Source organism: Bufo gargarizans, chromosome 2 (genome assembly GCF_014858855.1).
Source record: "Bufo gargarizans isolate SCDJY-AF-19 chromosome 2, ASM1485885v1, whole genome shotgun sequence".
Classification (NCBI taxonomy): Eukaryota; Metazoa; Chordata; class Amphibia; order Anura; family Bufonidae; genus Bufo; species Bufo gargarizans.
Window position 1 is genome coordinate 679,756,178 of NC_058081.1, and position 72,089 is coordinate 679,828,266.

General features: G+C 45.8%; 1 protein-coding gene across 1 annotated transcript; it reads right to left on the reverse strand.

Moving 5' to 3' along the window:
* Nucleotides 1-16,364: 16,364 nt before the first annotated feature.
* PPP2R1B (protein phosphatase 2 scaffold subunit Abeta) lies at nucleotides 16,365-57,109 on the reverse strand. Its single transcript, XM_044282298.1, has 15 exons — nucleotides 56,950-57,109; nucleotides 51,560-51,650; nucleotides 40,103-40,203; nucleotides 30,002-30,234; nucleotides 29,114-29,261; nucleotides 28,516-28,671; nucleotides 27,850-27,964; nucleotides 26,819-26,889; nucleotides 24,657-24,791; nucleotides 24,365-24,538; nucleotides 23,921-23,981; nucleotides 20,936-21,090; nucleotides 20,701-20,843; nucleotides 18,777-18,868; nucleotides 16,365-17,995 (listed from the first exon to the last, which is right to left on the reverse strand). The coding sequence occupies exons 1-15, from the start codon at nucleotides 57,025-57,027 to the stop codon at nucleotides 17,979-17,981; spliced, it is 1,770 nt and encodes a 589-aa protein (XP_044138233.1). The 5' UTR covers nucleotides 57,028-57,109; the 3' UTR covers nucleotides 16,365-17,978.
* Nucleotides 57,110-72,089: the final 14,980 nt, after the last annotated feature.

Genomic DNA, 72,089 nt, shown 5'->3' on the forward strand with positions numbered 1-72,089 from the left:
CCAGAATGCTCCTTTCACTTCTATGGCAGTTGTTAGAACAGCCCAGCATGTTCGCATGTAGGTAGTTGTAGTTTCACAGCAGCTGGAGTGCCGAAGGTTCCCTGCTCTAGTAGCAGCCTCTGTATTTTCTCTACTTTCCGTCAGTTGGGGAGCAGACAGACTCCTTATCTCTCTGCTCTGTCATTATAAACACTTATTATAGCCCAGTTCTTATCTTACTGATAAGAATGTGGCTTAAATAAGGGTTTAGGGGGGCGTGGCCAACTGCCGTCATGGACGGTCGCATCTGAGAGCAGCTCCGTCTCCCACCAGCAATCCTGAGCCATCCTGCACATTCCGGCTGTTGATTTTACCTTCAGCAGGGACGTTTGAATTTGCTATCGAGACCGTTTGCGTGCCATGAGCCCCAGCAAAGCACAGATGGCGGCGGAGCGGCTTAAGGAGTTTGCCAGGCAGGACTCCCAACATGGCGCTGCGGCCTCCTCACCATCCCGCACAGCCAGCACGCGGAGTCAGTCCTCACAGCAGCTCCCGTCTGACACAGAGGCCGCACCAGAACTTACCCTGCAGACCTCTCACCAGCAATTGATGGCGGCTATTACAGGTTGCCAGGTCTCCCTGACAGGGAAGATAGAGGAGGTCAGGGTGGATTTGGGCCTACTACGGCATGACGTACAGCAGCTACGGGAGAGAGTTAAACTCACCGAAACCAGAGTGTCTGACCTGGAGGATATGACCACTCCCTTGCCGGCGAGGATAGCTGCCGTGGAGGCCTCTGTGGAGCTTTACCGCCAGAAATGCGATGACCTGGAGAATCGCGCGCGCCACAATAACGTGCGCATTATCGGCATGCCTGAACGGGCGGAAGGCACTGACCCAGCGACTTTCCTTGAGGGGTGGTTCAAGGAGATATTCCCGAACGCTGCCTTCTCCACTGCATACGCCGTTGAAAGGGCGCACCGTGTCCCGGCCAGGCCACTACCACCGGGTGCCCCGCCAAGGCCTTTACTTGCCCACATGTTAAATTGGCGTGACAGGGATCTTATCCTAGCGCAAGCCAGAGTCGCACAGGCCATTACGCTGGGCTCGGCGAACATATGTTTATACCCTGACTTTTCCGCTGACCTGCAGAAGAGGAGGGCCACCTTCGTCTCCATTAAAAGACGACTTCGCGAGATGAATCTTAAATATTCCATGGCATACCCTGCGCGTCTGAGGATCGTCGACGGCGAAAAATCCTTATTTTTCTCTACACCTGCCGAGGCGGAGGACTGGCTTTCCGGAAGACCTCGCCGTTCCCCTCCTAATTGATTTGGGAAAAGGATGCAGCTTTGCTACCATTAACGCTTTTGTGACGCTTTCTTGGCGCTTTTTGAAAGGCTGCAAAGCAGCCAATCAACAAGCGTCATACTACTTGCCCCAAGAGGCCGTCACAGCCATGCCTACTATTGGCATGGCTGTGATTGGCCAGAGCACCATGTGACCCAGCCTCTATTTAAGCTGGAGTCACATAGCGCCGCCCGTCACTCTGCTCTGATTAGCGTAGGGAGAGGTTGCGGCTGCGACAGTAGGGCGAGATTAGGCAGATTAACTCCTCCAAAGGACATGATTAATCGATCGATCTGCAGCTGTGCATCATTGAGCTGCTGATACTCAATTGCTCACTGTTTTTAGGCTGCCCAGACCGTTTGTCAGTTACTTTTTTCTGGGGTGATCGGCGGCCATTTTGTGTCTTGTGGTGCGCCAGCACAAGCTGCGACCAAGTGCATTTAACCCTCAATGGTGTGGTTGTTTTTTGGCTAAAGCCTACATCAGGGTGAAGCTGTCACACCAAGTGCATTTAACCAGCAATAGTCTGTTCATTTTTTGGCCATATACTACATCAGGGGCAAGCTGCGCCTGTCACCAAGTGCATTTAACCCTCAATGGTGTGGTTGTTTTTTGGCTAAAGCCTACATCAGGGTGAGGCTGTCACACCAAGTGCATTTAACCAGCAATAGTCTGTTTATTTTTTGGCCATATACTACATCAGGGGCAAGCTGCGCCCGACACCAAGTGCATTTAACCCTCAGTAGTGTGGTTGGTCAAGCTGTCACACCAAGTGCATTTAACCAGCAATAGTATGTTCATTTTTTGGCCATATACTACATCAGGGGCAAGCTGCGCCCGTCACCAAGTGCATTTAACCCTCAGTAGTGTGGTTGGTCAAGCTGTCACACCAAGTGCATTTAACCAGCAATAGTCTGTTCATTTTTTGGCCATATACTACATCAGGGGCAATCTGCGCCTGTCACAAGTGCATTTAACCCTCAGTAGTGTGGTTGGTCAAGCTGTCACACCAAGTGCATTTAACCAGCAATAGTGTGGTTATTTTTTGGCCATATCGCAGTCTAATTCTGTCACTAAATCCATACCGGTCACCCAGCGCCTAAATACTAGGCCTCAAATTTATATCCCGCTAAATCTGTCGTTACCGCTGTACTGTTCTGGCTGGGCAAGTTATTTAGTGTCCGTCAAAGCACATTTTTTGTTCTGGGTTGAAAAACAATTCTTAATTTAGCAATTTCCTAATTTAGTGGTTTCTGCTGTATCAGAGCTATTTGAAATCTATCCCTAAAAGGGTATATAATATTCAAGGTGCACATAGGGTCATTCAGAATAACTTCACACACACGCTACTGTGCATTTCCAAGTCTAATTCTGTCAGTAAATCCATACCGGTCACCCAGCGCCTAAATACTAGGCCTCAAATTTATATCCCGCTAAATCTGTCGTTACCGCTGTACTGTTCTGGCTGGGCAAGTTATTTAGTGTCCGTCTAAGCACATTTTTTGTTCTGGGTTGAAAAACAATTCTTAATTTAGCAATTTCCTAATTTAGTGGTTTCTGCTGTATCAGAGCTATTTGAAATCTATCCCTAAAAGGGTATATAATATTCAAGGTGCACATAGGGTCATTCAGAATAACTTCACACACACGCTACTGTGCATTTCCAAGTCTAATTCTGTCAGTAAATCCATACCGGTCACCCAGCGCCTAAATACTAGGCCTCAAATTTATATCCCGCTAAATCTGTCGTTACCGCTGTCCTGTTGTGGCTGGGCAAGTTATTTAGTGTCCGTCAAAGCACATTTTTTGTTCTGGGTTGAAATACAATTCCCAATTTAGCAATTTCATAATTTAGTGGTTTCTGCTATATCAGAGCTATTTGAAATCTATCCCTAAAAGGGTATATAATATTCAAGGTGCACATAAGGTCATTCAGAATAACTTCACACACACGCTACTGTGCATTTCCAAGTCTAATTCTGTCAGTAAATCCATACCGGTCACCCAGCACCTAAATACTAGGCCTCAAATTTATATCCCGCTAAATCTGTCATTACCGCTGTACTGTTCTAGCTGGGCAAGTTATTTAGTGTCCGTCAAAGCACATTTTTTGTTCTGGGTTGAAAAACAATTCTTAATTTAGCAATTTCCTAATTTAGTGGTTTCTGCTGTATCAGAGCTATTTGAAATCTATCCCTAAAAGGGTATATAATATTCAAGGTGCACATAAGGTCATTCAGAATAACTTCACACACACGCTACTGTGCATTTCCAAGTCTAATTCTGTCAGTAAATCCATACCGGTCACCCAGCGCCTAAATACTAGGCCTCAAATTTATATCCCGCTAAATCTGTCGTTACCGCTGTCCTGTTGTGGCTGGGCAAGTTATTTAGTGTCCGTCAAAGCACATTTTTTGTTCTGGGTTGAAAAACAATTCTTAATTTAGCAATTTCCTAATTTAGTGGTTTCTGCTGTATCAGAGCTATTTGAAATCTATCCCTAAAAGGGTATATAATATTCAAGGTGCACATAGGGTCATTCAGAATAACTTCACACACACGCTACTGTGCATTTCCAAGTCTAATTCTGTCAGTAAATCCATACCGGTCACCCAGCGCCTAAATACTAGGCCTCAAATTTATATCCCGCTAAATCTGTCGTTACCGCTGTACTGTTCTGGCTGGGCAAGTTATTTAGTGTCCGTCAAAGCACATTTTTTGTTCTGGGTTGAAAAACAATTCTTAATTTAGCAATTTCCTAATTTAGTGGTTTCTGCTGTATCAGAGCTATTTGAAATCTATCCCTAAAAGGGTATATAATATTCAAGGTGCACATAGGGTCATTCAGAATAACTTCACACACACGCTACTGTGCATTTCCAAGTCTAATTCTGTCAGTAAATCCATACCGGTCACCCAGCGCCTAAATACTAGGCCTCAAATTTATATCCCGCTAAATCTGTCGTTACCGCTGTACTGTTCTGGCTGGGCAAGTTATTTAGTGTCCGTCAAAGCACATTTTTTGTTCTGGGTTGAAATACAATTCCCAATTTAGCAATTTCATAATTTAGTGGTTTCTGCTATATCAGAGCTATTTGAAATCTATCCCTAAAAGGGTATATAACATTCAAGGTGCACATAAGGTCATTCAGAATAACTTCACACACACGCTACTGTGCATTTCCAAGTCTAATTCTGTCAGTAAATCCATACCGGTCACCCAGCGCCTAAATACTAGGCCTCAAATTTATATCCCGCTAAATCTGTCGTTACCGCTGTCCTGTTCTGGCTGGGCAAGTTATTTAGTGTCCGTCAAAGCACATTTTTTGTTCTGGGTTGAAAAACAATTCTTAATTTAGCAATTTCCTAATTTAGTGGTTTCTGCTGTATCAGAGCTATTTGAAATCTATCCCTAAAAGGGTATATAATATTCAAGGTGCACATAGGGTCATTCAGAATAACTTCACACACACGCTACTGTGCATTTCCAAGTCTAATTCTGTCAGTAAATCCATACCGGTCACCCAGCGCCTAAATACTAGGCCTCAAATTTATATCCCGCTAAATCTGTCGTTACCGCTGTCCTGTTGTGGCTGGGCAAGTTATTTAGTGTCCGTCAAAGCACATTTTTTGTTCTGGGTTGAAAAACAATTCTTAATTTAGCAATTTCCTAATTTAGTGGTTTCTGCTGTATCAGAGCTATTTGAAATCTATCCCTAAAAGGGTATATAATATTCAAAGTGCACATAAGGTCATTCAGAATAACTTCACACACACGCTACTGTGCATTTCCAAGTCTAATTCTGTCAGTAAATCCATACCGGTCACCCAGCGCCTAAATACTAGGCCTCAAATTTATATCCCGCTAAATCTGTCGTTACCGCTGTCCTGTTCTGGCTGGGCAAGTTATTTAGTGTCCGTCAAAGCACATTTTTTGTTCTGGGTTGAAAAACAATTCTTAATTTAGCAATTTCCTAATTTAGTGGTTTCTGCTGTATCAGAGCTATTTGAAATCTATCCCTAAAAGGGTATATAATATTCAAGGTGCACATAGGGTCATTCAGAATAACTTCACACACACGCTACTGTGCATTTCCAAGTCTAATTCTGTCAGTAAATCCATACCGGTCACCCAGCGCCTAAATACTAGGCCTCAAATTTATATTCAGCTGAATTTGAATACAATACATTGGGCCAAATAATATTTTTGTTGTTGTGGTGAACGATAACAATGAGGAAAACATCTAGTAAGGGACGCGGACGTGGACATGGTCGTGGTGGTGTTAGTGGACCCTCTGGTGCTGGGAGAGGACGTGGCCGTTCTGCCACATCCACACGTCCTAGTGTACCAACTACCTCAGGTCCCAGTAGCCGCCAGAATTTACAGCGATATATGGTGGGGCCCAATACCGTTCTAAGGATGGTAAGGCCTGAGCAGGTACAGGCATTAGTCAATTGGGTGGCCGACAGTGGATCCAGCACGTTCACATTATCTCCCACCCAGTCTTCTGCAGAAAGCGAACAGATGGCGCCTGAAAACCAACCCCATCAGTCTGTCACATCACCCCCATGCATACCAGGGAAACTGTCTCAGCCTCAAGTTATGCAGCAGTCTCTTATGCTGTTTGAAGACTCCGCTGGCAGGGTTTCCCAAGGGCACCCACCTAGCCCTTCCCCAGCGGTGAAAGACATAGAATGCACTGACGCACAACCACTTATGTTTCCTGATGATGAGGACATTCAGTCTGCAGTGTGCAGACTGAACAGGAGGTCATGGATCAAGACTGGGTGGAAGACGATGCAGGGGACGATGAGGTCCTAGACCCCTCATGGAATGAAGGTCGTGCCACTGACTTTCACAGTTCGGAGGAAGAGGCAGTGGTGAGACCGAGCCAACAGCGTAGCAAAAGAGGGAGCAGTGGGCAAAAGCAGAACACCCGCCGCCAAGAGACTCCGCCTGCTACTGACCGCCGCCATCTGGGACCGAGCACCCCAAAGGCAGCTTCAAGGAGTTCCCTGGCATGGCACTTCTTCAAACAATGTGCTGACGACAAGACCCGAGTGGTTTGCACGCTGTGCCATCAGAGCCTGAAGCGAGGCATTAACGTTCTGAACCTGAGCACAACCTGCATGACCAGGCACCTGCATGCAAAGCATGAACTGCAGTGGAGTAAACACCTTAAAACCAAGGAAGTCACTCAGGCTCCCCCTGCTACCTCTTCTGCTGCTGCCGCCTCGGCCTCTTCTGCTGCCGCCGTCTCGGCCTCTTCCTCCGCCTCTGGAGGAACGTTGGCACCTGCCGCCCAGCAAACAGGGGATGTACCACCAATACCACCACCACCTCCGTCACCAAGCATCTCAACCATGTCACACGGCAGCGTTCAGCTCTCCATCTCACAAACATTTGAGAGAAAGCGTAAATTCCCACCTAGCCATCCCTGGCCCTGAATGCCAGCATTTCTAAACTACTGGCCTATGAAATGCTGTCATTTAGGCTGGTGGACACAGACAGCTTCAAACAGCTCATGTCGCTTGCTGTCCCACAGTATGTTGTTCCCAGCCGGCACTACTTCTCCAAGAGAGCCGTGCCTTCCCTGCACAACCAAGTATCCGATAAAATCAAGTGTGCACTGCGCAACGCCATCTGTGGCAAGGTCCACCTAACCACAGGTACGTGGACCAGTAAGCACGGCCAGGGACGCTATATCTCCCTAACTGCACACTGGGTAAATGTAGTGGCAGCTGGGCCCCAGGCGGAGAGCTGTTTGGCGCACGTCCTTCCGCCGCCAAGGATCACAGGGCAACATTCTTTGCCTCCTGTTGCCACCTCCTCCTACTCGACTTCCTCCTCCTCTTCTTCCACCTGCTCATCTAGTCAGCCACACACCTTCACCACCAACTTCAGCACAGCCCGGGGTAAACGTCAGCAGGCCATTCTGAAACTCATATGTTTGGGGGACAGGCCCCACACCGCACAGGAGTTGTGGCAGGGTATAGAACAACAGACCGACGAGTGGTTGCTGCCGGTGAGCCTCAAGCCCGGCCTGGTGGTGTGTGATAATGGGCGAAATCTCGTTGCAGCTCTGGGACTAGCCAGTTTGACGCACATCCCTTGCTTGGCGCATGTGCTGAATTTGGTGGTGCAGAAGTTCATTCACAACTACCCCGACATGTCAGAGCTGCTGCATAAAGTGCGGGCCGTCTGTTCGCGCTTCCGGCGTTCACATCCTGCTGCTGCTCGCCTGTCTGCGCTACAGCGTAACTTCGGCCTTCCCGCTCACCGCCTCATATGCGACGTGCCCACCAGGTGGAACTCCACCTTGCACATGCTGGACAGACTGTGCGAGCAGCAGCAGGCCATAGTGGAGTTTCAGCTGCAGCACGCATGGGTCAGTCGCACTACAGAACAGCACCACTTCACCACCAATGACTGGGCCTCCATGCGAGACCTGTGTGCCCTGTTGCGCTGTTTCGAGTACTCCACCAACATGGCCAGTGGCGATGACGCCGTTATCAGCGTTACAATACCACTTCTATGTCTCCTTTAGAAAACACTTAGGGCGATGATGGAAGAGGAGGTGGCCCAGGAGGAGGAGGAGGAGGAGGAGGAGGAGGAGGAAGAGGGGTCATTTTTAGCACTTTCAGGCCAGTCTCTTCGAAGTGACTCAGAGGGAGGTTTACGGCAACAGCAGAGGCCAGGTACAAATGTGGCCAGCCAGGGCCCACTACTGGAGGACGAGGATGAGGAGGAGGTGGAGGAGGATGAGGATGAAGCATGGTCACAGCGGGGTGGCACCCAACGCAGCTCGGGTCCATCACTGGTGCGTGGCTGGGGGGAAAGGCAGGACGATGACGATACGCCTCCCACAGAGGACAGCTTGTCCTTACCCCTGGGCAGCCTGGCACACATGAGCGACTACATGCTGCAGTGCCTGCGCAACGACAGCAGAGTTGCCCACATTTTAACCTGTGCGGACTACTGGGTTGCCACCCTGCTGGATCCACGCTACAAAGACAATGTGCCCACCTTACTTCCTGCACTGAAGCGTGATAGGAAGATGCGCGAGTACAAGCGCACGTTGGTAGACGCGCTACTGAGAGAATTCCCAAATGTCACAGGGGAACAAGTGGAAGCCCAAGGCCAAGGCAGAGGAGGAGCAAGAGGTCGCCAAGGCAGCTGTGTCACGGCCAGCTCCTCTGAGGGCAGGGTTAGCATGGCAGAGATGTGGAAAAGTTTTGTCAACACGCCACAGCTAACTGCACCACCACCTGATACGCAACGTGTTAGCAGGAGGCAACATTTCACTAACATGGTGGAACAGTACGTGTGCACACCCCTCCACGTACTGACTGATGGTTCGGCCCCATTCAACTTCTGGGTCTCTAAATTGTCCACGTGGCCAGAGCTAGCCTTTTATGCCTTGGAGGTGCTGGCCTGCCCGGCGGCCAGCGTTTTGTCTGAACGTGTATTCAGCACGGCAGGGGGTGTCATTACAGACAAACGCAGCCGCCTGTCTACAGCCAATGTGGACAAGCTGACGTTCATAAAAATGAACCAGGCATGGATCCCACAGGACCTGTCCGTCCCTTGTCCAGATTAGACATTAACTACCTCCCCTTAACCATATATTATTGTACTCCAGGGCACTTCCTCATTCAATCCTATTTTTATTTTCATTTTACCATTACATTGCGAGGCTACCCAAATTTGAATGAACTTCTCCTCTGTCTGGGTGCCGGGGCCTAAATATATGCCAATGGACTGTTCCAATGTTGGGTGACGTGAAGCCTGATTCTCTGCTATGACATGCAGACTAATTCTCTGCTGACATGAAGCCAGATTCTCTGTTACGGGACCTCTCTCCTCTGCCTGGGTGCTGGGCCTAAATATATGCCAATGGACTGTTGCACTGGTGGCTGACGTGAAGCCTGATTGTCTGTTACGGGACCTCTCTCCTCTGCCTGGGTGCTGGGCCTAAATATCTGACAATGGACTGTTGCATTGGTGGCTGACGTGAAGCCTGATTCTCTGCTATGATATGAAGACTGATTCTCTGCTGACATGAAGCCAGATTGTCTGTTACGGGACCTCTCTCCTCTGCCTGGGTGCTTGGCCTAAATTTATGACAATGGACTGTTGCAGTGGTGGCTGACGTGAAGCCTGATTCTCTGCTATGACATGCAGACTGATTCTCTGCTGACATGAAGCCAGATTCTCTATTACGGGACCTCTCTCCTCTGCCTGGGTGCTGGGCCTAAATATATGCCAATGGACTGTTGCATTGGTGGCTGACGTGAAGCCTGATTCTCTGCTATGATATGAAGACTGATTCTCTGTTACGGGACCTCTCTCCTCTGCCTGGGTGCTGGGCCTAAATATATGCCAATGGACTGTTGCACTGGTGGCTGACGTGAAGCCTGATTGTCTGTTACGGGACCTCTCTCCTCTGCCTGGGTGCTGGGCCTAAATATCTGACAATGGACTGTTGCATTGGTGGCTGACGTGAAGCCTGATTCTCTGCTATGATATGAAGACTGATTCTCTGCTGACATGAAGCCAGATTGCCTGTTACGGGACCTCTCTCCTCTGCCTGGGTGCTGGGCCTAAATATCTGACAATGGACTGTTGCATTGGTGGCTGACGTGAAGCCTGATTCTCTGCTATGATATGAAGACTGATTCTCTGCTGACATGAAGCCAGATTGTCTGTTACGGGACCTCTCTCCTCTGCCTGGGTGCTGGGCCTAAATTTATGAAAATGGACTCTTACAGTGGTGGGTGACGTGAAGCCAGATTCTCTGCTATGGGACCTCTCTCCAATTGATTTTGGTTAATTTTTATTTATTTAATTTTAATTTTTATTCATTTCCCTATCCACATTTGTTTGCAGGGGATTTACCTACATGTTGCTGCCTTTTGCAGCCCTCTAGCCCTTTCCTGGGCTGTTTTACAGCCTTTTTAGTACCGAAAAGTTCGGGTCCCCATTGACTTCAATGGGGTTCGGGTTCGGGACGAAGTTCGGATCGGGTTCGGATCCCGAACTCGAACATTTCCGGGAAGTTCGGCCGAACTTCTCGAACCCGAACATCCAGGTGTTCGCTCAACTCTAATCGCGAACAAGGATGGAATAGTAGTGTCGGACCCGGGGGGTATCCTGGACCGTTTCAGGGAATTTTACCAGGACCTATACTGCTCCCATGCTGAGTACTCTCCTCAGGCATTAGAGACTTATCTGCAGGAAGTAAATCACCCACAGTTATCCGAGTCCAATAGGGAACTACTAGATGGTGAGATCACACTGGAAGAAGTGAGCGAGGCGATCGCAGGGTTAAATCTAGGAAAAGCCCCGGGACCGGACGGGATACCACTGGAGGTATACTCCAAATATGTGGAGATTTTGGCACCGCAGCTCCTGCGCATGTACAAGGCGTCTCTGAACCGTGGGGTCCTCCCGGAGACACTGTACGAGGCTTCCATTGTAGTCTTATTAAAACCTTTATCTGGCGACATTTATCTGGGGTAGGAATAGAAGAAAATTAGCCGTCAAGTCTCTACAGGGAAGTTGGGATCAGGGTGGAGCAGCTCTGCCGGACTTGCATTTATATTTTCTTGCTGGTCAGTTGAGGTATCTGGTGCCATGGGTGACCCGGGACGTGCTTTCTAGTTCTGAATACTATTTGCGGGAGTTTTGCAGCTCCCCACCCTGTGGCCTGTACTTGAGGGCCGATCTTCGGTGTCGGGCTCGCTCCTTCCGATTCATAAATTGGCGCATCAGGTATGGGGGGCTGCAAAGATGCAGCAATACAAGGATCTACCAGAAGATATACCATTGTGGAACAACCCGATGTTTCCGCATCTGATGCAGAGTGAATGGGAGGCGATTTGGAGAGGATATGGGGTGTGCTATTTGAGGGACCTATACGAAAAGGGTATACTGTTCTCCTTCTCCCAGCTGCAGTCCAAAGTGGGTGTTTTGAGATCACACTTTTTCAGGTATCTGCAACTGAGACATGCCCTCCAAGCCCAGTTAAAGGATCTGAATAGGCCGGTGTCAGTTTATCCTCTGATAGGGGTCTTCAGGACCCAAGGCCCGAAGGGATTGATATCCGCCATCTATACACACTTACTTGGTCTTAAGATTTCAGCTTCTCCATTGGGTGCGGAACGTAAATGGAGAGGGAATATACCTACTTTGACGAATGAGGAGTGGGGAGAAGCTCTGGAGGCTCCAGTGGCTGTATCTCCATCTCTCAATAACAGATTGAGGCTACTTTCACACTAGCGTTCGGCTGTCCGCTCGTGAGCTCCGTTTGAAGGGGCTCACGAGCGGACCCGAACGCTTCCGTCCAGCCCTGATGCAGTCTGAATGGATGCGGATCCGCTCAGACTGCATCAGTCTGGCAGCGTTCAGCCTCCGCTCAGCAGGCGGACACCTGAACGCTGCTTGCAGCGTTCGGGTGTCCGCCTGGCCGTGCGGATCCGTCCAGACTTACAATGTAAGTCAATGGGGACGGATCCGTTTGAAGATGCCACAATATGGCTCAATCTTCAAGCGGATCCGTCCCCCATTGACTTTCAATGTAAAAGTCTGGACGGATCCGTTCAGGCTAATTTCATACTTAGCTTTTTTTTTTTGCCAATTTAATGCAGACGGATCCGTTCTGAACGGAGCCTCCGTCTGCATTAATATGATCGGATCCGTTCAGAACGGATCCGATCGAACGCTAGTGTGAAAGTAGCCTTACACAGCTCTTCATTTTAAATAGATGTTATTTGACCCCAAACAGGCTTTTTAAAATGGGTAGGAGGCAGCACACGGAGTACCATAGGTGCTCACAGGCGAATGCGGATTTCTGGCATCTAATATGGGATTGCAGTCACATACAATAGTTTTGGAAAGGGGTGGTGGATGTAGTCTCGTCCCTGATCCCGGACTCACTGGTAGTTTGTCCTAAATCTTGCCTTCTGGGTATAGTGGAAGATGAGTCACGCTCACGTTACACTCTCACCCTCATTAGGGAAACCCTATTTATGGCCAGGAAAGCCATTGTAATTAGATGGATTGCGGACAGACCTCCTACGGTTGGACAATGGAAAACCATGGTCAATAACATTATTCCCTTCGAGAGGATTATTTATTCTCGTAGGGGTTGTCCTCAAAAATTCGAGAAAGTATGGGGACCATGGTGTGCTTCCCATCTGACTGCTACGACAGCCCATCTGCATTCGGTGGACTGAGGGGTGCACCCGTCCAACTGAGCGCTATCAGGTTCTATTGAAGCGATGTGCTTAAATGATGTAAATCACAGTATGTACTGTAATGCTTGGCCTAATGACGTCAGTCAAAATGATGTACTATGGATACTGGATGCTGTTTATTAATTTCTGTAATGTTGAGAACTGTATAATCTTGCAATATTCTCTTTGCAACACTGTACAACTGTTCAATGCAATAATCCTCGAATGTACTGTTACATAACTTACTTATCATTTTCCAATAAAGAGAGTTAAAAAATAAATAAGGGTTTAGTTTAGAGATAAGGTTTATTAGAAAACTGAAAGTACCAGTCACACAGCTAGAAAAACAGTTAACCTTTGTGACAGAACAGCTCAATATTTTTAATAAAGACCAATTGAAAGTGTTCAGCCAAAAATGAAAAAAATGCAAACAAAAATTGCATCCGAATGTGTACATAACCTTTAAGGCTACTTTCACACTAGCGTTCAGGGCTCCGCTTGTGAGTTCCGTTTGAAGGCTCTCACAAGCGGCCCCGAACGGATCCGTACAGCCCTAATGCATTCTGAGTGGATGCGGATCCGCTCAGAATGCATCAGTTTGGCACCGTTTGGCCTCCGCACAGCAGGCGGACACCCGAACACAGCTTGCAGCGTTTTCGTGTCCGCCTGGCAGTGCGGAGCCAAACGGATCCGTCCAGACTTACAATGCAAGTCAATGGGGACGGATCCGTTTGACGTTGACACAATATGGTGCAATTTCAAACGGATCCGTGCCCAATTGACTTTCAATGTAAAGTCAGGAGTCCCTATTAATATACCATCAGATCTGAGTTTTCTCCGATCCGATGGTATATTTTAACTTGAAGCGTCCCCATCACCATGCTGTGTACATGACTGCCCCCTGCTGCCTGGCAGATGCTGCCAGGCAGCAGACCCCCCCCTCCTCCTGTAATTAACTTATTGGTGGCCAGTGCGGCCCCCCCCCCTCCCTCCCCAGTATTAATTGTAGCCAGTGCGGCCCCCCTCCCTCTATATTCATTGGTGGCCGGCCAGTGCGGATTCCAAGTATTATGACCAGTGAGGCCTCCCCCCCCCCCCCCCCCTTTCCCATCATTGGTGGCAGCGGAGTCTATGGTGGCTATTGCAGTCTTGGCTGCCATGGTTACTTGGCAATAAATGCAAGCATTATACTTACCTGAAGAGCTGCGATGTCTGACCGGCCGGGCGCTCCTCCTACTGGTAAGTGACAGGTCTGTGCTATAGGCAATGCGCCGCACAGACCTTTCACTTACCAGTAGGAGGAGCTCCCGGCCGGACACAGACATCGCAGCTCTTCAGGTAAGTATAATGCTTGTATTTATTGCCAAGTAACCATGGCAGCCAAGACTGCAATAGCGTCTTGGTTGCCATGGTAACCGATCGGAGCCCCAGCGATTTAAACTGGGACTCCGATCGGTACTCTCCGCTGCCACCAATGATGGGGGAGGGGAGGCCTCACTGGTCATAATACTTGGAATCCGCACTGGCCGGCCACCAATGAATATAGAGGGAGGGGGGCCGCACTGGTTACAATTAATACTGGGGAGGGAGGGGGGGCCGCACTGGCCACCAATAAGTTAAATACAGGGGGGGGGGGGGGGGTCTGCCCCCTGCTGCCTGGCAGCATCTGCCAGGCAGCAGGGGGCAGTCATGTACACAGTTCTCAGTATATTCTAACTTGAAGCGTCCCCATCACCATGGGAACGCCTCTGTGTTTAGAATATACTGTCGGATCTGAGAGTTTTCCGAAGTGAAAAATCAGATCTGAAATAAACAGTTATGCAAACGGATCCGTTCTGAACGGATGCAAGCGTTTGCATTATAGGAGCGGATCCGTCTGTGCAGACACCAGACGGATCCGCTCCTAACGCAAGTGTGAAAGTAGCCTAAGTTATAATAAGGCATATTACAACGGCATTGCAACATACTGAAATCGGACAAAATTACCCCTCCAGAATCTTCTGTACAATAAAAGTCTACTGATGCCCTAAACTAAACCCTTATTTAAGCCCCATTAAAAGGGAATGCATTACCTATTTTGTTTAATCGGAAAATATGGTTTTCCATAATCAGTTTAATTTGCTTATTGCAGGATTTACTTTTCCTAGTCTCTGCACTATTATGGAGCCGATCATCTTGCTTGAACTGCTAACAGCATTCAGAAATAAGCTCCACAGCAGCCCCCTGGACATTAGTCTGGAGATGACTTATTGACTTCTATGGAGAGTGCTGTGGGCATGCTCTGCGACCTGTGCAGAGGTCACCATGCGGGCAGGGCTCCATAAAAACATTGCTGTGGTAAACCTCAGATCCTCTAGCAGGCTCGAGGCTACCATAAGGTAGCGAACAAACGAACAGCTCCCTGATCCTCTGCAACTTTAGCAACTATTCCCACTTTTCCTCCTCAGCTTCCAAGAGCCATAACTGACATTCCACCGATTGTAAATGTTCATTACACTGCATTGTGAAACTGGAAAAAAAAATAAAAATTACCTGTAGCAGGCAAATAAAATAAAAAAATTAAAAAAGAATAAAAAGCAATTCTGGCATTCTATTTGGGTTTAGCTTCTGTGGCATTCACTATGCAATGAAAATGACACGATGACCTCATTCTTTGGGTCAGTATAGTTATAGAGATACTAAACTTTTGTTTATTATATTTTACTACTTAAAAAAAAATAATGAAAACCTTAAAAAAAAAAAATCACTGGTTTTGACACCCATAACTTTTTCCAACAAAGGAGCTGTGTGAAGGCTAATTTCTTAGTGAGCGACACACTGCCCCAACTGTTGGTGTGATGATTTGGGGGGACACAGCTCAGCGATATGTGAAGGGCATCCTGCGACCACATGTGTTCCACTCATGGCAGGGCTTCCAAATTGCATTTTTCAGCAGGATAATGCTCGCCCACATACTCAGCAAGTGTTTTCCAGGAATGTCTCCTCCAGATTACAACACTCAAGGTTTATCTCCAGTACAGCATTTATGGGACCAGCTGTGACGCCAACTTCAGCAACCTACGAGTGTGCAGGATCTACATGCCAGGCTGTAACATCTGTGGGCGAATGTGCCGCAGGATACCATACATGTATGCCTCCATGACCAACCATATCCCATCTTGTGTTCAGGCTATAGTGCCCAACAGGGTCTTAAAGCCTCCGTTCAACTGTTCAGTGTTTCCCAATAAACTTCTCCTTTTGCTCAAATATTGTAATCACTTAATCATTACATTCACACATAGAAAGTTTCATTTGATTTCAACAAATCCTTCTTAGTGCATCATTTTATTTTTTTTATAAAGGAGTGTACTAGAGTTTTTTTTTTTTTTAGCCCCCTTAAGGGACCTGAACATGTACTTATGTACTGGAGTCTATGGTGGATTTTAACAACATCTTATTACACCCTGCCAGAAGTGGTGTCATTTGAATCCCAACATGTAAGGCCTGGGGGCCTTCACCAGGTTTTAAAGGGGTTGTCTCATTATAGACAATGAGAGCATATCGCTAGGGACCCGCACCTATATTGAGAACGGAGCACTGCACATGCGCAGCCGCCCTCCATAAATTTTCTATGGGGCCACAGCACATATAAGACAATGGGGGCATAACCTAGTGATACGTCCCCCATTGTCAATGAGACAGCCCCTTTAAGCTGAATACATACCTGGTGGACTCTTAGAAAGTAGTGAGAGCTGCATAAAAAGCTAAAACATGGAAAAAGTAAGTACAGCCATAAACAGACACGAGATTGCACATGCTAGGAAACATTATGTGAGTTAAGTTTATTTCCTTTATCAAGCACATGACAATTTCTACAGTCAATATTGAGTTAACCTTCAAGGAATGTCCCGAAGCGACAGGGGACTTCAGTTAATTTTTGCATTTAATTAAAAGGCTGTGGCTGAATCGGATGGACTGCCTGCACAAATGGAGGTGGTTATTTTAAAATTTAGAGCACCTTTTCTCCAGGCATTAGGCTGCAAAGCCAGCTAGTTACTTTAAAAAAAAAATTACATTAAAATTCAACACACAGATGGAAAGCTATGTCTCCCACCAAGAACACTGCCAAAAACAGTCCAGAAAAATGTCAGTAGATAAGCACTGCCCCTAATAATGCCCGACATGCAAAAAAATTCACCACCACATAGTTGCCATTTCATTCCAGTGCCAGAAGCAATGGATAAAATGTTAAAGCAAAATAAAGTGAAAGAGCGAGACTTCTTATGGTCTTCATTCAGACGTCAAGCTCAAACTTCAGAGGAGGAAGCATGCAATACAAGATAAGTACAGTAAGAATACAATGCAAAATCAGGGATCACATCTGTAACAGCTAAAGGGGTTGTTCCATCTCAGACATTGATGGCATATCCTAGCGATGTCAGAAAGGAGAAGGTGCCAGGGGTGGGACCTGCACCTCTATTTAGAACGGCCCCCCCTAAGTTAAGGAGAGCACACCACGCAAGCTCGGCCACCCTCTATTTACCTCTATCGAAGTTCCGAAAATAGCCAAGTGGTGGCTTAGCTATTTCTGGCAGTCCCATAGCTGAGAACAAAGTTGGCTGCGCTCTCCATTTATCTTATGGACTTCCAAAATTAGCCAAGTGTGCTTGCTTGGCCATATTTGGAACTCCCATACCAGTGAATGGAGAGCAGGCTGCACATGCATTGTGAAGACAGGAGTCTGGGATGGGCCAACCCCCTTTAAGTTTCAGGATCTCCTTCACCCCTTCTAGAAAATTCCTCACCAGTGAATCTGCAAGGGCTTTAGACCAGAAATCTGTCTTCCCTAGGCATAGAGCAAACAGACCTACCCACAATGCATAAAAATGGTACAGAATGGTTCAAGCCTATGACACAAGGGGCCAGCAAAAGGATTTTTTGTTGGCACCTGATTTTCAGAGACCTTTTGACCATGGTTACTTTGCCAATGGCCATTTTCTACTTCCTCTGGCACTGAGGGAAGATGCCAGACTGGTCAGGTTCACATGAATTTTAATGTCCATCAATGGCAGGTGTTCTTTCCACATCTAGGGCAGAGAACTAGTCTGACGACAATTTCATCAGCTCCCCAACTTCAGACATAACCAAAAACACCGATACCGAATAATACACTGACCACCAGTAACAAGTAAGACTCCATTGTACTGCAAATAAAAATAATGACCAGAAATTCATAAATAACATAGTAAAAAAAAAAAAAAAAAAGGAAAGGAAAAGTCTTTTAGAAGAGGCACATATGCAGGGAATGTGGTCTTCCAACAGTAGTTGCCATTTGTTCCTGTGAGGTCTTGAAAGGTTGTTCCGCAGAGGTTCAAAACATCATTCTACTACATACTGAACATACAATAGGGGGTCGTGTCGTCTGCAACTTCTTATGCCAAGGAAAGGACTGCAGAGAGAAGAATTAGAATAATGGGTGGTTAAATAATAATAATAATAATAATAATAATCTGAGGGTTATGCACAAGCAACCAGACGCATCTTGGCACAACCAGAAGATCAGCACCTCAGTCTGAAAACTAAGTTTTAGGGGACGGGGAAGACACTTGCTAAAACAAAGGAATAGTAAAGCACTTGCCCATAGCAACCAGAGGGACCCTTTAACAGTATTTTCTTATATTTTCCTGTACAGGTTCAGTCAAGTAAATGTGGTGGGGTCCAGTGTCCTGCACCACCAGGTGGCTCATATTAGGGGTACACATAGAAAAGCAGCAAAGGGCCTCAATGCAGAGTAGACGAACGCAGTTTTGTGACTGATTTCACAGCAGGTTTTTAAGCCAAATCCAGAAGTGGATTTAAAAAGGAATCAGAAAAATAAAAGGAAGACTTCTTTTTCTCCCTCCTGCTGAAAAACAGGAAGGGTAATCTGCCTCAAAACCTTCTTGAAAAAAACTTGAGTGAATCTATCCTCAGAGTGCTGCCAGGATTGGTGCGGTCACAGAGGATGGACCCCGACTGACCATAAACTGACACGGCACCTATAATAATCAAAAGTGCACTTGATACACAAGTTTATCGTGCCCCAGATGTGACTACTGACTGCTAGATTAGCCTACCACAGGCGACAATATGCAAGTCCATGTAACCAGTCAGGTACTTTCCTCAAAAGATTAATTAATAAAAAAATAATCTGTTCAGTACGTATACTACCAATTTATACAGAAACATACCAGTCATGGCTTCCTGGGCAAAATATTTCACATCCATATCTTCATCCTGGCCCAGCTTCTGGAGTACAGGCTTGACATCAGATTGTACTGTGCTGCAAGAAAACATTAGACCATTGTTTGCGTCAATAAATCTATTGAGGTACAGACTATATCAAGTTTCGATTTAAAGGGGTTTTCCAGGAGTTAAACATTGACAGCCTATCTTCTGGACGTCATCAATATCAGATCTGTGGAGTCAGACACCTCTGCCAATCAGCTTTTGGAAAAGGACAGCGCTTGGGCAAGCACTGCGGCCTCTTCTCTGGCTCGTCACGTTGCATGGCCTTTATGTATCTCAGTTCCATAAAATGACTGGGAAGTAATACCAAGAAGAGCGGCTAAACAGGTTACGGTGCTGTGCTCGATTTAGTATGAAGAGGCCTCGGCGATCAGAGCACCACGACCTCTTCAAAAATCTGACTGGTGGAATTGCTGGGAGTCGCCCATTGCTATGATATTGATGACCTTTCCCAAGGATTTTTACCTCCTCTAATATTGCCTTTAATAATAAAAAATAAAATAAAAAATCAGTCAGCATACATTTTTATTAGATGCACAGCCATAAAAAGTGTATTAATCAGCAAATACTCACAGCAAGCTAAAACGTCAGCAGCAGTCAGAGATCTACATAAAGGGGACAAAAGGCAGTGTAATCTGCAGGCAGCAAGTTATAGAGCAGGAGGAGCTGAGCAGATTGGTACATCATAAAACGTGTAATTTATACATTTAAATCTTTGCTTTTTAGGCCTTCTGTTGTACATGGGGGAGGGGCGACTAGGGATGGATAGCATTTTCTGTGTAGCTGCAGATAGTTGTCAGTCACTGTACACAGGGGTGGTCTTAAAGGGGTATTTCAGTTGGTTGAAGCTATCCCTTATCCACTGTGGATAAGTATTAGATCGGTGGCTGTCCTACCACTGGACCTCCTGCCTGCAAATCCCCCCCACAACCACGCTGTATCGAACGGAGCGGCCAGTCAGACATGCACTCGTCCACTCCAATTATCTCTAAGGGAATTCCGGAGATAGGCGAGCACGGTACTCTACTCTCCGGAACTCCCATAGAAATGAATGAAGCTGCCATGTACATGTGCGCCCGGCTGCTCCCTTCATTTCAAAGAGGCTGGAGGGGGTACGGGGCCCCCTATTCTTGTGAATGGTGGGTGCCCCAATTTAATAAAATAGTTATCCCCTATACTGTGGATAGGGGATAACTTCAACCAACCAGAATACCACTTTAAGTTAAGAAAAAGCAGATATAAAATGCATAAAAGATAAGTTTCACTGACTCTTTTTCCACAAAACTATAGATCAATCTGCTCAGCTCCTCCTGCTCTATATCCTGCTGCCTGAAAATTGCACTGGATTTTTTGGCGATCGGTCCTCTTTAAGGGCTCATGCATACAAATGTATGCCAGCTGGGCCCGTGTTGCAGCCCGCAAATAGAGAGAGTCCGCAATATATACGGGCACCAGCCGTGTGCGCACCGTATAATGGATGTGGGTCCGTTCACAATATGGTGCTGAACAGAAGCACAGATCAGCATTTGCATTACTGCACCCGTGCCCTTAATTCGATGGAACCACCCTTAGAACCCCACTAATTACCCACGTTTAGTTTTGTGTTCAGAACACAGATGATAAAAGGCGCTGTGTGAAAAGAGCCCAACTCTGAAAATCAGACGTGGAGCCGGTCTGAACAACTTTTTGCTGGAGAGCCACTTGCAGCAACAAAGTACGTGACTCTCATACAAGCAACGAGGTAGATTTTCCTCAGATTACAGAAAATCTGAAAAGTCCAAAGGGATTTTGGATAACACGGGACCAATGCGAATAAAGATGAAGCTGGAAGGAGGATATTTGCAGGACTTAAGCAGAAACACATACTTGCTATCCAGGACTGGTCCTATCCTTTGTAATGATTTGGCTACGTTGAAACGAACGTTAGCCACTTGGTCGGCGGCCATCTTTAATACAATAGGAAGCATCAGTTTAGTGGTGATTTCCTTTCCACATGCTTCAGACAGAGCCTGTAGAGAAAAATAATTAAATGAAGTCAGTGTTGCCCACCTACACCTAGTGTACATTCATGAAGCATTAATCCAGTAACAAGATCACGTACATTAACACAGAACAGAGTCGTCATTCGATGCAGGTAGTTGGGATCATTTGCCATGGCCAGGACCTTCGGGACAATGGTGTTCTGAGCCCATTCTGCACCAAACTTTTCCACAAGCTTCATTAAATTGTTGGTGGCTGCTTCTCGGATTGCATAAACTGAAAAACCAAAAAAGAAAACCTGAATTTACTGTAGTTATTAAATATGTAGATGGCTCTGCAGTATAAATACATCAATAATTACAGACCCGGCCGTATCTTTACTGTTGTGGGTATTGCCTCTCTAGGTCTTTTGCATATGCAAGTATACTGGAAAATACTAATAAATGACGACATACAATCCAAATCAAGTATAAAAAAAATAATAATATCTGGAACCTCTTCATTTAACCAATACTGTTTTCTGATATTTTTGATTAAAGGAGTCTGTCAGCAGTTTTGAACCTTCAAAACTGCTGATAGGCAAAGCTGTTAGAAGGGAACCTGCCACCAGCGATCTCCCGATCAAACTGTTTGCATAAACACAGCTGTGGTTCACCTGAATAAAATGCAGTTTTTCTTTTGTTGATCCGAGGCATGATACATTTTCATAAAGGAGTTATTCCAGCCTAAATCAGATTTCCAGACATGGCTGAACTGCAGTGGTGATGATACTGATCCCCGCCGATGTCTTTGTGGCAACTTCGGCACTTCGGGCCCTCTTCTGCGCCGATATCAACATCCGTCGACGGACACATATAACCACTACAGCCAATCATAGGCTGCAGCGGTGACCTGCTTCCCTTGTATCACACAGAATAAGTCCAGAAGCGAGAACCAGGTGAGTATCACCACTGTGGGTCAGTCCTGTCTGGAGGTCTGATTTGATCTCAGATAATTAGCCCTTTGGTGAGATGAGGGCATCGCCATTGCTCTTGCTTTGCTATTGTATTCCCCTGTCAATCAAAGCAGCCAGGGAAGGGCTGGCCCCAATAAAGCCTCATGCAGACGTCCATGGAACACTGGTCCGTGAGATACCGAACTGGCATTGCAGGAGCGCACAGCGTCATAGCAACCATAGATACCGGATTGGTATTGCAGGAGTGCATGGCGTCATAGCAACCATAGATACCGGACTGGCATTGCAGGAGCGCACAGCGTCATAGCAACCATAGATACCGGACTGGCATTGCAGGAGCGCACGGCGTCACAGCAACCAGTACGGTATCTCACGGACCGTGTTCCACGGATGTCTGTATGAGGCTTGAGAGGTAGAGCTTGGGTGCAACAAGGGCAATGGTGATGCTCTTATTGCAGCAAACACCCAATTTGCATATTAATAAAAAGTACAACTCTGGAGCAGAGTCTCCGATCAACAAAAGGAGAGAACAACTTTTGTTTTTTAGGTAAACCAGAGCTGTCTATGCGAACAGTTGACAGATTCCCTCAAACATATTTTTGGTAATGGTTGTGCTAATTTAGTGACCAAGGAAAATAAATCATCATGATGCGACTCCAAGTGTCCCCAGGGTGGTCCCACCAATGTAATGTTCTGGGGCTCTATGCAGTGAACGCCCCAAATTCTCTCCCCTTCCCCCGATTGCTCCAGTGGCCTCCTGGATGGACACTAAAGCGGTCATTCAAGAGCGGAGGCCTTCCATATGCAGCGACTGCGGAGGGAACACTTGTGATCATGATGTTTGCCATGGCTATGCTTTAACTGCTCCCTAGACACAGCCTTTAAAGGGACACTGACAGGCAAATTCAGCATATTTAGTTATATATCTGATATTACAGGTCTTATACAGTCTATTAAAAGCATCTAAGTATCCCCCCTGTCCACCTTTTAAATACCGAAAAATAAAGTTTTATAACCTGCCTGTCTCCTCACCAATCTGCCCAAGGGGCGGCGTTTCATCTCAAAATGCGCCCAGCCAGCCGCTCCCAACTGCCGTTCTGAAGCCCCGCCCAGCTCATCAATATTCACTTCGCTGGGCGGTAGCTACAACTCTCCCCAGTCACGATCCTGCGCATGGGCAATAGAATCCTTCTGGCATTGTATCATCATCATCGCATGCGCATGAGGCAGAGGCTGCAGCGGCCTCGGGGACGCAGGCAGGGTGCGTACGCAGGCGCGATCTAACCACGGCGGGGCGCAGAAGATTAGACATGAACGATGCCAGGAGGATTCTATTGCCCATGCGCAGGATCGTGACTGGGGAGAGTTGTAGCTGCCGCCCAGCGAAGTGAATATTGATGAGCTGGGCGGGGCTTCAGAACGGCAGTTGGGAGCGGCTGGCTGGGCGCATTTTGAGATGAAACTCCGCCCCTTGGGCAGATTGGTGATCGGACAAGCAGGTTATAAACTATTTTTCGGTATTTAAAAGGTGGACAGGGGGGCTACTTAGATGCTTTTAATAGACTGTATAAGACCTGTAATGTCAGATATATAACTAAATATGCTGAATTTGCCTGTCAGTGTCCCTTTAAGTTTTAAAGTTATCCCCAAACCAAAGGCCAAGGTTCTTTTTCTTTCGTCCTAAGCATTCATTCTCTGTGGGAAGGACAGGGCGCATGCTCAATTATTATACTTGGCACCAGTATAGCCAAGACGTTACACACTATATAATCCCCTACACCAAGTCCCTTAGACTGACACCCTGTCATTTTCAGGCAACACCTGTAAACATTGAATAGATATACCGGCATTGAATGTGCTAGACAGACAGCTTTATGGGCCCTGGTTTATTTATAAAGTTTAATAATTCAGCAAGACATTAGAGAAGTTGAGGTCTCCAGTCATTAGAAGCAGATCTCAATGAGACATACAGCGCTATCACACAAAACTGCCAAAAATCAATGGGCTTTGTGAAATCTAAACTAACACAGTGATGTCAATTGCAGTCCCTGCTAAGCCCAATTATGATAAGAGAACTGCCGACTGACTAAACCAGCCACAGGAACCTAGACTGAGACGTAATTAATAACATGGGGCGTTTGAAGCACTTACCATGGTCAACCAGCCAAGCCATGCACAGTGAATTCAGCTTTTCATCAAAAAACTCTACACCCTATGAAGAAAAGAGCACAACACCCTTAAGCACAATTAGGTACATGAATGAGGACCTTCACAACAAAACGTGATTTTTCTGTAGCAAAATCCACGATATACTTGTTGCAGAACCCATGGCAAAAATCTGAAATGGACCTTTTGATTTTTGCCACGGACTCCCAATTTTCTATTCTGTAGATCCATTCAATGGGGTCGATCCACATGTGGTTACACGTCACAATTTCCGCCTCGGTAAGTAAAGTGAATAAAAATAAAACCACCACAAGACTGACTCCCACTGAAATGAATAAAGCACGGATCTCAACATGGAATATAGGCCGAAATCGGCTATCAAATCCTGCAGAGTGAACATTCTCCGATTATAAGGCTCTACAGACTTACAAGCTGACCAGCGAGCAGGGGCATATATTCAATGATGGCCAGCCTCACTCTCCACTTGGTATCTTCAGCCAGCTCCACAATGGCTGGTAGCAGGGACTGAGAAAGCTGGCGAATGCCAATCACCTCATTCACACAGTCCAGATTAGAGATAATATTCAGACGCACTTCAGGGCACTGGATTTAGGAAGGAGTGGGGAAAAAAAAGAATTTTTAGGAGGTGCAAAAAACCAACTCATCACATAAATTATAACTATATCATTATCGCACAAAAGCAGCAAAATTGAGATATTACCTCATCCTTCAGCTGCGCAAGGAAGAGAGGTAGAAGGTGCTCAATAGTATTTTCCTTGCCTAAAATAGTGGATAATCCCATGATTACAGAGGCCAGAGCGGATTTCACGTGTTGATTGGAGTCTGTTACCAGTTCCTAAAGAAAAAAAGGAGAAATAAGGCTTGTGTCGTCAACTTTCATATTTAAACTAACCCGTTTAGGGCTTGGATGTTATTTCACATTACTAGTTTTTCATCTGGTTAACCAAAGCCCATTTTACAAAGCTGCTGAGCGGACTTGATTTATGTCTTTATACAAACTAACATCTGCCCCATAAATCTACTTCTATATTACTGCAGGGAGGTGTAATCAATCCTAATGTTAGGCCTCGTTCACATCTCTTTCAAGCACATCTGACATTGCCGGCTTCTCTAGTTCACCGCCAGATCTCCATTGACTTAAAGTCAGCCCAGCGTTGATTCAGCAGCTTTCCAGCATAAATGCCAGGTCTCAGCCGGGCAAAAACCATTGGATGCAACCGTTTTCTGTCCCCGCAACAGCAGGCATTTGTCATCAACATGTCAGGTGGTGAACAACAAAAGAATTTAAGGGGTTACCCCATTTGGGACATTTATAGCTTATCGATAGGGTACCCCTTAAATGTCTGATGGGTGTTGGTCCCAGAGCTGCACTAACCTCAAAAAAGGGACCCCAAAAGTAAACGGAGAGAAAGCCATGCTAGAGTGGCCACTTCTCCATTCACTTAAGGGACCTCTGAAAATAGCCAAGAACTGGCACTTAATGTAGGGGAGGGCACAGCGCATGCGTGGGGTGCTCTCCGTTCACTTTAGGGCATGGACATGATAATGGGCCCAAAGCGCGGGCTCACAAGTATCGGACATTTATGGCACACTATTGATATGCCATAAATGCCCCAGATGGGGCTACTCATTTAATGCAATATGAGAACATGGTCTACATGCCAGAACCTTTACCATGCCAACTGCACCCCAGTATTTTTTTTAACCTGTGGCTGGAAAGATACAGCTTTTCATGCAATTTTTTATATTCCCCATTGGTATTGAACACAGACCTGGCTTTGGCTAAAAACATAATAAAAAGATCCAGTAGGAAATGCCACGAAAAACTGCTGGTATGATTCTAGCCCAAAACTTCAGCTCCAAGACTGTTAGTGCATGCTGGGAATTGTAGTTTAGCAACAAGCTGGAGACAATTGCTGCAGATTATGCTATCAAATGTGCAATGGTTCCAGCACTCACTTAGGCTGGGTTCACACCTGAGCGTATCTAATAAGCGCTGTTTACAGGCGTTTTTATCGGACGTATTTTGGGCATTTTTGTATTTGGAAACGCGCGTTCTTGCCATTGACCACAGAGGCGTACGCGCGTCAATACGCCCCAAAGAAGCTCCTGTACTTCTTGGGGCGTAGGGCGTTTGTACGCACTGTAAATCGCTCAGGTGAGAACCATGCCTTACTAATGGGCGGTATGTCAAAACTAGATCTTGTAGAAGCAACACTGAAAACACACAGTACCATAATGCATTAGGGGCATGTCCACACGTGGTGTAAATGCTGTGGATTTTCGAGTGGCAAATCAAAAGTACTTTCAAAGTGGATGCGACAAAGAATCTCATTGACACGCAATAAAAAATAATAAAAAAAATCCATGGTGAAAATTGACATGATGTGCTGATTTTAAACCCATAGCCTGTCAATTTATGCTGCAGATATCCACACATGCTGCAGTGTATAGGGTGAAATCTGCAGCGGAACTTCTCCGGCCTGTGTTGCCAAACCCTAAGGCTGGGTTCATACCTGAGCGTTTTACAGCGCGTTCCTACACGCTGTAAAATGCTCAACAGGCAAGAACCAATGCTTCCCTATGGGAATGGTTCTCACCTGAGCGTTTTACAGTGCGTACGATCGCGCTGTAAAACGCCTGACGCCCCAAGAAGTACAGGAGCTTCTTTGGGGCGTTTTGTCACGCGTTCCTGTACATAGACTTCCAGGGACGCGCGACAATGGGCGTTCACTTGCACAGGAGCCGCATATGTGAGACGCCCGTAGAATCTCGCATACAGAGCGCTCCACCCAGTACGCTCAGGTGTGAACCCAGCGTAATGGTAGCAAAGCAGAATGATTATTTACTTCTTGATCTTACCTTTACATAGGGCAGAATGTGGTTCATGATGATGGCCTCTCTCCCATCAGCAGGCAGATTCTCACAAAACTCTATTAAGACAAACAAGAGGCTTATATTAATCTAAGTAAACGTCCTTTCTGAGTAAGATTCTGTTCACACAGGAGATCTTGGAAAAATTGACTCCGCTTTAAAGAAAACTATAGTTTATTATAGCAGCAATTCATGATACTTAAAGGGAACCTGTCACCAGGATTTTAGGTATAGAGCTGAGGACATGGGTTGCTAGATGGCCGCTAGCACATCCGCAATACCCAGTCCCCATAGCTCTCTGTGCTTTTATTGTGTAAATAAACCGATTTTATACATATGCAAATTACCCTGAGATGAGCCAGAGCTTGAAAATATGACTCTTCTCTGGTCACACAAGCAAGATATGACTCATGTTAATTTGCATATGTATCAAATAGTTTTTATTTTCACAATAAAAGCACACAGCTATGGGGACTGGGTATTGCGGATGTGCTAGCAACCCATGTCCTCCGCTCTATACACAAAATCCCGGTGACAGGTTCCCCTTAATACTAAAAACAAATTACTAAATATCACTAGATACACCAGATACAAAAAGTTCACTTCCAAGCTATAGAGTGTTCAGGAGGCACAGTGCACACCTTATCAGCCTTGTGGATCACTAGGTTCCTGCAGACCAGATGTTGGTTGCTCAGCTTGAGAGAACTACTATACCAAACCAAGATCTTACCCAGGTAAGGGATCACTAATGGCACTGAATGGTGGGGATATAAAAAAAAAAAAAAAAAAAAAAAATCCTAGAAAATAAATGTATAATTTACAGACAAATGGAAAACTGGTTATGTTGGGCACAGCAACAAATCACAGACCAGTCACCAGTTTTACGCTGCTGGGTTCCAACAGCTCCAGCACATGCCACCGAGTCCTGATATTCACCAACGTCTGATTCTCTCTGCCCCCTCTGCCATTGATCAAATCCAACCTGAGGCAAACAGTAAAACCCAGAGAAACATGCTCACCTTTTACTTTGTGCGCCCCAGCAGCCCGAACCTCCGCTTCACAATCTTTCAGCAGGTTCTGAAAAGCAGGCACAAGGTCGTTCTTTGTGATCTCTGGGCCGACAGCTTTCTGGAGCTGAAACACAATGTGGAGAACTATAATGGCAAGGCACCTTGGAATAACGGACACTTCACAAGCAAATCATTTCCATATGCAAAATTTATACACAGACTAGTCATGGAATATACAATGTAGCACAATCAAAGCACGTTTACTGTACTGCATCGCTCTGCCTGTGCATGGACGAGCTGCATGTCCTAAAGAGGTTCCTGTCCTCCACATAACAGGGAGCTTTATCTGTATTAGTTACCTGCTTATATTCCTTAAGTATTCATGTTTTCTTATCTTATGCTGACATTCTGGAGGCTCAGAACCAGTTATTAGTCATGGTCTCAAGTTACAATGGTTGTCTAAGAACAAACACTATAACCTGACACATGTACGCTATACAAATGATCGTACTACCTTCATTATCAGCTTTGAACTGTCAAGCAATGTATTAGCATTCATGTTGTCTGTGTGTAACCACTGCCCTTTTTATGTTCAGGGTGGACATCTTCTATTCAGAGACATGGGAACTAATGAAACAAAGGGAAAGAAAACAGCACGTGTCAGCAGTTTATTACCTCAGAAAACTTGTCTGCTACCATATAGCGGACACGCCAGGATTTGTCCTCAGTAGCTTGACGGAGTGTAGGCATCACCAGCGCTTCAAGATCTTCTTCGGGGAGCAGCTGGGCAATGCTAACACAGGCTTCTACAGCCAACAGGCGTACAGAGTCCTAGGAAGACCGAGAATAAGCTTAGTCTAAGGTTATACAGCCAGCCTGACAATAAATCAAGAATAAAGCTGGGCATGGACATGCAATAGCTGTCAAAAGAACATCCCAGCAACCCCTCTGTAGGCCAACGTGTATGCGTATTCAATGTGGAAAGTGGAGAAAGCTGCTGCCAGACACTTTAGATAACAAAAGGATCAGGTAGAAATATTCATTCCCCCCCCCCCCCCCCCCCCGATTCTTCTTTCCCTAGCCACCATCTGTCGGGGGGAGAGTTGGAATATCCCCATACACAGCGTTGTCACCGCCATTCTCAGCGAGTTTGGCAAACAATACACCAATGTGTATAAGGGCCTTAAGTGCAAAGGAACTACGGTGGGGTTGGGGTTATTCTATGCCCACGTTAATAATGTTTGTAACAATCCCTTTATAACCTACAGCTCACCTGCTCATCTGAAGCCAGGTTTGTAAACAGAGGAATAATGTCATTTTTCACATACTCCAGTTCAAGTACTTTAGCAAATTCCCCGAGCTTGGAAGCAGCAGCACGGCGTACCATGGGAGTGTCATCAGAGCACAAGTTGCGGAAATGCCTGAGAAAAACAAGATGCACAAGTATCAAGAAAAGCCGCTCACTGCATGAAGCGTACCAATGGCAGACAATGTAAAACAACCTTAGAGGACTTGACCCTACAGCCACAACGTAAAAATGAAATGCAAATCAGTACCTAAAGGGGATGTCTACCGGCTATTCCTCCACTCAGATCTTGCTTCTAGGATGATATTTGGCTCATCTCCATTAGGGCAGAGCAGTGATGTGTGACTACAGCTACAGGTTTACAAGGGGTCTGAGACACACGTCCTGTCTAATCATTTATCTGGATCACAGCACTGCCCTAATGGAGGAGTTAAACACAGCCAAGGAGCAGGATCTGAAGATGAACCGTGGGTCATCATTCCTTTTAGATACTGACTTTTTTTCAACTCCCAAATGAAGGGTTGGTATAACCTACCTCTCTCTTCCATCGGCCACTTACATAACCCAACACACTTCTAGTTTTGGTTCTAAGACGGCAGTAATCTTTGTCAGACGCTCGGCAGCTACTAACTAGAATTACATAGCACTGACGACATCTGCTCTCCTGCACTAGCTTGTGCCTGAACCCAGGAGGAAGCCAATGTAAGAGAGGGAAGTGCCCTCCAACGGGCAGCTGATGTCTCAGTTGCTTTGTTTGGAAAGTCCTGGACATTTGCTGGCCAATATATTTTAATTCATTCTTCTACGTAACCTTGCCCCTTTGGTGCTGTCACCAGGAGAGGTGAGGATACTTACTGCCTGATCTCTGCTTTGACAGTACTAGACACTCTAGGGTAGCACACGCTGAAAAGGCCACATGCAGATGTGCGTGACGTAAACCAGTCTCCACTGGCCAGGCGTTTCACCAGCGGCACGAAGTGAGCTTCAAGGTCGACAGGAGAATGTTCATGGGAGATCTTCCTCAAGGACTCCACGGCTTTGTCACGAACTACGGTCTCTTCGACGGTTGCCAAGCTTTCCAAGGGAGGCTGTCAAAGAAGAGACCACCAATTCAGATACTGATCTAAGAACTATAACAGCATCAAAACAGCAGTAAAGCCATCAAAAATAACCTCACAATAACCTACAACACATGGAACAAAAATAACCGAGAGCACCATTCTACATTGTATAGAGGGGGTGGATAAGGCAGGAAAATCTAATCTGACCAATTTTAGCTATTCCTATTTGTCTCCATTAATGCAGCTGTTAGCTGAATAGTCTTTTACCTGATCCCATATTCTTCCCCACTACTCCAGAAACATGTACGCGCTTCCTGCTTTGAGTGCAGATGAGCAGATAATTATAGGGCATGGAGTGTTTCTTTCCGACAATCGCCCGCTTGTCAGTGAAGAGCTGTATTTACATGCAGCAATCACTTACACAATATGGGGACGAGCGACGTCTACTTCCACTGCTCGTCCTCATACAGAGTGCCGGAGTCATAGAGCATGATCTTCAGCCCAGGATCGATGACTGAGGTGTACGCACCTCAGATGATTTCACCTGATGAACTAACATCAGGAAACATTTGATGGAGATGCAGCGGCGTGTAATACCAGAGTCAGTAATGTGTAGCTGTATTCCTGCAGCTTGACGCCCTGGTGAATAATAACATTCAATTCCTGTTCTGTGAACTGAATACTTAATTCCTTTTCCCAAGAGGAAATAAAGGGGTATTTTTGGGGACCATGAGACAGACTAGAGCATTATATAAATTTGGATATCTTTTTTGGGTCTCTAATTTGTAAAACTAGGGTCTCAAAAAAATGATCAATCTGTGGTTTTGGGAGGAATTACTAGTTGCTTTTTTAACAAACTGTAAAATGTGACCTAGTTGAAAGGTGGAGAGGGACTTTACTAATGGGTTTTCTCTTAGGCCCCTTTCACACGGGCGAGTATTCCGCGTGGGTGCAATGCGCGAGTTGAACGTATTGCACCCGCACTGAATCCTGAGCCATTCATTTCTATGGGGCTGTTCACATGAGTGGTGATTTTCACGCATCACTTATGCGTTGCGTGAAAATCGCAGCATGCTCTATTTTGTGTGCAGGCCCCATAGAAATGAATGGGGTTGCGTGAAAATCGCAAGCATCCGCAAGAAAGTGCGGATGCAGTGCGATTTTCACGCACGGTTGCTAGGAGACGATCGGGATGGAGACCCGATAATTATTATTTTGCCTTATAACATGGTTATAAGGGAAAATATGCATAGTAAAATAGCGCTGGAGGGGTTAAAAAATAAATAATTTAACTTACCATAGTCCACTTGATCGCAAAGCCGGCATCTCCTTCTGTCTTCGTCACTCCGGTCATCACATGATCCATCACCATGGTAAAAGATCATGTGATGACCGGAGTGACGTCACCACGGGTCCTGTTCCTGCACACAGCTAAGATGAAGACAGAAGGAGATGCCGGCTTTGCGATCAAGTGGACTAAGGTGAGTTAAATTATTATTTTTTTAACCCCTCCAGCACTATTTTACTATGCATTCTGTATTCAGGGAATATAATACAATCTACAGAACACAGATCCCGAGCCCGAACTTCTGTGAAGTTTGGGTACCAAACATGCGCGATTTCTCACGAAAGCGCAAAACACATTACAATGTTTAGCACTTGCGCGGAAAAATTGTGCGTGTTCCCGCAACGCACCTGCAAATTTTCCCGCAACGCCCATGTGAAAGAGGCCTTAAGCTCCTATATGAGGGGATGTCTTCTTCTGGTCAAAGGGACAGAAGGGGGATATTCAATGATTTTGCTGTGTCTGTCAGCATTGCCCAGAAGTTTGGTGATGAAGCACAAAGTAAATCTTTTATTTGCATAATTAGTAGGTGATGAGGTGCTACATTTTTTTGAAACTTAGATTCAATCCATATTTTTATCGCATAATGGGTTAATGCACTATTGGTTCATAGAACTAAAGAGCGGTCTAGGAATAAAGAGTGCAATGGGATATTTGACATATTATTTTCCATAGTTGGTCAATTCGTCCCGCCGGGGACCGGAGCCAATCCAGGCATCTAGAGCAGATAATTGCCTTATGGTAAATATATAGATCCGGGATTCCCAGGCCTCCCCTTTTAGGTTGTAGAATTAAATACATATGAGGTAGCCTGGGTCTGCTGCCCCCCCCCCCCCACAAGGACGAGAAGACACTTTGTAAACGTTTGAAGAACGCTCGTGGATTAGGGATCGGTAGAGCTGTAAATGATACAGCACCTAGGGGAGCAAAACTGTTTTAAAGAGTCTTTCGTCCGAACCAGGAAACGAAGGGTATTTCCCAGGATCCTAGCATGTCCTCCAGAGTCCTCTGCAGGCCCTGAAAGTTAGCTGCAAGTAAGGCCTCATGCACACGACCGTTGTGTGCATCCGTGGCCGTTGTGCCGTTTTCCGTTTTTTTTCGCGGACCCATTGACTTTCAATGGGTCCGTGGAAAAATCGGAAAGTGCACCGTTTTGCAGCCGAGGCCGTGATCCGTGTATCCTGTCCGTCAAAAAAATATGACCTGTCCTATTTTTTTGACGGACAACGGTTCACGGACCCATTCAAGTCAATGGGTCCGTGAAAGAACACGGATGCACACAAGATTGGCATCCGTGTCCGTGATCCGTGGCCGTAGGTTGCTTTCATACAGACGGATCCGAAGATCCGTCTGCATAAAATCTTTTTCTGATCTAAGTTTTCACTTCGTGAAAACTCATTTCCGACAGTATATTCTAACACAGAAGTGTTCCCATGGTGATGGGGATGCTTCTAGTTAGAATACACTGCAAACTTTGTACAAGACCGCCCCCTGCTGCCTGGCACCACCCGATCTCTTACAGGGGGATATGATAGCACAATTAACCCCTTCAGGTGCGGCACCTAAAGGGGTTAATTGTACTATCATATTCCCCTGTAAGAGATCAGGGCTGCCAGGCAGCAGGGGGCAGACCCCCCCCCCCCCTCCCCAGTTTGAATATCGTTGGTGGCACAGTGTGCGCCCACCATCGCCCCCCCCCTTCCCTCCCTCTATTGTAATAAATCGTTGGTGGCACAGTGTGCGCCCACCATCGCCCCCCCCTTCCCTCCCTCTATTGTAATAAATCGTTGGTGGCACAGTGTGCGCCCACCATCGCCCCCCCCTTCCCTCCCTCTATTGTAATAAATCGTTGGTGGCACAGTGTGCGCCCACCATCGGCCCCCCCTCTCTATAGTAGTAACCATTGGTGGCAGTGTGCCGCACAGACCTTTCACTTACCAGTAGGTGGAGCTCCCGGCCGGTCACAGACATCGCAGCAGCAAGCAGGTAAGTATGAATCTTCTACAATTGTACTATTGCCAAGTAACCATGGCAACCAGGGATGCAGTAGCTTCCTGGTTGCCATGGTTACCGATCGGAGCCCCAGCGATTAAACTGGGACTCCAATCGGAACTCCGCTGCCACCAATGATGGGGGGGGGGGAATGGGAGGCCGCACACTGCCACCAATGGTTGTTACTACAATAGAGAGAGGGGGGGGCCGATGGTGGGCGCACACTGTGCCACCAACGATTTTTAACTATAGAGGGAGGAAGGGGGGGGGGGCGATGGTGGGCGCACACTGTGCCACCAACGATTTATTACAATAGAGGGAGGGAGGGGGGGCGATGTGGGGCGCACACTGTGCCACCAACGATATTCAAACTGGGGAGGGGGGGGGGGGGGTCTGCCCCCTGCTGCCTGGCAGCCCTGATCTCTTACAGGGGGATATGATAGTACAATTAACCCCTTCAGGTGCGGCACCTGAGGAGTTAATTGTGCTGATCACGGCCCCCTGTAAGAGACCGGGTGCTGCCAGGCAGCAGTGGGCAGTCATGTACACAGTTTCAGTATATTCTAACCTGAAGCGTCCCCATCACCATGGGAACGCCTCTGTGTTAGAATATACTGTCGGAAATGAGTTTCACGATGTAGCTCATATCCGACAGTATATTCTAACGTAGAGGCGTTCCCATGGTGATGGGGACGCTTCAAGTTATGTTCGGGTGTCCGCCTGGCCGTGCGGAGGCAAGCGGATCCGTCCAGACTTATAATGCAAGTCAATGGGGACGGATCCGTTTGAAGATGACACACTGTGGCTCAATTTTCAAACGGATCCGTCCCCCATTGACTTTCAATGTAAAGTCTGGACGGATCCGTCTGAGGCTATTTTCACACTTAGAAATGTTTTTAACAATATAATGCAGACGGATCCGCTCTGAACGGAGCCACCGTCTGCATTATGAACACAAGTGTGAAAGTAAAGGGACTCCTGACTTTACATTGAAAGTCAATGGGGACGGATCCGTTTGCAATTGCACCATAGTGTCAACGTCAAACGGATCCGTCCCCATTGACTTGCATTGTAATTCAGGACGGATCCGTTTGGCTCCGCACGGCCAGGCGGACGCCAAAACGACTTTTTTTTTCATGTCCGTGGATCCTCCAAAAATCAAGGAAGACACACGGACGAAAAAACGGTCACGGATCACGGACCCCGTTTTTTGCGGACCGTGAAAAAAAAAAAAAACTGTTGTGTGCATGAGGCCTAAAGATGAGAAATCTGGGGTGATTTTTATTCCCAGAAACGCCATTGACTGTGTAGTCCATTGGAATGGAGTTATTTGTTGTAGGCTCTCCTGCAGTTGCGGATCTACGAAGACATTAACTATTGACTTGGAGAGATTTACTGAGAAATTAGATAGGCCGCCGAAGACCTGGAGGAGCGACAAATCGCAGGGAAAGCTTGTTTTTCCCTCCCTTCCGGGGACGAACCCCACTTGTTCTGGCAGAAAGACTTTCAATCTGTTTGCCAGTATTTTAGCATATAAATTGAATGAGTGAATGAGATTTACAGCACTTTAGGAAGGTTTTTGGTCATTTGACATTACTCTGATTTCTAGGACTGGAATGATCTTTGGGCAAGAGGACCACTGCGAGGTAATCCACCAGCAAATGAGAAAAGCCTATGCACAGATGCAGACCAGGAGGATCAAAGTCGCGTGCAGAATACAGTTTCAGAACTAGGTAAGGCCAATTAGGAGCAGTTTTCAGCGTGTGCGGATTAGGGGGAACTTTCCCGCGACGTACACAAAGTCTGAGGCAGCCACTGATTACTATTAATCCCGCTGCACCATAAGCTTATTATGTGTATCCTTACAAGACCACCTGGAGCTGCCTGTTTTGTTCATGCAGCATCTGCTACCAACATACATAAATTACATTCAACTGAGCTGGTGACGTGGATAAAAATATTTAAGAGCTGCCAAGCTGAACACAAGTTTGGGCCGGGAGCCAGGAGAGTAGGGGCCCCCCAGATGGCACCTAATGTCTCAATACCCGCAATGCTTGCAAGCCTCTCGCTCCAGAAGGCGGAAAAGGCTCAGAAGAGATCTAAGACTTTGGCAGCTTTACTTGCTGACGCACAAAGTAGATTGGCAGGGAAGTGGGGAGCCAGATGCGAGCTTTGTAGCTGGAGCCAATAGAGGACAAAAAGGGACAAGGCATCAGTCTATTAACAACTTTCATGTTTGATGGAATTAAGACTAAGGGGCACACACCAGGAGAGATAAAACTATTTCAAGCTTTAACCCAAGTAATACGGTGAAAATACCGAAGGTGGACTCGCGGCTGCTGAAGGTGGCCAAATAAAAACAAACATAAAAGGGTAACGTCAGAAAATATAACAGCATCATATTACATACAGGGACGCACAGCTAAGCTGATGGCGGGGACGAATGGTTCAGTCCACAATAACCAGAGTAGAAGATGTCACTTAGAGCAATGCCAATAGAGTCTATGACGGCACGTTACATCTGCGATAACCATAGCCTCTGCCAGCTTTAAAAGGGCTCTGCAATTTGTTTAAACTGATGATCTATCCCGACACCCGGGACCCCCGCCAATCAGCTGTTTGAGAAGGCAGCAGCGCCGCGGCCTTCTCAATGTTTACCACAGGCCCAGTGACGTCACAACTAGTATAAACTGGCCTGGGTGCAGCTAAGCTCTGTTCACTTGAATGGAGCTTAGCCGCGCCCACGCTAGTTGATACTAGTCGTGACGTCACTGGGCCAGCAGTAAACAGTGAGAAGGCAGTGATGATGCTGGAGCACCGCTGCCTTCTCAAACATCTGATCGGCGGGGGTCCCGGGTGTCAGGCCCCCGCCGATCAGATGCTTATGATCTATCCAGAGGATAGATCATCAGTTTTAACAAAGTGCAGAACCCCTTTAAAGTGGTTCTCAGTTTTCATAATGATTTTTTGGGAATCTGCGTATTTTTGCGCGCTATCCCTGTTTTTCACATCAGCGCTTTCCTTCCCCTGTTCTCAGCATCACTGCATCCTGGCAGGTTGTTTCCATTCAGAACTCAGTTTTCCTCAGCTTCCCGCTGGATTTTCTAACCAATCCCAGCAGGCTATGCTCTGTAAGGGTTCTCAGGGCTCCGCCTGCTACTCTCTCTGTAGTCATGCCCCCTGCACCTCTCCATGTTTGCCGAGAGAGCCATGTAAAATACTGCACAGCCAAGCATGCTGGGTTTGGTTTAAAAATGGATATATTTGGCAAAATAGTTTGTACTATGGGCAGATAAGAAAAATGTCAGTAAAGGTAAAAAGTGTCCTCAGAAAATGACCTATTGTTTAAAATAAACATTTATTTTTTGAATTTTTGGTGATTTTTTTTTCTTTATCTTCCCGTGTCACTACATCTATATTTTAAAAAGGGTGCATTCACACGACCGTAATTCTGAGTCCGCATCCATTCCACAATTTTACAGAACGGATGCAGACCCATTCTTTTCAATGGGTCTGCAAAAGATGCAAACAGCACACAGTGTGCTGTCCGCATCCGTTGTTCCGTTTGGTGGCCCCTTACAAAAGATAGAGCATGTCCTATGTTTTTCTGGGAGCCAACAACGCTCCTTAACGCGCCGGCAGCCTGGAAGTTACGTGAATCATCTGTTCTGAAACCCAGCCACGTGACTCACGTATCTTGGGAAACTCTAGATCCTCTGACATCACATCTGCCAATCTGAATACCAGATTTCTGGACTGATCCATGGACAGCATGTCACTCAGCCCAGGGAAGATGCTGTGGATGGGGCCAGAACTATTCTTCTGCCTGGATACTGAAGGGCCTAATCTGTACATGTGCCAGAGAGACCTCCCTCAGCATCTCCCCTATCCTGTGATGTGAAGGTCCATCGACTGGAAACCTGGTCAGCAGATGTAAGAGCTCCAGATGTAGGGGCTCCAGAGCGTTTGTTCCAGGCTATTTCGAGACAATAGGAACAGTATATTAGAAACGTTTCTTCAGGCAAGTTAACACTAATTAAAGGGATTCTGTCATGAGATTTGAGTCCTATAAGCTAAACATATGGTCATGTCCGTACTAATAACATGAATCCTAAACTGCCCTTATTAAACCTGCTTGTGGCTCTATTAGCCCAAAAAACAGGTTTTTATAAGCTGTCACTCACATACCTAAGGTGTCTAAGGGGTTTTACGTTAATCCAGGGTGCCCGCCCGCACCCCTCGCTGTCTGGTGCCCAGCGCCGCCTTCCTCACCTCAGCGCCGCCTCCGCAATCCTCCCGTCCCTCTGCTAGATCCAGTGCCTGCGCACTAGGCTCAGCCTGATGCGCCGCGGACTCCTGACAGCGGCTTCGTTGAGCGAAGTGCACATGCGCCGGCCTGATGCTCATGTGATCAAAAAGTCATATGCACCCCAAAATAGTGGCAAACAGTCACCTCATCCCGCAAAAAGTGAGACCCTACCTAAGTCATAGCCCAAAAACTAAAAAAAAAAAAAAAACCATGACCAAACCAAGACTATGGAGACACTAAAACATGATTTTTTTTGTTTCAAAAATAAAATCATTGTGTAAAACTTTACACAAATAAAAAAAATTGTATACATATTAGGTATTGCCGCGTCTGTCAAAACCTGCTCTATAAAAATACCACATGATCTAACCTGTCAGATGAATGTTGTAAATAAAAAAAATACAATTTAAAAAAAACGGTGCCCAAACAGCTATTTGTTACCTTGCCTTACAAAAAAAAGTGTAATATAGAGCAACCAAAAATCAAATGTACCCTAAACTAGTACCAACAAAACTTCCACCCTATCCCGTAGTTTCTAATATGGGGTCACTTTTTTGGAGTTTCTACTCTATGGGTGCATCAGGGGGGCTTCAAAGTAGGGATCGACCGATATAGATTTTTTTAGGGCCGATACCGATAATTTATACCGATATTCTGGGAATTTTCATTTTTGAAAAAAAAAGTAAATTCCCAAAAATCTTCTGAAAATTAATGTTTATTGTTAATGTGTATTTTTTTTTTGTAAATCTTTCTTTTTCATTTATATTTTGGTGGGGGTTTTTTTGTAACTTTTTTTTTTTTTTTTTTTAACCAACTTTTAGCCCCCTTAGGGACTAGAACCCTTGTCCTATTCACCCTGATAGAGATCTATCAGGGTGAATAGGAGCTCACGCTGTCCCTGCTGCATGGAGCTTACCATGGCAGCCAGGGCTTCAATAGCGTCCTGGCTGCCATGGTAACCGATCGGAGCCCCAGCATTACACTGCTGGGGCGCCGATCGGAGGAGCAGGGGAGGAGGGGATCCTGTGGGGGGGGCGCATTGCGACTGGGGTGGGGGGCCCTATGCGCCACCAATGCTTAATACTTGGGGGGGGGGGGGGGGGAGCGCACTGTGCCACCAATGAAGCTTAATCTCTAATTTATTCATATACAGGAGGCGGGAGCTGGCTGCAGGATCACATAGCCGGCTCCCGACCTCTATGACAAGTAGCTGCGATCCGCGGCACCTGAGGAGTTAACTACCGCAGATCGCAGCTACAGCTCATAGAGGCCGGGAGCCGGCTATGTGATCCTGCGCGGCCAGCTCCCGCCTACTGTATATGAATAAATGAGAGATTAAGCTTCATTGGTGGCGCAGTGGCCATAGCTCCTCCCCTCCACTTGCCCCCTGTCCTCTATTGGCGGCAGCAGCAGCAGCACAGGGGGAGGAGACACTGCTCCTTCTCCCCTGTGCTGCTGCTGAGGGAACACTGAGAGCGCTGTCAGCAGCGCGATCTGTGTTCCCCATACGCTATCGGAATATCGGCAAAATAAATGCCGATAACGATAGCGTTCAAAATCCTGAATATCGGCCGATAATATCGCTAAATCCGATAATCGGTCGATCCCTACTTCAAAGCCATAAATATTGCATTTTGTTTGGCTGTTAACCCTTGCTTTGTAACTGGAAAAAAATATTAAAATGGAAAATCTGCCAAAAAAGTGAAATTTTTTAATTGTATCTCTATTTTTCATTAATTCTTGTGGAACACCTAAAGGGTTAACGACGTTTGTAAAATCTGTTTTGAATACCTTGAGGGGTGTAGTTTCTAGAATGGGGTAATTTTTGGGTGGTTTCTATTATGTAAGCTTCACAAAGTGACTTTAGACCTGAACTGGTCCTTAAAAAGTTGGTTTTTGAAAATTTCTGAGAAATTTCAAGATTTACTTCTAAACTTCTAAGCCTTGTAACGCCCCCCAAAAATAAAATGTCATTCCCAAAATGATCCTAACATGAAGTAGACATATGGGAAATGTTAAGTAATAACTATTTTTGTAGGTATTAATATGTATTATAGAAGTAGAGAAATTGAAACTTGGAAATTTTTTGCAAATTTGGTATTTTTTTATAAATTAAAATGATTTGATTTGAAAAAAAGGCTCATTTTCACCTTCAGGACAAGGTCGGTCTATAAGGGGTAAAAACAAATCCCCAGTGAACACTCACCACATTACACAGAGTAGTGAAACAAAGTCACATAAATACTTACTAGCAAGCAATGCACAAACTCCGGTCCTCCCACCAGAGTGGTGAAGCTTCCCAGCTGCTCGGCCAGTGCAAGAAGCACCTCGTCTTCATCGTATATGGTATCTAGGAAAGCAAAAAACATAAAACAGACACTCAGAGCTCAAAAGAGAGACAGCAATTCAGTTTAACCAGATCAAGACATGGTCATTTACACTGCATTCCTGAGCAGTTATGTCATTATTTTTTTTTAGTACATACAGCTTTGAAAACCATAACTTATGTTCAATTACAGTTGAAACCAGAAGTTTACATACACTATATAAAAAGACATATATGCATGTTTTTCTTAATATCCGACATGAAATCAGAAAAAAAACTTTCCTGTTTTTGGTCAATTAGGATTACCATAATTATTATTTGCCAAATGCCAGAATAATGAGAGAGAGGATGTTTTAAGGCATTTTTATTACTTTCTGCAAATTCAAAAGTTTACACACATTTCATTAATATTTGGTACCATTGCCCTTAAACTGTATGACTTGGGTCAAACGTTTTGGATATCCTTCCACAAGCTTCTCACAATAGTTGTTGTTCGTAATTTTGGCCAATTCCTCCTGACAAAATTGGTGTAACTGAGCCATAATTGTTGGTTGCCTTGCTCCTGCACCTGCCTTTTCAGCCCATACATTTTCAATAGGATTGAGATCATGTCTTTGTGATGGCCGCTCCAAAACATTGACTATCCTTACGCCACTTTGTAACCAGTTTGGCAGTATGCTTCGGGTCATTGTCCATTTGGAAGACCCATTTCCTCCCAAGCTTTAACTTCCTGGCTGATGCCTTGAGATGTTGCTTCAGTATTTCCACATAATTTTCTTTCCTTATGATGCCATCTGTTTTGTGAAGTGCCCCAGTCCCTTTTGCAGCATAACAACCCCACAACATGATGCTGCCACCCCAGTGTTTCACAGTTGGGATGGTGTTCTTAGGCTTCCAAGCTTCTCCCTTTTCCCTCCAAACCTAACGATGGTCATTATGACCAAAAATGATTATTACTCACCGGTAATTGGATTTTCCAGAGCCCTCAAAAAGGGAGAGGGAGAGAGAATCCGCCCCCATACACAGGAAACCTGCAGAATAAAAAGGGAAGACACTCTTCTCCCAATTCAGTGAGATAGCCATGCATTGGAGGAAGTCCGCCTATATAAATGTTTAGATAACATACAATAATATTCAACTTAATATACATCTGATTCTTCTTCATGCTACACCCGCGTAAGACTAAGAGAACCCAAAATAACCTAGAAGGGAGGGAAATTAAGGGTGCTGTCCTGGGCTTTGGAAAATCCAATTACCGGTGAGTATTCATAATTTTTTCCTTATTCACCCACGACAGCACCACAAGCGATTTAAAACTTTAGGGTGGGAGAGCCGAAAGAAGCACCTTTTCCCCCAAAAGGAAAAAAAAATAAAAAATCTGAAGAAGAGGAGTTCAAACCAAGTCGATAGTGCTCACAAAATGTTGAAGGAGAAGACCAGGTAGCTGCCCTGCAAATATCCTCTATGGAAACCGGTGATCTTTCTGCCTAGGAGGTAGCAACTGCCCTGGTAGAATGTGCTTTTAGACCCACCGAAAGAGATAAACCAGATGAATGGGCCAAAGAAATGGCAGAAACAATCCATCTAGCAATGGAACCTTTTGGTGGCAGCTTTTCCCTTATTCACTCCTTGGAAGGAGGATAAAGAGTGAAGAAGATTTTCGCCAGCTTTCAGTGCGAGACAGATAAATGAGGCTCAGGGTTTTTAAAAAGGGTAGGAAGGACAATTTCCGGGGACCTATGAAAACTGTAAGCCACTTTTGGAAGAAAAGCTGGATCGGGACAAATAAATACCTTGTCTTCCAAAAATAGTGGTGTATCAAGGGTTAATGGATATGGCTTGGATTTCACTAACCTTTCGAGCTTAAGTTACTGCTACTAGAAGGCATAATTTTAAGGTAATACATTTAATGGAGTGACATCCAAAGGTTCAAATGGTGGCTGTGTCAAGGCCTTTACATGGGACTTGAACCTAGTGTTAGAGGGTCTATGGAAAGTTATCGGGGTGGATCTACTTACTGCGCTAAAGAATCTTGAAACCCACGGGCATCCTACAATATCCTGATCCAACAAGACAGAAAGAGCAAAGACCTGAACTTTTAAAAGGTACTACCTGCAAGACTTAGCTCTAATCCCTTTTGAAGAAGTTCTAAAAACTAGGCGAATGGGAGCAGAGGAGGGAATTTCTTTACACTGGATACCTGAAAACTTCAAAAATGTTCACCAAACCCTAGCATAAATGGCCACAGTCACCTTTAAGAAGAGTAGAGATCAAGGCGTCAGAAAACCCCTTCCTACCAAGTACCTTTCAAGTTCCAGGCAGTCAGACAGATTTCTTATGCCTGGTTGAAATACTGGACCCTGGTTCAATAGGTTCCGGATCTCTGGAAGTACCCAAGGGTCCGAAACCGACATTATCCATGATCTCCTTGGCCAAAACGGGGCTATGAGGATAACCCTTGCACAATCTTTCCTGATCTTCCTTAGAACTTTTGAAATCAATGGAAGCAGAGGAAAGGCATGGGCTAGGAAAATTCCATTTCTGGAGAAAGGCATCTATCCCACAAAAGGGATCACGCTGGGTCTAGGGAAAATAAATTTTGAACCTTCCTGTTATTAAAAGTGGCAAAAAAGGTCCATTATTGGATAACCCCAGAGAACAGTTATTTTCTCAAAAATGGAATGGTTCAAACTCCCTTTGCTCCGAGATGGAAAATGACAAAAGTCTGCCTGACCAGTTTCCGTCCACTTGATATGAACCGCTGAGATTGAAGCACACTTTTCTGCTTCCATTTTGTACCCCCTTGTCTGTTCAGATAAGAGACCGTTTTGTTGTCGGTCATAATTCTGGAGATTCTTCCCTCTTATTCTCGAAAGGAACAACCTCATTGCCAGATCTACTGCTGCCAGTTTTTAGGTTGGAGGAGCTCCTTTTTGGTCGTCCCCCCAAAGACCTTGTAGGTAGATTTCTTGAACGTGAGCCCCCCACCCCCAGAGACTTGCATCCGTGGTTAGATATTCCAGGTCTTCTAACCTCCATGGAACTCCCCGAATAAAAAAAATATTTCTAACCGCCATCCTAAGCTCAGGAGTGTTTGGTCTGAGATTCTTTTTTTTTATTCTAGGGAGGAGTTATTTTCCCAGAAAGAAAGGATTTCCCACTGGAGAACACTTGAGTGAAGCTGTGCCCATCTTGCCGCCGGAATATGACACAAGGGATTCCAAGATAGACATTCCTATCCTCATAGAAACTACTGAGTTTCTGGACAGGTCTCTGATTTTCTCCTGAATATGTCTGACCTTTTCTTCTGGCAACATACATTTCTGGGAGGATGAGTTCAGGATCATCTCAAAAAAGTTCTGGTAGGAAGAAGCCTTGACTTTTCTAGGTTTAAGACCCAGCCCAACCTGTCCAGAATTTCTGATACTGCTGAAACTGCTCTTCCACGGGCTTCCTCTGTTTTTCCTACTATTAAAAAAAAACGTCCAGATATGGTATAAAGAGAATATCTTGTTCTCTTATACAAGCCGCCATCTCTGCTATTATTTTCATGGATACCCTTGGAGCCATGGAAAGGCTGAACAGGAGGGCCTGGAACTGAGGATGTTGTAGCTGCCCCCCTATTTTTACCACGACTCAAGAACTTTTGATGTCCCTGGAAAACTGGAACATGATAGTATGCATTCCTGAGATAGAGTACTGCCATAAAAACATTGAGGAAGAAGGCTTTTTACTGATCTTACAGTTTCCATTTAATTTTTATTTTATTTAGAGGAAATTGGTTTAACTTTTTAAAGTTTATTATCATCGTTTCAGAAAGAACCATCCTGTTAACAAGAAATAGGGGAAAGTAAAACCCCTCGCCTTCTTCTCCTTTTAGAACAGGAACTAAAACTTATATTATTTTAGTACTACTTCTTCCATAGCCGATTTTCCTTGAGCCGAAGCCCGAGCTTTTGTCAATAGGAATCTTACCGGAGGGACCATACGAAAATCTAGTTTTAGTGCAGTGAGAATAGTGTCTAGACCAGGTGGTCTAAAAGAGTTTTAATCTGCCTCCTACTTGACCTCTGGCGTCATTGCTGAGCTGGTTTCTTTTTGTCTGCAAAGGGCTGGTTGAGAAAAATAAATAAAAATGTATTCCCTTTCTTTCATTTCAAAATCTATCGTCTCCTTCTCTGTTGTTCCTAAAGAGAACCCTGAAACCCTGGAAATTTTTTCTTTTTATCCGCCGCTTTGTCTAGTAGGGCATCTAGAGCCGGCCCAAAAGGGTATTCCCCTTCACATGGAACACCACATAGCTTATTTTTTGATGGGCAGTCACCAACCCAGTTTTTTTGCCAGAGCACTCTACGGGCAGAATTTTATAAAATAGCGGATCTAGCCGCCAATCTTACTGAATCAGCCAAGAAATCTTCCGCTTTTCTCAGTGGGCAAGGAAGCTAGTAGTTCTTCTCTGGGACATTTATTTTTTAAAGGAGTCTGTCACCTAAATATGGCCATATACAGTACTTATATTGCCCTATCGCACACCTATACATGAATGTAATGGTACCTTTGTCTTTAGACTTGCAGAAGCTGGAAAAACTAACTTTGATTGATATGCAAATGAGCACTCGCAAGTGCCCAGGGGCGGCGTTCACTGTGTTGGTGCCCAGGCTGCCCTGCCTTTTTTCATTGTTCCCCCGCACCAGCCTCTGCCCACCCTCCTATTCCCTTGAGTCATCCTAAGGTCCGGCCGAGATCCCACAACTGTGCCCACAATGGCCATTGCAGTGCGCATGCTCCGGCCCGGCGAGGCAGTGCACAGTGGCGGGATCTCGGCCGGACCTTAGGATGATGCAAGGGAATAGGAGGGCGGGCATATGCAGAGGCTGGGAAACAACGAAAAAAGCCAGGGCAGCCTGGGCACCAACACAGTGAACGCCGCCCCTGGGCACTTGCGAGTGCTCATTTGCATATCAAAGTTCGTTTTTCCAGCTTCTGCAAGTCTCAAGACAAAAGGTACCATTACATTCATGTATAGGTGTGCGATAGGGCAATGTAAGCACTGTATATGGCCATATGGAGGTGACCGACTCCCTTCAATTGATTTTCTAGCTCAGAGAGCCAGACCATAAGGGAACGGGCCATACATGTGAAAGCGATACTTGGTATAAAAGGAGGAGGTTGACACCTCCCAAGCTCCTTTAAAAAAAAAAAAAAGTCTCTGCTTTTTTATCCAAAGGGTCCCTAAGTACACCCATATCAAAGGGAAGGGCCATTTTCCTAGAGACTTTAGATATAGCTACATCTATTCTAGGCGCCTTATCCCAAGTAGAAGAGTCTACTTCTTTAAACGGATATTTTTGTTTAAGGTTTTTAGAAATATAAACTTTTCTGTTAGGTTTCTTCCACTCCCCTCAATTAAGACCGATACATTTTTATGTAACGGAAACGCCCTATAGGGTCTGGATTCTAAACCGCCAAACATGACATCCTGAAAGGACTTTGGTTCTTTTATCTCTTCTATGCCCATTGTGGATCTTCCGGCTTTTAAAAGTCTATCCATATCTTCTATTGGAAAACCTGGTATGCCACTTATCTCACCTTCCTCAAAAGAAGACGGGGACGAATTTTCAGAATGCCAATATAAGGGACTGTATTTAATCTTCTTCAGAATCAGAGGAAAAACTCCTGTGTGGTATCTAATCGCCTCAATTTTGGATCTCTTGTACTAGCCGCTCTTTTTGAAGCTAGAGAGGAATTGACTACTGATCTTACCAACGTCTGAAGACACTTATAATATTACGGTGATTCTTTAGCCACTGTTCTAAAAAACAGATTTACAAAGACCACACTCTTATTCTTCATTTTAGAAACCACCTTCCAAGGCTTTGCCTAAAATCACATTTAGGTATAAGGGTAACAGAAGTGAAGCAGGACTCAATATGCCCCAAAACACTCACCCCTCAGAGGTACCAGGGCTGGTGAGACTCCAGACTCTTCTGTGTGCTTCTCCTCCTCCATGCTCCCCACCGGACCGCCAAGCCAGAAACTCTGATTAGGACACCATCCTCCTGCCTACAGAGCGCCCTTCTCATAGGCGCTCTGTGATGAAGTCACCGCGTCTTGCACTGCACGCCGTTCTGCGTGCTCCACATGCTTTCCCCGGCCTATCACCTTGCCGGAAGCTCCTCCTCCGGCCAGGAAGTCTGTGCCACTAGCGCATCAGCGATGCTGCCAGGCACAACCCGCTCCAGCACCCAAGACGCTCCCTCCGGAGACTTGCTGTGCCTCTGCCCCTCCCAGCAGCGCACCAAATGATGCCGCTTCTTACCCCAGGGGACTGCAGGAATGCCCAAGGGAAAAAAAATAAAATAATATGCTCCAGCCTAGAAACTTCCCCAGAGACAGGAAACCACACTGATTTGGGAGGAGTGTCCGCCCTTTTATTCTGCAGTTTTGTTAGACCACAGGACATGTCTCCAAAAATGTAGATCTTTGTTACTGTGTGCATTTGCAAACATTATTCTGGTTTCTTTTGGAGTAATGGCTTCTTCCTGGCAAAGTGGCCTTTCAGCCCATGAAGATACAGTACTAATTTCACTGTGAATATGGACCCAATCTTACCAGTTTCCACCATCATCTTCACAAGGTCTTTTGCTTTTGTTCTTGGATTGATATGCACATGTCCGATCAAAGCACATTCATCTCTGGGACACAGAACCCGCCTCCTTCCTGAGCGGTATGATGGCTGGACATTCCCATCTTGTTTGTACTTGCGTATTATTTGTAAATAATAACGAGGCACCTTCAGGTACCTTGAAATTGCACCCAAGGTTGAGCCAGACTTGTGCAAGCCCACAATTCTCTTCCTGATTTCTTTACACTTTCCTTTGATGCTACACAAAGAAGCAGTGTGTTTCAGGGGTGCATTTAAATACATCCAAAGGTGTTTCTCTAATTAACTCAGATGTTGCCAACAAACCTAACAGAAGCTTCCAAACACATGACATCATATGGGCAGTCCAGAATTGTTTAAAGGCATAGTAATCTGAGTGTATGTAAACTTTTGACACTGCAGAAAGTAATAAAAATACCTTACAACATTCTATCTCTCATTATTCTGGCATTTGGCAAATCATAATAATTATGGCAATCCTAATTGCCCAAAAACAGGAAAGGTTTACTTTCTGGTAAACGTCTGGTTTCAACTGTATATTTAAATTGCCTTTTTCAGTGAGATATGCCATTTTTTCTATTTTAGCATTTTGTTTTCTATTTTTATACACAGGAAAGGACAAAATAGTCAGTTTTCAATTTTCTTTCCAAAATTGTTCTCTCTGCTGAATCACATTAAAGGGGTTGTTTGAGTTCAGAGCTGAACCCGGACATGCCCATAATTTCACCCAGGCAGCCCCCCTGACTTGAGCCTCCGCCCAGCAGTGTGATCGGTGACGTCACCAGCTCTGATGGGCAGGCTTTAGCACTGCCCTAGCCATTTTACAGGCTAGGGCAGTGCTAAAGCCCGCCCATCAATGCCGGTGACGTCACCAAACACACTGGGTGGAGGCCTCCGCCTGGCAGCCCGAAAGAAGAGCCCGGTTCATTACTGGAACTCTACAAAATGCCTTTGCCCTGCACGATTCAGCGCAGGGCAAACTAGAGCATCACAGCATGAAATGCTCCGATGCTCCCGTCAGGGGGGCTGCCTGGGTGAAATTCTGGGTATGTCTGGGTTCAACTCTGAACCCGGACAACCCCTTTAAGTTTTCCAGGTGTTTTTTAGTGGGGCAATCTAGAATTTTTATTGATACCATTTTGGGGTATGTATCATATTTGGTTCACTTATTAAATTTTTTACACAAACCTACAATTCAGCCCTCAATTTTGCCAAACAAAAGTACTTCAGCTCTGTCATCTCCTCACTCTCAAATAACCAAAAACTACTGACACTTTTCATTCCCTTCTAATCCCGAAAGTCCAAAAACCCGTCACTGACCTCTGCGCTGATGACATGGCCACTTACTTCAGAGACAAGATTGGTAACCTCCAGCAGGAAGTCATCTCCCATTCCCCAAACCATTTCCACCCTCCTTCCCACTCAGACGAGCGCCACGCTTCAGATTCACAGCGCAGCTCCCGGCCTGAACTCCCAGCACTGACTGGGTCACATAGCATTATATTGATTTATGATGCTATGTAACCCTTACAGTTCTGGAATGTATTTGATAACAGTGACAGCATTATGGCAGGGTTAGCCAATACATCCCAGAACTTTGAGGGTTGCTTAGCATCATAAATCAATATAATGCTATGTTACCCGTGCAGTTCTGGGAGTTCAGGCCGGGAGCTGCGCTGCGAGTGCAGAGCGTGACACTCGCTCATCTGAAAGGGGCCTAACAGATAAAGTCTCCAGGCTTTTCTCTTTCTCGACCCACAACCTGCAGCAGTGATCCTATTCCCTCTCACCTCCTCCAGTCCCTCTCCTCGGCAGTCATTACGCACCTCACTACAATATTTAACCTTTCTTCTGGTGTCTTTCCGTCCTCTTTCAAACATTGTTATAACCCCACTAATAAAAGAAAAATCTCCTGACCTGTCCTGTGCTGCTAACTACCTTTTTCTAACCCCCCCCCCCCCCCTCATATCTCAAAAATTCTTGAACGTCTTGTCTACTCTCGCTTAATAAGCTATCTTTCTGAAAACACTCTTATTGACCCCTTACAATCTGATTTTTGGATTTGGTCAGCACTGACTGATTCACGCGCATAACAAAACACAAGGTGACATACTGTACGAGGCAGCTGGGGACAAGGTGACATACTGCATGGGGTGGTCCAAATGCTGACATTATACTGCATGGGGTGGGCCAACAAACTGCATGGGACAACAATCCCCCATACAATATGTATTCAGTGTCTGCATGGCATAGCTGAGGGCCTGCTGGGCTTTGTAGTGCACTTAAGGCAATAGGTTGCTTCTTTAACTAACTTATTGTATGATGCAAACACAAAGCATCACCTACCTCAGGCAGCGACAACCCCATGACAGCAGCTAGGGCCCACACAGCACACAGGGTAATGCACTGCAGGTAGGCCCAGGCCGAGTAATGTACAGCAAGCCACACTAACCTGAAAACACTACACTTCTGACTGCGCTAAGCCCCGCCCCCAATCGATTTATATCCAATCAGCATTTGTCTTACAACTTACCAATCAGCGGGCCTGTTATAGCTGCTCTCACATCAGGTGTACATGAAAGAAGCACTGGGATTGGCTGGGAGCAGCTGCCTGAGGGATTGTCATACTGGTATGGAGATTGCCTGGCTCCTGCATTTCTCCTTGTCTGTATTGCCGCGGCCCTGCAAACAACCATCCAGGGCCCGGTGCTTGGGGGACCACTGCCTTAGACCACAAACTCCTCCCCACCATGCTCCACTCAATTGGCCCCAATCGGACTGTCTATCTATAGGATTTGGTTTTCAGTACAACCTCTATGCTGACGATACCCAACTGTACACTTCATCCCCTGACATCACCCCCTTGTACTTCAGAACACCAGTGATTGTCTGTCAGCCGTCTCTAATATCATGTCCTCTCTGTATCTAAAACTGAACTTCTCAAAAACTGAAGGTATAGACCACAAAAACATGCGAGAACTAGCTAACATTACAGAAGTTAGCACTACTGGGTATCTACACCCCATAAAAAAAAAAAAAAAAGGCTTTTTTTTCTGCTCACACACAAACCCTTTAAATGAAATCTCCCTTTAGGCAGTTCTGTAATACACATGTGTGCAGGTTTACAGGACAATATATCAGACTGGTAAGAATGTGATAATTAGAAGGCCACTACACTAAGGATCCCAGACTGAGACAAGCCGGGGGGCAATCCGCAATATAATGCAGCCTTTTCACAAAACACTAATTTTCTACATGGCAACACCCCTGATATAAGAATTATGTGGTACATGTGCAATTCTGAATGTCTATCTTCCCACCTCAGATTTAATTTCACGTTCTCATGGAAAATCAGAAAACCGTGAGTCCTGTATATAAATCAGCCCAAATAAAGATGGTGGTATCACTCACAGCAGACAGAATTAGGGGCACTACGGTAGGTATGGTATCCAAGTAAAAGCAATGCTCCATAAGAACTTCTCTCTGCAATAGGCTATGGAGACAGCAAACAGCAGTAAAATAGCGCTGGAAGGGTTAAAAAAAATATATTATTTTTTTTTAACTCACCTTAATCCACTTGATCGCGCAGCTGGCATCTCTTCTGTCTTCTTTCTTTGCTGTGTGCAGGAACAGGACCTGTGGTGATGTCACTCCGGTCATCACATGATCTTTTACCATGGTGATGGATCATGTGATGACCGGAGTGACATCACCACAGGTCCTGTTCCTGCACACAGCAAAGAAAGAAGACAGAAGAGATGCCGGCTGCGCGATCAAGTGGATTAAGGAGAGTTAAATTATTAACCCTTCCAGCGCTATTTTACTATGCATTCTGTAATCAGAATGCTATTTTCCCTTATAACCATGTTATAAGGGAAAATAATAATGATCGGGTCTCCATCCAGATCATCTCCTAGCAACCGCGCGTGAAAATCGCACCGCATGCGCGCTTGCGATTTTCACGCAACCCCATTCATTTCTATGGGGCCTGCGTTAGGTGAAAAACGCAGAAAATAGAGCATGCTGCGATTTTCACGCAACACACAAGTGATGCGTGAAAATCACCGCTCGTGTGCACAGCCCAATAGAAATGAATGGGTCCGGATTCAATGCGGGTGCAATGCGTTCAACTCACGCATCTCATCTGCGCGGAATACTCGCCCGTGTGAAAGGGGCCTAAAGGCTTCGCTGGGTCACAATGAGGCCCTATGGTTGGTTTACATCACAAATTGTATTACCACTGTATATCCGCTTCATATAACAAAAGCTTTTTAAAGGCATATTCCAGCACAAGAGAAAAGGCTGTCCCTGCAGAGGCTGCAATTAACCCCCAGAACTTATAAGGATCCCACTTATCCCCTGCTGTTCCCACTGTGCCTGGGTCCTCTTCCTGCGACTGTTCTAGATTCAGCAGGAGATGGTTGGGAATGCCAATTACTGGCTGAGGCAGTCACTGCTGTAGTCCGTGGCTGGTTTAGCGGCATTTATGGCCATTTCCTGCAGGAAAAAGCGCAGCAGGGACCTGGGCACTGGCAGAGTAGAGAGGGATCGGTGTGAAACTTTGTAGCTCTTTCCCTTATTACTGTGTAGGCTTCACTGCGTCACCTTTTGTGTTGTAACATCCTTTTGTGTTGTGTGCAGACTTAGGAAGCAGGCCGGTTGCTCCTTTGTGTCTTTATTCTTGGTCTTACAAGACTTGTAGCATAAAATACTTACCGGTAAGAAATGGGAGCAGCTCCGTCCTGGTCCGCTCCACGCCCAGCGCTAGGGCTATGGTAGACAACTTCTTAATGCTGTTCAGACGCAGCTGTAGGAGAAGGAGAAGACCATTACTATGGCTGTACAGTAACACATGTCCCTGATGAGACAGGATCACAGGCGAAAAAGAAACGCTAAGAAACTAATATGATTGATGCAGGTCCCAAACAATGGACCCTCCTCTATCAGCTCAGAATGTTCTAATAGGGTAAAGGGGACGTATCTGAAAATGCATTTTCGAAATCAGATCCCATCAACTATAAGAATTGTCAATATTCCAGTGCATTAGGCCTTAAACCTGGGGTTGGATATAACCGGGATAGGAAATGTGATAGATCTGTCCATACAGGGGCTATGATTCAGCCAATGATTGCAATCAAAGCTTCTCCAACCACCTCCTGGATCCCTACTGATGGCTTAGTATGATCCAGAGCGGTCACCCCCCCCTCCCAGAGCTTCTACAAACACCTCCCGGATCCCTAGTGATGGCTTAGTATGATCCAGAGCGGTCACCCCCCCCCCCTCCCAGAGCTTCTACAAACACCTCCCGGATCCCTAGTGATGGGTTAGTATGATCCAGAGCCGTCACCCCCCCAGAGCTTCTCCAAACCCCCTCCCGGATCCCTTATGATGGGTTAGTATGATCCAGAGCTGTCACCCCTCCCGGATCCCTAGTGATGCCTCCAGACGAGGATGAATCTTCTTCTGAAATCATCATGTCACTTTCTGGATCCAAGAACAGGGCACTCACTCACCGTGGGCGTCACTGGCTTACGAGCCAAGTCATTATACAGGAACACTCCACAGATTGTGGAAAAAATGCCAATTTTCTGCTATGAACACCAAGATCAGCGAGTCATGGAATGACATACCAAGACATGCCATCACGGACAGGGGATGAGGCAGACATCAGGGGACGGGACGTTAACACATCGCATGCTGAACATGCCCCCACTGCCTGCTATAACAAGAGCTACATATGCACCTCTTTTCATTCTGCCTGCACACAATTGTGATGTTGTATTTGGTAAAGGGTTAAAATGTCTGAGGCGACAAGTATAAGGGCGCCTTCACACACGGCAGATTGTGTGGCAGAAAATTCTGCGACTGAAAATCGGTTCCATTCATTTGGATGGAAGAGGGCATGGTCAGCTATGCTAAATATGTGGACACCCCCTTTATCAAGTGGGTCTTTTAAAAAAAAGTTGCAAAAAAAAAAAGGTGCAATCGTTATAGAGTAAGGGGAGGGGAAGGGGGCAGCTAAAAACTGGAAGAACAACAGCGCTGGTTGTAAAGATGCACCAGATTGTTCAAACACTGTTTAACATTTGATACATTTGGGGCAAAGTATGTCAATGCACACCTTCTTGAAAGGAGGATTCTGGGAGTTATAGTATGAGAACTGCTGGCGTTCTGGAGGGGGCTGATCCCTGGAATCCATGTACATTTCCGCAGTGTCTGGACTTGTCTACATAAACTATCCGCACTCCCTCCCCTCTAAGGGCGCCTTCACGCGCTTACGATTTTGCTGCAGAATTGTCCACGACCGAAAATCAATTCCATTCATTTTAAAGGTGCAGCGAGCGCATGGATTTCTGCAATAAAATCTGCCGTGTGTGAAGGCGCCCTACAGCTGTCCACATACATCATATAGACCAGAGATCAGCAACCTTCGGCACTCCAGCTGTTGTGAAACTACAATTCCCAGCATGCTCCATTCATTTATATGGGAGTTCTGAGAAGAGCAAGTATGCATGCTGGGAGTTGTAGTTTCACAACAGCTGGAATGCCGGAGGTTGCCTACCCCTGATATAGACGATGGATGAATGCTCATTTAGCAGACATGGCCAGACATGCCTTAAAGAGGACCTGTCGCCAAAAAATGCAATGCAATCTGAAAGCACAGTGTTAGGGCTCATGCACACGACTGTATGTATTTTGCGATCCGCAAAAAATACAGATGACGTCCGTGTGCATTCCGTATCTTGCGAAAAGGAACAGCTGGCCCCTAATAGAACAGTCCTAATGTGGACAATAATAGGACATGTTCTATTTTTTTGTGGAACAGAAATGGAATGCACACGGAGTACCTTCCTTTTTTTTTTTGGGGCGGCCTCATTAAAATAAATAGTTCCACATATGGTCCGCAAAAAAACAAAAACGGAACAGGAAAGAAAATACGTTTGTGCGCATGAGCCCTTATAGAGTAGAACGATATATATTTTCATGAGAAAAGATTCAGTAAAACTTGTAATTTTTACATTTACAGCTGCAGCCCTGTAAAGTCCTATCGGTACAGGGGGGAGGAGCCATCAGTGACTGACAGCTATCCTTGTGCATACTTATACATACAATGCCATCAGTCACTAATAGCTCCACCCTCCTGTACCGATGCTGTTCACAGAAAGTAGAAAAAGCTGAGATGTAAATGTAAAAATTACAACTTCCACTGAATCTTTTCCCACAAATATATACATCAATCCACTCCGCTTCTCCTGGTGCTTTTAGATCGCATTGCATTTTTTGGTGACAGGTCCGCTTTAATACTGGCTGTTATGTTGTTCAAACTGCCCATAGACTGTGAATAAACCTGTATGACGGATGGAAGATCTTTCAGGAACCTTCTTTCACAGAAAGATATTTCACTCATGAATGATCTTTCGTCTGACTATCAAACAACTTACGGTATTTTGTCCCAGTGCAGGGACTTCAACATTTCGGGGTCTGCTCCCCGTTTCCATGTTGTACTATACATGCTGTATTGTACTACATTGAAACTGTCAGTTTCACACCGACATTGTGCCTGTGAGACCCAGCCTTTACGAGGCCTGGGGTTGCCATGGCAGATATTGCCCCGCTGTCACCGCAGCATGGGGGGGGGGGCGACAGGAGAGGCAAAGGGGGCCCCCTCCCTCTGCGATCCTCTTATATGCCACGGTCAGCGTTGATTGCGACATATAAGGGGTTAATCCGCTGTCATCTGCGTTTACAGCGTTGTCGGCTCCACTGAGGCCTGACAAATCTTGCTGCAAATAACGCAAGACGCGCTTCAACTCGCGTCTATGACCTTACACTTCGTTTATGCTCATAAAATACTGTTCCAAAATCCGAAGCTGAACTCAGCTATGTTAATGAGATTTTGGAACAGTAATTTAAATCATTTCTATGCGCATAAACGAAGTGGAACGTCATAGACGCGAGACAAGGTCTTGCGTTATCTGCCGCAAGATTTGCCTCGCCTCAGTGGAGCCCATACATTTTAGCGCACTGCAGAGGAGATCTTGTAAACGAAGCAATTCGATCCCGATTCGCTCAAGCCTAGTTATCAATATCAGACCGGCGGGGATCTCACTCCCGGCGCCCACACCAATCCACTGTTTGCAGAGCAGGCGTGCTCCTGGAAGCGATGCTTTCTCCTCAGAAACGTCAACGCGTTTGTAGAGGCGGCGCAGTGTAATTACATGGGACGCGCAGCCGTGACTACACTGTGCCGGGAGTCGGACCTCTGCCGATCTCATATTGATCACCTCTGCTGGGGAAAGGCACAACCCCTTTAATACATCTAACTGGAAGTAACTTTACCAGACGGGCACATGTTTTGACAAGTTTTTAGGGGGGGGAAAATAGCTGTTTTTAAAAGGTAAACTTTATCCCTTAAAGTAAAAAAAAAAAAAAAAAAGTGGGGGCGGGGGTCCAAATGTTTTTTAAACCTTCACAGATTATTAAATGTAAAAAAATCTGACATGTTTAACAGATGGAAGAATGCTTTAAAGGGGTTGCCCGGCAGCCCCCCTGACTTGAGCATCGGAGCAGTTCATGCTCCGATGCTCTCCTCTCCCTGCGCTAAATCACAAAGGCATTTTTAGGAGTTCCGGTGATGCACCGGTGCTCTCCATGGGGCTGCCAGGAAGCCCGGTGACATCACCGGCACTGATGGGCGGGCTCTAGCGCTGCCCTAGCCAGTAAAATGGCTAGGGCAGCACTAAAGCCCGCCCAACAGTGCCGGTGACAACACTTAACACACTGCAGAAGCTTCCGCCTGGTATTGTGCGATTCTAAACAACAGAGCCCTTGCCCTGCGTGATCTAGCGCAGGGCAAGGGAGCGCATCGGAGCATGAACTGCCCCGATGCTCAAGTCAGAGGGGCTGCCTGGGTGAAATTATGGGTATGTCCGAGTTCAGCTCTGAACCCGGACAAACCCTTTAAGTTTCCACGTCGGGTAGCCGGAGTGCCAGAGGTTGCTGCCTGCTGGACCATAGCGTTATGGTCTCCAGGGCGTCACCTACCTGCTTCTCCCGTCACCCTCTCTACCGCATACTGGCATCCTCTAAGGTGGTCACAGAGTCGCTATCAGTTATGCGACTCCCAGACCAAACTGCGGCATTCCAGCTGTTGTAAATCGGCAACTCCCAGCATGAGTCTGTCAGGACACGCCAGGAGTTGTAGTCTCGGAACAGCTGGAATGCCACAGGACAGGTCAACATCCTGTAATGCCGTCACTCAGCTTTCCCAATCACACACTATAACTACCCCTCTTCCTGCAGTCCTGGGAAAACTGGGCAACACCCCCTCCGCGGGAGGCGCTGCTGGCAGCCATATTGGTTGTTACGCAGCTTTCCTAGAAATATGGGTACGATTCTAAATTTCTTCTGGAGGGGGCAGAATTGCCCGTAATGGGGTACTGTCATCTGGGCAGCATTTATGACATATTTTTATAATATGCTATAAATAGACAGGAGGTGCAGGTCCCACCTCTGATAGCTGGCAGTGAATGGAGAGCACATCCAAGCTGGGCAATTTCATATGGGATATGGCTATTTTCGGAGGTCGTATTCACTAACAGGACATTTTTGGCAAATCCTACAGATACGGCAAACATCTCCAGGTGGGAACACTCTTCACAGGGGCTGTCCAGCCTTGGAGAAGACAACCCCCGGTGTCCTCCCCTGTCCCGCTAAATAGAGTTCAGCAACATTTTGTAAAATTCAGTTCAGCCGCTTCACCGAATTTTACAACAAATCTACTTTGTGACAAATGACTTTCTGGGACACAGCAGTGGCCAGTGAGCGGGGTATTTATATGATCAGGGGAATATGGGAGGACCCTGGGGGTTGTCAGCTACAGGATGGACAGCCCCTTTAAGCGTTTTTGACGTTATACACTCCTATATGGTGCTGTATACTGCCTGCCCCCATACATAGGGTCATGTACACATAGACCGGCTTCTATCGCGATATGTCGGCCTGCATACAGCCACCCCGAAGCGTGACTGGGCCAGCTGTGAGGAAGGGGAGGGGGCGCCCAGCCCATTCATACAGTCATTTGGCCCCTGGCCCCCGCTCCTCACCTGAACGTCCTCGTTCCTCAGCTCGTCAATCAGAACGGCGATAGGATACAAAGAGTCGTCTCCGTCGGCTCCTGCCATCGTGATACCGGCTGCGGCTTCGTTTTCGTTTTCCTCGCCCACTCTCGGCCTACTTCCGCTCCAGAGCTCCCAGGGAAAAAGAGGACCGCCGAGCACCGGAAGTGACGATGGCCTTACAGCTGTCTATAGCCACGCCCCCAGCCGCGGCAGGATCTCTGCAGAGAGGGCTCTAACGCGCAGGCGCCTGCTGTGGTGTACATCGGGCTGCAGAGTGTCGCACCGTATTGTCGCAGATAGGTTGTTGTCTCCACAGACCTCAGCTTCCGCCATTAGAGGGCAGCCAGTCCGTTTAACCCTTTCAGCCCCGGAGGATTTTTCCGTTTTTGTGTTTCTAATGTGGCAAACAACAAAACTGGAGAAAAATTCCAAATGGTCTGGAATTGGGGGGGGGGGGGGGGGCAAGGACGTGATTCCGCCACATTTATATGGGTTTTGTCTTTCTGGCATTCTGTTCTGTCCCCCTCATTCTTTGGGTTATTCTTATTTTGAAGGCACTATTACTTCCAGGGTGCAGGACATCCCTCCAAATAGGATAGACATGTTTAACCCCTTCTACCCCGGGCCAGTTTTCGCCCTCCTGCCCAGGCCATTTTTTACAAATCTGACATGTGTCACTCTATGTGGTAATAACTTTGGAACGCTTTTACTTATCCAAGCCATTCTGAGATTGTTTTCTCGTGACACATTGTACTTCATGATAGTCATAAATTTGAGTCAAATTACTTCACTTTTATTTATGAAAAAATCCTAAATTTATAAAAAAAAATGAAAAATTAGCAATTTTTTAATTTCTATTTCTCTGCTTTTAAAACAGAAAGTGATACCTCATAAAATATTTATTACTTAACATTCCCCATATGTCTACTCTATGTTGGCATCATGTTGGAAATGTCATTTTATTTTTTTAGGACGTTAGAAGGCTTAGAATTTTAGAAGCAATTCTTAACATTTTTAAGAAAATTTCCAAAATCCACTTTTTAAGGACCAGTTCAGGTCTGAAGTCACTTTGTGGGGCTTACATAGTAGAAAGCCCCAATAAATGATCCCATTGTACAAACTCCATCCCTCAAGTTACTCAAAACTGATTTTTACAAATTTTGTTAACCCTTTAGTGTTCCACAAGAATTAAAGGAAAATGGAGATGAAATTTCTAAATTACCCTTTTTTGGCAGATTTTCCATTTGAATCAATTTTTTTCTTTACACATCGAGGGTTAACAGCCAAACAAAACTCAACTCAACATTTATTACCCTGATTCTGCGGTTTACAGAAACTTCCCACATGTGGTTGTAAACTGATGCAAGGGCACACGGCAGGGCGCAAAAGAAATGGAGCGCCATATGGTTTTTGGAAGGCAGATTTTGCTGGATTGGTTTATAGATGCCATGTCCCATTTGAAGCCCCCCTTATGCACCTTTACAGTAGAAACTCCCCAAAAGTGACCCCATTTTGGAAACCAGGGGATAAGGTGCCAGTTTTATTGGTACTATTTTGGGGTACATATGATTTTGAATTGCTCTATATGACTTTTTTTGAGGCAAGGTAACAAAAGAAATGGCTGTTTTGGCACTGTTTTTATTTTTACAACATTCATTTGACAGGGTAGATCATGTGGTATTTTTATAGAACAGGTTGTTACAGATGCGGTGATGTCAAATATGTCTACTTTGTTTGTTTCAGTTTTACATAATAAAGCATTTTTTGTGTCTCCCTTTTTTGAACGCCATATTTTTTTTTTCTACTAATCGTCTTGTGCAGGGGCTCATTTTTTGCAGGAAGAGTTGATGTTTTTATTGGTACCATTTTTGGGTACATAAGATTTTTTGACCATTCATTATTACACTTTATGAGGCAAGGTGACCAAAAGAATTAGTTGTTTTGGCACAGCTTTTATTTATTTATTTTTACATTGTTCATCTGAGGGGTTAGGTCATGTGATATTTTTATAGAGCAGGTCGTTACAGATGTGGCAATAACTAATATGTATACTTTTTCTTATTTAAGTTTTACACAATAACAGCATTTTTTAAACAAAAAAAAAGATGTTTTAGTGTCTTCATATTCTGAGAGTTATAGCTTTTTTTTTTTTTTAATCAATAAATTTTTTATTGAAGAGTTTTAGTAATTGCAAAACAATAGACATACAGAAAGGAAAGGTAACATAACAAAAATCAAATCATAAAGGTTCCATACGTGACTCCATTAGTATGCAGATTAGGCGACATTAATTTCATCCTATGAGTACCCCCGGCACAAATGTATAATCGTAGAGAGGCTACATCAGGTATTTTGAGAGTGGCTCTGCAAAAGGACTTGACAACCATTGCATCCATAAGTTGTGCACTGATATCCTGGCCTTCATCGTGGATGCGAATGTAAATTCACACTGCATATTGTGGTTAACAATTTTAAAAACTTCACCCATTGAAAGGGATTGTGGACTTTTCCAGTGACGTGCAATCACTTTTTTTGATGCAAATAGAACATGCGCTAACGTGCCTCTGCACTCCCATGGTATGCTCTCCAATCCTATGCTAAGAACTGCTAATTCTGGGGTCAGTATTCCCTTTACCCCCGTTATGTCTTCCACAGTATTCTTTACTGAGGCCCAAAATCTAGCTACCACTGGGCACTCCCACCACATATGGAATGGAGATCCTATCCGGCCGCATCCCCTCCAGCACAATGGAGAGTAATTGGGAATGATGTGAGCCAGTCTGTCTGGCGTTAAGTACCACCGCAGTTGAATTTTCCTGTTCTGCTCTGCGTGATTTATACACTTAGAGCATTTCATAGACCAGTACATGGCATCCATCCATTCTCTCGAAGAGAATTCCTTTCCAAGCTCAGCCTCCCACCTAAGCATAAAGGGCTTTTTGCTATCTATGTCTGTGCACATCAAGACGTGGAGCGACCCTCCCCTCTTAGCAGTTTGCCCACTGAATTACTTACATCCACTGTTGCCTCCAATTTGAGGGGGGTGAGGAAGTGTCTCATCTGCAAAAATTGGTAAAAAACCTGATTGGGTAGCTTATAAGAAGTGTGTAACGACTCAAATGTACGTAGGGAGGACTGATCATATAGGCTCCCAAGATTGTCAATTCCGCAATTTAACCACCCTGTGACTTGTATTGTGGGAATGTGGTATTCTATGGCCGAGAGCGGGATATATTTTTTTCCCAGAGGTAAAGAGGCTCTCTTTTTGAATAAGTGTGCCCATGCAAACATGGACGCTTGCATAGTTTTCAGAGGCAAAGCGAATGTGGTAGGCTTCATCAGGTATGCTGCCAGTAATGATTTAAGAGACCTCCTCCTGACATAGGCCTCCTCTATATTGAGCCATTTATGAGGAGAGGAAGGTTTCCACCATTCCATGGTCTGGTCTATCAGGTTGGCCAAGTAATAATTATATAGGTCCGGGACCCCTAACCCACCTTTGATAATAGGGGGAAATAATACGTTCTTCTTTATCCTGGGGGGGGGGGGAGTTTCCCCATATAAATCTAAGCATTTCACTTTGCAGCTGCTTAATATGCGATTTGGGAATTTTTAAAGGTATGCACCGGAATATGTATAGGATTTTGGGGAGAATTAGCATCTTAACCGTGTTTATTTTTGCAATCCACGACAGCATTGCTTTACTGTATTTGAGATAGTCAGAGTGCAACTCAGACCTCAATTTCTTAAGGTTCAATGTGAGTAGGGTAGTCAGTGAGCTAGTAAGCTCCACACCTAGGTATCTTATTGATTCCTTGGCCCAAACAAAGGAATATTTAGTGCTCAATACCTGATATAGACTCTCCGGTACATTAATAGGTAAAACATTAGTTTTGTTGACATTCAATTTGTAATAGGAAACTGAAGAATATTGATCTAAAATTTCTGTTGCCGCTTGGAGCGACTCAGAGGGGCTAGTAAGGGTCAGAATGACATCATCTGCATATAACCCAATACAGTGGGAAGTTTTCCCCACCCTAATTCCAGATATCAGCGCGCTGTTCCTTATTGTCTCTGCCAGTGGCTCCATCACCAGTGCGAAAATCAGGGGCGACAAGGGGCACCCCTGCCTAGTCCCATTAGTGATTGAAAAAGGAGCAGACAGGAAACCTGAGGCTAACACATTGGCACTGGGCGATGAGTATAAGCCTAAAATAGCCTGCAAAATGTGTCCTTGAAACCCAAACTTCCTAAGAGTCTGATCCAGAAACCCCCAGTGCACCCTGTCGAACGCTTTTTCAGCGTCTAACGAGACAAAGATAGTGGGGGCTCTGGACCACTCGGCAATCTGGATTAAATTTAACATTTTCCTAGTCCCATCCCTACATTGTCTGCCTGGTACAAAGCCTACTTGGTCAGGTTGTATAAGGGCAGGTAGCACTTTGTTGAGGCGAGCTGCCAAAATCTTAGCAAAAAGCTTAAGGTCAGCGTTCAGCAAAGAAATTGGTCTAAAGTTATCAGGGGTCTTCCCCGGTTTAGGAAGAGTGACCACAGTAGCCTGCAGCATTTCAGCAGGGATATCTCCAGAAGTCATAAACGTATTGTACAGCTTAACCAGGTAAGGTACCAGCGCTGCCTGGAATGTTTTATAGTATTCCGCTGGGAAACCGTCCGGACCTGGTGCCTTATTAGACGGGGGTTTTTTGATTGTGGTAAGGACCTCCGACGGGATAATCGGCCTATTCAGAATGCAAAGTTCGTCCTCGGATACCATGGGAAGTTTGAGAGATTCTAAGTAGGCTGAGATTCCCTCTTTAGAGGGCTGAACCGTATGGTTATCTGCTTGCAGATTATACAGGGAGGAATAATAAGCTGCAAAGGCATCAGCTATTTCCTGAGGATGCGAATACTCTTTACTGTTGTATTTTAATCTAGTTATCCTAGCAGCCGCTGCTCTGCTCCTTAATCTGCGTGCTAATAATGCTCCTGCTCTATCACCGGTGTGATAGAAGTTTGTCTGCAAGCGTTTCATTCCTAATTCCTGACGATATAAAAGAATAGTTCTAAGATCAGCTCTACACTTCTGAAGATAGGCCAATGTGGAGGGGTTATTATTGGACTTATGACTACTTTCTGCACCCTTTAGACTTCGCAAGGCATCTTGAATAGCTTTATTCCTGCTTTTGTTTAATCTGGCCGCACTCTGTAAAAGCACCCCTCTCATATAAGCTTTATGGGAAAGCCAGAGATTATGCACACTGGTATCGGGGAGATCATTGAACGCCAGAAATTCATGTAAAGATTCTGTGAACCTTTTAACTCTATCTGGGCATTTCAATAGGTACGTGTTCAATCTCCATTGCGGACGGGGAAGATTGGGGAGTCCATCTTCAATTATGATACTGACTGGGGCGTGATCCGACCAAGTCGCTCCTCCAATGTCAGACCGAGTGACCCTATGCAGGAGGCCCCTAGAAACTAGGATGTAATCTATGCGAGACTGGGATAAATGCGCGGTTGATATAAACGTATAGTCGCGCTCCTCACTATGTTGATACCTCCAGATATCATGATATACCGATTCATGTAAGGTCTTCTGCAGGTCCACTCTACTGCTCACCTGCACAGACTTACTGTCTAACGCTGAATTAATCGGGATATTGAAGTCTCCTCCAATCACTACTTCTCCCACTGCCACCTTCTCTACTTTGCTGAACAACCTCCACCAGAAGGCCACCTGTCCGACATTAGGGGCGTAAACAGACACCAAAGTGAACATTTTACCCTCCAGAGTGCACAGTAAAATGACATATCTCCCAGCAGAGTCAGTTATGCATTCCTGCAAAGAAAAAGCGATGCCAGCCTTTACTCCAATAAAAACCCCTGCTTTCCTCTTTTTGCAGGTATGCGAATGGTGTATCACAGGAAAGCCACGATGCTGACATCTAAACGCATCTTTTGCTATTAAGTGCGACTCCTGTACTAGAAGCACATCACATTTAGATTTAAGGGCTTCCGACCATAGCTGCGTACGTCTGTACGGGGAGTTTAGCCCGCGCACATTTAATGACATAATTTTTAGCCCCATTGCTGGTTTGAGAACGCTTGCTGTGATGCACCACACCATATCTCCATATATAATCCCGCCATAACTAGTAGTCTAGTAGCACATGTCGCATGCATTTTTAGTATAGGAACCAACCAAAAAAATAAATTAAAATACATATAAAAAGTAAAACAAAACAGTAACAAGACGGTCATCAAAGCGTGTCAAGCCTGACCAAAAAAGCACTGGCCAAGGACCAGAACAAAAACTGGTCAAGGACCAGAGAAGAAAAAAGAACAAGTTCAGTCGGGGGCAGAGAACTATAGCTCTCCGCTACGGACCGAAAACATCAAAAAAATAGAACAGTCATCCGGCTACTCCCTGCCGTGAGTAACTCACATGTCAGGCCACGTCCCACTCCGGTGCCATCTTCTCGGATCTGGGGACACTTTCATTCGCCCGGGTAGAGCCTCCGTTGATGAGGCCCCATTCGGTCAAGTGTTTATTCGCCACTTGAGGAGAGTTGAAGGCTTGTAGACCCCCATTATATGTGACCAGCAGCTTAACTGGAAAGCCCCAGCGGTATTTAACTTGATGTTGCCTCAGCACAGCGGTAATTGGGGCAAACTCTCCGTTTCGCCAGTGTGGCTGCAGACAGATCCGGGTACACCGCAATCCCTTTGAAGTCATCCGACGGGAACGGATTCTGCCTCAGAACCTTCAGGAACGCTTCCTTTATGGTGTAGAAGTGGACCCTAGCGATAACATCGCGAGGAAGTGAGGGATCCAGACCTTTAGGCTTAGGCACCCTGTGAATGCGGTCTATGATCATGTCCCTCTCCGTGGATTCAGGTAGGGCCGCTTTTAGTAGCTGCTGCAGGAAGTGCTCCAGCTCGTGCGCTTCCACCGACTCTGGGACCCCGCGGATTCTGATGTTGTTCCGCCTGTGCCTGTCCTCCAGATCTTGCAATTTAGCCGTTAGCTTGGCGATATCTTCTTCCATGGCTTCATGGGAATCAATGAGGGTGTTATGGGAGGCCGCAAACTCAGCTCTCATGACGTCCGCAGTGAGCTGCGTGTGTGCTAGGGGTTCCCCTTCAAGCCCGCTCCTGGTAGCCGAGCTGTGCGCAGGTGACGATGGCGTTCCCGCCGTTGGAGTTAGCTTGCATGCGGGAGGGGGAGTCTCTCTCAGGCCGGGCTCTGGTGGGGTTGATTTGCCGAAGAATTCCGTCAGCTTCGTCGGAGCAGGACGCCTCCGAACTTTCCCCATGCTTATGCCTCTAACAAGATCCTGCCTGACAAGATTTAGGGTCAGGAGCAAGTGCTGTGGGCCGCTTTATGATGTCTTCGTCCGGAGCAGAAGCGCTATGCGACCGGCGCCATCAGCGATCAGGCCACGCCCCCTATAGCTTTTTTATTTTTTGACTGTCTTAGGTAGGGGCTCATTTTTTTGCAGGATGAAACGATAGTTTGATTGGTTCTATTTTGGGGGGCATACGCCTTTTAGATCACTTGGTGTTGCAAATTTTGTGATGTAGGTGACAAAAAATGGCTTTTTTTGGCACAGTTTTTTTTTTTTTTTTTTACTGTGTTCACCTGAGGGGTTAAGTCATGTGATATTTTTATAGAGCTGGTTGTTACAGACGCGGTGATACCTAACATGTATACTTTTTTTATTTATTTCGCTTTAACACAATAATTGCATTTTTGAAACCAAAAAAATTATGTTTTAGTGTTTCCATGTTCTGAGAGCTATAGTTTTTTATTTTTGAAACGTTATTTTTTTTAAAATTAAAAACTTTTTTTTTTTTACTTTCTTTCTACTCTTTTTTTCTGTCCCACTCTGGGACTTTACTTTTGGGGGTCTGATCCCTTCTGCAATGCATTACAATACATCTATTGTAAAGCATTGCCTGTTAGTGTACTAAAGTGAGTAATACATTAACAGGTTGCCTAGGAGACTGAGGCTCAATCTCTTGGGCACCCGTAGAAGGCCGATGCCGTGCAAGGCATTAGGCAGCCTCTGCACGGCATCAGGCTGCCTTCTCACCCATTGGGTCCCTGCCAACAGCACGGGGACCCGATGGGCTCTCTCACCCGCCGCAAATCCTTACTATACTGCGGTCAGCGCTGATCGCGGCATAGAAGGGGTAATCCGCTGGCATCGGCTTGTACAGCGATGACGGCAGATACAGCAGGGGCCCGACTATCAGGGACCGCCGGGCCCCTGCAGTGATCCGCCGCACACCGCTCCGGTGCCCGACCCATCACCATGACGTAATAGTACGTCAAAATGCGGAAAAACGCACCTGTTGCCATGACGTACTATTACGTCATATGTCGGGAAGGGGTTCAATCATGCCCCCTAATGCCTGGGCCCCTCATATAGATTATATTTACTCCGCATCGCTCCTGATCCCTGCACAGCCACCCGCTGCATCTCCATGTTGCGCAGATCAAAACATCCAGTGACGGGGGCAGCAGCCAATAGCAGGCCACGATGGGGACGTGCCTCCGTGGTGTCACCCATGGAGATGCAGTGGTGGCTGTGCGGGGATCAGGAGCGACGCAGGTGCCAGGGAGCGGGATAAGTATAATCAATATGAGAGGCCTGGGCATTGGGGGGCATGTTTTGTAGTTTGGATAAACCCCTTTAACAGAGTGGGAAAGGACCCTGCCCGCGAGAGCTTACAATCTACAAAGGAAGGACCCAGTAGGCAGAGTTGCCAACTGTTCAGAAATTTGGGTGACTTTTTTACTGTGTCCGTGAAAAATAATTGATGTGTCTATAATTTTTTGCGGCTGTTGGTACTTGACTAGATTATTTTGGTGGTAATTATCATCATTTTACAGCTCACAGTAAATGCTGGTAATGAGTTCTGATCAGTATACTGAGCTACAGACCCTTATTACTTATAATCGTTATCATTCATTATGGTTTTCCAATTTGTCCATAAAAAATGTTGTCTGTCCATGATTTTGGGATAAATTGTCAAAAAAAAAAAAAAAATCTGGTTGGCAGCCATGCCAGTAGGTGAGGGTATAGGCTGCTCCTCTGGCTGTGTGGTGGCAGCATGCTTATTGCAGATGGTAGGTTTTCCTGAAAAAGGTTGGTTTTCAGGTTACTCCTGAAGGTTTGGATGTTGGGGGAAAGTCTGATGTGTTATGGTAGAGAGCTCCAGAGTAGGGGAGAGGCACGAGACAAATCTTGTAGTTGACTGTGTGAAGAACAGATGAGGAGGTCCTGTGATGATCTGAGATTACGTGTGGGGATGTATCTAGAAAGTAGGTCAGAGATGTCAGGAGGGGACAGGTTGTGGACGGCCTTATATGTAGTTGGTATTTTAAACTGAATTCGCTGTGTGATGCAGGGCCTGTGAAGGGACTGGCAGAGGAGAAACAAGGGGAGAGGTGGATTAAGCGGGCAGTAGAGTTGGGAATAGATTGGAGCGGAGCGAGAGACCTGGATGGGAGGCCACAGAGGAAGATGTTGCAGTAGTCTAGGCGGGAGATGCCAAGAGCATGCATTAGTATTATGGTTGACTGTCACCACCAGACATCTGAGAAGCTCTGACAGATGCCTTTCAGAACCTCCTCCTTGAGCTTCCTTTTGTTTTGCTTTCATTTTCTCATCTCGTTAGCCTCTCTCAGCTGTCATGTAGTTGCGCTGATTGCATCCCTTTAAATCCCTTCCCAGACTGCTTCACTTTGCGGTTTATATTCCTTCCTGGAGTGTGTGCATGCTGATCCTACTTCTAAATCTTCTACAGATAAGTTTTGTTCATTCATTTTGTGTCTTCTAGTTTCCTGTACACCTTCCGTGACATTATAAACCGCCAAAACCGTCTCAAGCATGGATCCGGTTTCACTTTTGACTGAACGCATGCAGGGTCTTTCATTGGAGGTAGCAGATCTCTGTAAGACTCTTTCTCAGTTTCAGGTGACCGGTTCAGCTTGCGTTCATGGAGTTTGTTTTGAGCCTAAGATCTCGCTCCCGGATATGTTCTCCGGGGGTACTGAGAATTTTGTTAGTTTTAGAGAGGCTTGCAAACTCCATTTTCGCCTACTTCCCCATTCCTCTGGTGATGAGGAACGGAGGGTGGGGATCATCATCTCGCTGCTCAGGGATAACGCTCAGTCCTGGGCCTTTTCGCTGCCGGTGGGGGCACGGCCCCTCCGTTCAGTGGATGAATTCTTTTTAGCCCCGGGTCAGACAGATATATGATGATCCGGATCGTATTGCTCTGTCTGAGTCTAGACTACGTCTTTTATGTCAGGGTAAACAATCCGCAGAGATATACTGCTCAGAATTTCGGAGATGGGCAGCTGATACTGGTTGGAATGATGCTGCACTCCGAAGTCAATCAGAGGAATTGAAAGATGCATTTGCCTTTCATGAGAGACCTACCTCCTTGGACTCTGCCATGTCTCGGGCCGTTCGTATTGACAGGCGTCTTAGAGAGAGAGGAGAGATCACTCCTTCCTGTCATACTCAGTCCCAGGACAGTGCGGCGGTCTCATTCAGTGCACAGGGGTCTCAGTCGCTCTCAATCCCTTCTGAGCAGGAGCCCATGCAGCTTGGTTTGATTGCCTCTGACAGTGGAAGATTCAGTCCTCATAGGAAGGTTTGTTTCTGTTGTGGGGGTATAAATCATTTGGCAAATGTTTTTCCCTCTAGGAGATTCAGACAGTCTTTTGAGAGTAATAAAGAGACTAAAAGAAAAAAATCCTTTAACAAAGTTCCATCTGTTACCATTGGCAAGGTTGATGCGGAAATTGAAGGTTTTCCGTTTGCTTGTAATTCTCGTTTTGTCCTACCTGCCAGGGTGGCGCTAGAGAGCAAGAACATTTTTTGTGAGATTTTTGTAGATAGTGGAGCAGCTGTCAATCTTATTGATAATCAATTTGCGATAACTCATGGTTTCCAGGTATGCACTTTGGGAAAGGATATTCCTGTTTTTGCTATTGATTCCGCTCCACTTTCTCAGAAATCGTTAAAGGGCATAGTTCACAATATCCGTTTGATTGTGAGTGATGCTCATGTTGAGGATGTGTCATGTTTCGTCCTTAGCGGGTTGCCTACTCCTCTTGTGTTGGGGCTACCCTGGCTCAAACCAAAAAAGACAAGGTGGCATTAGCAGGAGGTGCTCAAACCCACATGCAGTCGTGCATATATATATAGGGGAGCAAATCCTGCACTTGTGGCCCGTTGCTAATGGCGATCCCCAGCAAAATGCATACGGTGGAGGATGCCCGCAGCGAACCACAAGTACCACAATAGACATCTCACACAAGGTAACAAGTGCGGATGTAATAATCAATATAACAATATAACAAAACAACAACAAATACAGGTGCACTCTGCGGTCTCACTAATCCCTCAAACTGATTTTAAAATTGAGAGATTAGTCAACATGTCCTACGGTGTAGAACATGTCTAAGCCCGGGCACCACGTCAAGGTTTCTCAAGTAGCCCGGGACCTAACGCTCTCCTACCTGCGCCGTATGGGCGATACCAGGAGCCAGTGGGCAAATTACAGGAGCATGAGGCCGACTCACAAACAGCTCACCAGTTACCTCCAGCATGTAACCATGCTTGCAATGGGAGGAGGGAGGAGTCTGTGAGTCCCACTCAAGACTGACTGATATGGCCCAGGCCTCACAGGTGCACCTAAATGTGGCCTGTAGGTGGAAAACAGGCACATTTAAATTGGAGTTTATACACCTCCAGGAATCTATATATACAAACCAAAAAAGACAAGGTGGCATTAGCAGGAGGTGCTCAAACCCACATGCAGTCGTGCATATATATATAGGGGAGCAAATCCTGCACTTGTGGCCCGTTGCTAATGGCGATCCCCAGCAAAATGCATACGTGGAGGATGCCCGCAGCGAACCATAAGTACCACAATAGACATCTCACACAAGGTAACAAGTGCGGATGTAATAATCAATATAACAATATAACAAAACAACAACAAATACAGGTGCACTCTGCGGTCTCACTAATCCCTCAAACTGATTTTAAAATTGAGAGATTAGTCAACATGTCCTACGGTGTAGAACATGTCTAAGCCCGGGCACCACGTCAAGGTTTCTCAAGTAGCCCAGGACCTAACGCTCTCCTACCTGCGCCGTATGGGCGATACCAGGAGCCAGTGGGCAAATTACAGGAGCATGAGGCCGACTCACAAACAGCTCACCAGTTACCTCCAGCATGTAACCATGCTTGCAATGGGAGGAGGGAGGAGTCTGTGAGTCCCACTCAAGACTGACTGATATGGCCCAGGCCTCACAGGTGCACCTAAATGTGGCCTGTAGGTGGAAAACAGGCACAGGCTACCCTGGCTCACTAAACATAACCCCACCATTGATTGGCAAGCGAGGCAAATAAATGGTTGGAGTGACTTTTGCAGAGAGAATTGTCTCATGACATCTGTTACTGAGGTTTCTACTAAGACTGTACCATCTTTTCTCTCTGAATTTTCGGATGTCTTCTCTGAGAGTGGTGTTCAGGACTTGCCTCCGCACAGGGAGTGCGATTGCCCTATTAATCTCACCCCAGGCGCCAAGCTGCCTAAATCTCGTTTATACAATCTCTCCCAACCTGAAAGGGTCGCTATGCGTGCTTATATCTCTGAGAGTCTGAGAAAGGGACACATACGACCCTCGAAGTCACCTGTTGCCGCTGTTTTTTTCTTTGTTAAGAAAAAAGATGGTTCTTTAAGACCTTGTCTGGATTTCAGGGAGCTGAACAGTATCACAATTCGTGACCCTTATCCACTTCCTCTGATCCCGGACCTGTTTAACCAGATTGTTGGGGCTAAAGTTTTTTCCAAGTTGGATCTAAGAGGGGCATACAACCTGGTCAGGGTCACAGAAAGAGACGAATGGAAGACGGCCTTCAATACCCCTGAGGGCCATTTTGAGAATTTGGTTATGCTTTTTGGTTTGATGAATGCTCCAGCCGTCTTTCAGCATTTTGTGAACAGCATTTTTTATCATTTAATGGGGAAATTTGTATTAGTGTATCTAGATGACATTTAGATTTTTTCTCCTGATTTCAAAACTCATAAGGAACACTTACGTCAGGTCTTGCTCATCCTGCGGTCGAATAAATTGTACGCTAAACTGGAAAAATGTGTGTTTGCGGTTCCAGAAATTCAATTTCTGGGGTTTCTTCTCTCCGCTTCTGGTTTTCGCATGGACCCCGAGAAGGTCCGCGCTGTGCTTGAGTGGGAGCTTCCTGAGAATCAGAAGGCGCTGATGCGTTTTTTGGGCTTTGCCAATTATTACAGGAAGTTTATTTTGAATTATTCCTCTGTTGTTAAACCACTCACTGATATGACTAGAAAGGGGGTAGATTTTTCCTCCTGGTCGGTAGAGGCGCGTAAGGCCTTTTGTAATATCAAGGAGAGTTTTGCTTCCGCTCCCATCTTGGTACAACCTGATATTTCTCTACCCTTCATAGTTGAGGTTGATGCTTCTGAGGTGGGTGTGGGTGCGGTCTTGTCTTAGGGTCCCTCTCCTGCCAAATGGCGACCGTGTGCCTTTTTCTCGAAGAAACTCTCCTCCGCAGAGAGAAATTACGATGTGGGAGATAGGGAGTTGTTGGCCATCAAGTTGGCTTTTAAGGAATGGCGCCATTGGCTAGAGGGAGCCAGACACCCTATTACCGTGTTTACTGACCATAAGAATCTGGCCTACTTGGAGTCAGCCAAGCGTCTGAACCCGAGACAGGCCCGATGGTCTTTGTTCTTTTCCAGGTTTAATTTTGTTGTCACGTTCCGCCCTGGGGTTAAGAATGTGAAGGCGGATGCCCTGTCACGTTGTTTTCCGGGAGGTGGGAATTTTGAAGACCCGGGTCCCATTGTGGCTGAAGGTGTGGTGGTCTCTGCTCTTTATCCTGAATTGGAGGCAGAGGTTCAGGTAGCCCAGTCAGAGGCTCCAGATCTTTGTCCTCCTGGGAGGTTGTTTGTGCCTCTCGCTTTAAGACACAAGATTTTTAAGGAACACCACGATACTGTCCTTGCTGGGCACCCGGGGGCAAGAGCCACAGTGGATCTCATCGCTCGGAGATTCTGGTGGCCGGCGCTTCATAAGTCTGTTGAGGGTTTTGTGGCAGCCTGCAAGACCTGCGCTCGTGCCAAAGTTCCTCATTCACGGCCATCAGGTCCTCTCCTTCCCTTACCCATTCCTTCCCGTCCTTGGACACATCTGTCCATGGACTTCATTACGGACCTGCCTCGTTCCTCGGGGAAGACTGTGATTCTGGTGGTGGTGGACCGTTTTAGCAAAATGGTGCATTTCATCCCTTTTCCTGGCTTGCCCAATGCTAAGACGCTGGCGCAGGCATTTATTGATCACATTGTCAAATTGCATGGTATTCCTTCAGACATAGTCTCTGATAGGGGCACGCAGTTTGTTTCCAGATTCTGGAAGGCTTTCTGTTCTCGCTTGGGGGTTCGGTTGTCATTCTCTTCTGCTTTCCACCCGCAGTCGAATGGCCAGACAGAGCGCGTCAATCAAAATCTGGAGACATAGCAGCGCTGTTTTGTGGCGGAGAATCAGCAGGATTGGTGTTCTTTTTTGTCCCTTGCTGAGTTTGCTTTAAATAACCGTTGTCAGGAGTTCTCTAAGTCACCATTTTTTGGTGCATATGGGTTTCATCCGCAGTTTGGGACATTCTCTGTAGAAGGGTCTTCTGGTTTACCTGATGAGGACAGATTCTCTTCGTCGTTGTCATCTATTTGGCAAAAGATTCAGGATAATCTAAAGAGCATGAGTGAGAGAAATAAGCGTGTGGCGGATAAGAGACGTGTGCCTGGTCCGGACCTGAATGTTGGTGATCTGGTGTGGTTGTCTACTAAGAATATCAAATTGAAGGTTCCCTCCTGGAAGTTGGGTCCTAAGTTTATTGGGCCTTACAAAATCTTGTCCGTCATCAATCCTGTTGCCTACCGTCTTGATCTTCCTCAGACTTGGAAGATCCATAATGTTTTTCATAAGTCCTTATTAAAACCTTATGTCCAACCCATTGTACCCTCGTCTTTGCCTCCTCCTCCGATTGTGGTTGATG

Coding starts and splice junctions, on each gene's coding strand:
- PPP2R1B (XM_044282298.1), bottom strand. CDS start 57,027: ATGGCAGGAGCCGACGGAGACGACTCTTTGTATCCTATCGCCGTTCTG. Junction 26,890..27,849: donor TGGGGCGCACAAAGTAAAAG/GTGAGCATGTTT, acceptor TTGTCTTAATAG/AGTTTTGTGAGAATCTGCCT. Junction 20,844..20,935: donor CGACTCTGTTCTGTGTTAAT/GTACGTGATCTT, acceptor TTTTCTCTACAG/GCTCTGTCTGAAGCATGTGG.